The sequence below is a fragment of the Elaeis guineensis genome, chromosome 3 (genome assembly GCF_000442705.2).
Source record: "Elaeis guineensis isolate ETL-2024a chromosome 3, EG11, whole genome shotgun sequence".
Taxonomy (NCBI): Eukaryota; Viridiplantae; Streptophyta; class Magnoliopsida; order Arecales; family Arecaceae; genus Elaeis; species Elaeis guineensis.
Genome location: NC_025995.2, coordinates 22,128,830 through 22,200,918, shown reverse-complemented (window position 1 = coordinate 22,200,918; position 72,089 = coordinate 22,128,830). Strand labels below are relative to the sequence as shown.

The following is a 72,089-nucleotide window of genomic DNA, read 5'->3' as shown; positions in this document are numbered from 1 at the left end:
CTTACAAACTCAAACTGCTGAAACTGATAGTACACCAAGTCCAGAATCTATAATTTCTAGAGCTCTTTTTCTAAATCGACTAAGGTTCAATAAAAAATTAGAATATTTGGATAAAATTTTAGAGGTGTTTAAACAAGTCCAGATGAATATTCCTCTTCTAGATATGATTAAACAAGTTTCGACCTATACTAAATTTTTAAAAGACTTTTGTACCAAGAAAAAGACCACCAATGTATCCAAGAGAGCATTTTTAGCAGCAAGTGTAAGCTCGTACTTATCTAGTCATGTGCTAATAAAATATAAGGATCTAGGATCTTCAATAATTTTATATGATATTAGAGAAATCCACATTGAGAAGGTCTTGCTAGATTTAGGGGCTAGTGTAAATATTCTTCTATTTTCAATTTATAAGCAACTAAGATTGAGAGAACTTCTACCAACAAAGATCACATTACAATTAGTAGATAGATCTCTTGGGATCCCTAAAAGAATGGTAGAGGATGTTTTAATCAAGATTGATAATTTTATCTTTTCTATAGACTTCATCATTTTAGAGATCGAACCAGTTGTGAGTCCTAAGAGTCATGTCCCTGTTATTTTAAAAAGACCATTCTTAGCTACTGTGAATGCTGAAACTAACTGCCAGAATGGACTTATAAAGCCATCTTTTGGAAACATGATCATTGAATTGAATATATTTAATCTAGAATAGGAATTCATCCAGCATGCTAATGTAAATATAATTCAACAGAAAATTTATGAACCCATTGATATTAGTGATGAGGAAGTCGACCTCGAATCTAATTTCTGGTCAATTAATGAACCTGAGGACATCAATGAAATTTCTATAGACAATAAAACTAGCCAGAGATAAGAGCCTCCCACTGAATCAATCATAGAAATAATTAAACCATCACCCAAGCCATCAATAGAGGAGGTACCCAAATTAGAATTGAAATCCCTTTCGAGCACCTTAAGTATGCATATTTAGGTCTAGCAAAAATCTTGACTGTAATTATCGTATCCGACCTAAATCTTAAATAAGATGAGGAGTTGTTAGTAATCCTAAGAGAGAATCGTGAAGCAATAGGCTGGACTATGGCTGATATTAAGAGAATAAACCATTCCATAGTTCAACACAGTATACACCTAGAGGAAGAGACCAAACCTATTAGAGATGCTCAGAGAAGACTTAACCTAACCATCAAGGATGTAGTCAAAAAAAAAATCCTAAAGTTACTTCATAATGAAATTATCTATCCCATCTCTGATAGCTCGTGGATAAGTCCTGTGCAAGTGGTACCCAAAAAGTCTAGGATAACGTGGTCCAAAATGAAGCGAACGAACTTATCCCAACTAAGATCCAAACGGGGTGGAGGGTCTATATAGACTATAGAAAATTGAATGCTGTGATAAAAAAAGATCACTTTCTATTACCGTTTGTTGATCAAATGTTAAAAAAATTAGTCGGACAAGAATTTTACTATTTTTTCGATAGATACTCCAGCTATAATCAGATCTCCAAATCTCCCGAGGATTAGAAAAGGCTATATTCACTTGTCTATTTGGATCCTTCGCTTATAGGCATATGCCCTTTAGATTATGTAATACACCGACAACCTTCCAGAGATGCATGATTAATATTTTTTCTGATATGGTTGAATAATTTTTGAAAATTTTTATAGATAATTTTTCTGTCTTTGGCCCTACCTTCTTCGAATGCTTAGATCATCTGAGAGTAGTCCTAGAAAGATGTAAGGAGAAGTATTTAATTTTCAACTGGCAAAAAAGCCAATTCATGGTTAAAGAAAGGATTATTCTTGGCCATGTAGTTTTGAAAAAAATTTGAAGTAGATAAAGCCAAAGTAGACCTGATTGCAAGTCTTCTACTACTCAAGTTTGTCAAAGAAATCCGTTCATTTTTAGGACATGCTGGATTCTATAGAAGATTCATTGTCAATTTTAGCAAAATAGCTCGTTCGTTAATAAATTTATTAGTAAAAGAAATTAAGTTTGAGTTCACTCTTGAGTACCTAGAGTCTTTTGAATTTCTTAAAAAGGCATTCATTTTAGCTCCCATCATTCATCCTCCTGTCTAGTCTGAACCTTTTGAGCTTATGTGTGATGCATCCAATCATACTGTGGGTACAGTTTTAGATCAAATAATTAACAAGCTGCCTAGAGTTATTTACTATACGAGCAAAACCTCAAATGATGCACAGCTTAATTACACTACCACTGAAAAGGAGCTCCTAGCCATTGTCTTTATCCTAAAAAAATTTAAATCCTATTTGGTTGGGTCCCACACCATTGTTTATACTAACCACTCAGCCATTAGACATCTCCTAGTAAAGAAAGATGCCAAGGCACGCTTGATACGATAGATCTTGCTCCTTCAAGAATTTGATCTAGAAATCAGAGATAAAAAAAGAACAGAGCATGCAATAGCTGATTATCTGTCTCAAATTATAGTCACACCATCTAATGAACCACCCATCAATGAATTTTTTCCTGATGAACAACTCATGTCCGTATCCATTGAACCATGGTATGCCAATATTATCAACTATTTAGCTATTGGTAAAGTATCTTCTTGCTGGATCACTTAGGACAGACACAAATTTTTTGTCCAAATGAAGTATTTTATTTGGGATGATCATACCTTTTTAAGTAGTGTTCTGATGAAATCATTAGAAGGTGTGTCTTGAAAAATGAGATTAGAAGCATTTTATCTTTCTATTATGATCAAGCATGTGGTGGTCACTTTGCGTCTGAGAAAACAGCTGCCAAAGTCCTCCAATGTGGATTCAATTGACCTAATTTATTTAAGGATGCACACAAGTACCGTAGAAATTATACTCGATACCAACAAATGGGGTGAATCACCAAGAAAAAATATGATGCCTCTTAACCCAATCTTGATGGTTGAAATTTTTGATGTGTGGGGGATCAATTTCATGGGTCCATTTCCTAACTCATTTGAAAATAAATATATTTTAGTAGCTATCGATTATATCTTAAAGTGGGTAGAAGCTATTCCCTATAGATCCACAGATAGTAAAGTGGTTATAAAATTTTTGAAAAAAAAATATTCTCTTTCACTTTGGCACTCCTAGAGCAGTCATTAGTGATCGGGGGACACACTTTTACAACCGATCCTTTACCATATTAATGAAAAAATATAATGTCACCCATAAGTTGGTCACATCTTATCACCCTCAAACTAGTGGATAAGTAGAAGTATCCAACAGACAGATCAAACAAATTCTGGAGAAAACTGTTAATGCCAATAGAAAGGATTAGTCTTTGAAACTAGTTGATGCACTATGGACATACCGAACTACCTTCAAGACCAACCTAGGAATATCTTCTTATAGGATTGTGTTTAAAAAATCTTGCCACTTGCCTATTGAGATAGAGCACAAAGCTATGTGGGTTATTAAAAATTTAAATATGACTTGGACGTAGTCGAAAATTATAGAAAGTTTCAAATTAATAAATTAGAAGAACTTAAAAATGAAGCTTATGAGAATGCTAGGGTGTATAAAGAATGAACCAAAGTATTTCATGATCAAGCAATTATGAGAAAATCTTTTACTCCTAGATAAAAAATTCTCTTGTACAATTCTAGATTATACATATTTTCTGAAAAGCTTAGGTCTAAATGGATAGGATCATTCTTAGTTAAAGAAGTCTTCCCACATGGAGCTGTAGAATTAAAAATCCAACCAATGGAGCTGTATTTAAAGTTAATGGTCAGAGACTAAAACTATTCTTGGAATTGCCCAAAGAATCTATTGATGAAGCCTTGATTCTCTATGAACCAACTTATCTCAATTAATTTGCTTGCAATATTTTGTCTGACTAAAGACATTAAACTTAGCACTTCTGAAAGGTAACCCAATTTTTTTAAACTAATATTCTTTTTATTAAATAAATAGAGATACCAATCTTCAGACTTTAAACTTTCAAGCCAACATCATACCAGATCACCTTCAAAATAAGAACACATATTTACTAGGTGACATATTTTTTTTTCTTGCATTACATTTTCTTTTCTCCTTCATTAGAGATAATGATATTTAAGTTGGAGGGTAGAAAAAATCTTCTAAAAATATTTTTAAAAAATATATCCCATAAAAAATTTTAAAATAAAAAATTTAAAAAAATATATAAAAAAAACTTTGAATAAACTGTGTCAAGAGCGAAATAGACTAAGAAAAGAATAATAAGAGTTAGAAAGTATTTGCTAATGACTGTAGCGAGTTAAGGAGTAGATTAGTTGGACAGATTTTTAGCAATTTACTTAGATCACCTAAAGGCTATTAGTACTTTTAATTACATATACACACTGATAAGACAAAATAGGTGCTGATTGTGAGGCCAACTGAGGATTCAATTATCATTTAAAATTGATGATTGACATATACTCTAATCAAAAATTTAAATTTGAGAAAAAAACTATCTGTCTAAAATAAAAATGCAAAACACAGAGTATATGTGAATTGTCCTAAGCTTAGTAACCAGATCTCTGCACCTAAGTCAAGTGTAGAGGTTTGTGTCAAATGATGAAGGGAAGGTCAGGATGCTCAGCACTAAAAAAGAGAGAGAGAGAGAGAAAAGAAGGCAGTGTAAAAGCTATCTTAGTTCATGAACTTTATTTAGGGATGTATAGAAAATTAATCAAAATAAGATGATAAGAGAAGATACATTTATCTTTTACAAGCCAGCACTTAAATACTAAGTTGGTCATCACAAACATAAGTGCTGTAGATCTTTCGATATATTCTAAGAAAGTTTCTAATTGTACTAACGATAAAATTTACTTTTAAAACTCAATATGTAGTTAATGATACTTGCTAGACTCTTTGACTTTTAATCCTAGGTCTACTTTTGTGAAAGAGGATCTTAATGAAATATTGTCAATATATATATATTGCATTGCTAAGAGACTAGCAATAAATAAGTTGGAGGGTGTGATAAGTATATAAATTTGTCCATAGAAGCATTAATTTATGGATCAAATTATCTTTATTCTTTTAAAATTGATGATTCTTTAAGTATTTTATAGAAAAGGGATGCACCAACATAAAGAGCATGATTTGCAGGCTTAAAGAATCAAACAAAATCAAAAATAGATTTAAAATAGATTTAAAATCAAAACCAAAAATCCATCGAACCAATTCATAAGCTGGTGGTCCACCATGGATCACTTGGTCTACAAAAAGGTTGGTAGATGATGTGGAAATAAGGTACTAGAGGTTGGATGCATGAAATTTGAATTCATGCGACATCGAGAAATGATGTGGACCACGTGGAAATAAGGTGCTGGAGGTTGGACGCATGAAATTTGAATTCACGCAGCACAAAGAAATGATGGGCTTTTGCGCGTGAGATGCTATACTTTGTCTAGTATATAAAAAAAAAAAAAAAATCAATGATGCAGAATGGATGCGGATACGCGATAGGGATGCACGACGGAGAGAGAGATATTTTTAGAATTTTAAAATAAAGCAACCACCCCTCTCTTTCCTATTGAATCAGCTATCCATCCATTCATCCATTCTTTACAAATAAAATCCTAACCATTCATCTACTCCTTCTTTTTAGTCCCATATTTAAAAACCATGAACACCTTTTCCCTTCTAACAATTATAAATAAAGGCCAATGCCTCTACTTTTAAATATCTCTCTCTCTATACCATAATTCTTGTAGGAGGCCCGTGTGACAGGCAGGCATCCCCACTTTTTAAATTTTTTAGCCACTTTATTCTCACTTTTTTCCATCTTTTCAATATATGAGAAGGAGAGTCAGCCAAGGGGAGGTTGGCCCCAAGCTAAGAGAGGAAGAGAAGTCAGATTCTATAAGAGAGTTTATTTTCTGTTCTAACTTCAAGTCTCATTAATGACTTAGGAGTTAAAATTTTTTGTATCAAAATTTTTATTCAACAATAAATTAAATTTTTTTATTTAATTTTTGTAATAAAATAGTTTAAATTTTTACATCTTTTAATTTTATAATTTTTAATTTCTACAAGTTAAATTTTAATAAATAGAATAAAATTTTATTTTATTTTATTTTTTTCAAACTTCAAATCAAACTATGTCTGGCTAAGCAATCCCTCTGAAGTTTGTAATGAAGTTAGACCATGAATAGAAGCTTTCTTTTTTGAATTTTTCTTTTCAAATTTTTAATTTCTAGAGTCTTTCTCCCTTCATCTCTCTTACTGAGAGACTTGATGGGCTATTATTGGATCAGAATCTCTTCATAGTCCATGCTTGATTCGGTGCAAGGGGGGATGATTGGAAGAAGGTTCACAAATCAATAAATCCTTTCTTCTCCTTTATTGTGAAAATTTTGATGAGTTATAGTTGGGTTTGGATTTTTCATAGCCCATGCTTGGATAATACAAGAGAAAAAGAAGAATTTTTTTTTTTTTTAATTAGGATAAAAGCAAATGCTTGATGGATCATAGTTGAGTTAAACCTCTTCATGAACCATGCTTGTTCATATTTTACACCTTAATTAAGGGATATTATAAGAGAAACTATAGGAAGGCTCTCTAATTCATTGGTCTAGTAGATTCAAAAGTCCTAGATCTTTTAGATTATTTATCTTTATAATTAATTAATTTACTGCTTTGATAGTTAGTAATCCAATAAACAATCTCTCTTCTTTTTTTTAAAGCTTATCTGAGCAAGTATTTGAATATACTTTAAAAATTCAATTCCTCATGGGATCGACTCGTACTCATCAGACGTCCTACATTGCACACTGTGCACTTGCGGTAAATTTAAGACACATCAGTTGCCATCGGATATGTTATTTGAGATTGTAATGGTATCTTGTTGAGAGCAAGGTGTAAGCGAATCTTGTTGTCATCTGTTCTGGTTGCTGAGCTTCAAGCAACATGGCTAGCTATAGTAAATGTGATCACCCAACTTCATGCACAGAGTATTTGGCTCAAAAGTGACTCATCCACTGTGGTATCTTGGTTGCAATATCCTTCTACTAATAAATCTAAGTATGCACCTCTAATGCATGATTTTCTTCTATGGCAAACAAATGTCTCTTATTTTAAAGTGTTGCATGTTTCAAGAGAATCTAACCAAGTGACCGATTATGTAGCCCATAAAGCTTTACTAGGAGCCTTTCAATGGGATAATCAAATTGATGTTGATGCTAATTATGCCTTCTTGTTGTAGACTGATGCTTATGGCATATTCTTTCCACGCAAATAGTATAAGAACTCTGTTACATATGCTTGGTATACATTTGATATTCACTGATACGGAATAAAATTATAGGGGATTGAAGGAGCATCATTGGATCAATAACTGTCCAGATTAGATCAAGAATAAAACTACAATTATGGCTCTTTTTTTTTAGATAATTAGCCAGCTATAGCATAATTTTTGATATTTGATTTTCTTATTTAGCCATACCATATTTTTTTGATTTTCAAATACCATATTTAGGAGATTCTATTTTAATATTTAGGAGATTTCAGATTCTAATGTTATTTAATGCTGCTTAGCTACAATATGACTATAAATAGCCCTTGTAAAAGCTCAATTGGGCAATTGACCATTCAATCATAAATTTTTTTCTGACTTTATCTATTGTTCTCTTATTTTCAAGAGTCATTCGTTGAATTTAGAGTTTGTCAGATTAGTTAGAACCTTATTTAGCCCATTTTCATTTTCGTTCTGCATCAATTGGCATCATAGCTTTTTAGCTCCTGATATGTCTAATGGTGGAGGTGAGAGCAACTATCCTGTTGATGGTAATCAAGAGGTATAAGCCCTTTGGGCGGTGATTCAGATCCAGCAAACAACCATTACAAAATTATGACAAATGATGAAGGGGCTAGTGATGGATGCCAATAGGAATTATAATGAATGTAGGAATAACAATGCTGAAGATGATACTCGCAGTCAGCCTACCGATCAATATGATCTTGATAATCAACATAGGCATCCTGTCAATGCTGATTCTTCAGATTATAAAATTAGAGGTTTTGCTATTAACCAAGATAACCCTAGACCTCACAGGGAGGCTGAAAGTTATTGCCTCAAGCTTGATATCCTTGCTTTTAGTGGGCGTGTCAGCATTGAGGAGTTTCTTGATTGGCTATATGAGGTCGAAATTTTTTTTGAGATGATGAATGTGTCGGATGAGAAAAGAGTTAAGCTGATTACTTATCAGCTCAAGAAAGAAGCTGCCACTAAATTTTTCGAGATGATGAATGTGCCGGATGAGAAAAGAGTTAAGCTGGTTACTTATCAGCTCAAGAAAGAAGCTGCCACTTGGTGGGACAACACGCAAATTAAATACCAAAGGCAAGGCAAAGCAAGACAAGGTGTGTGTGAAAACCTAAAAAAAAATTAAAAAAATTATTGAAAGATAGATTTTTGCCTCCTGATTATCAACAATATCTATTCCAGAAATACCAAGGTCATACATAGGGTACAAAGATGATATCTAAATACACGAAAGAATTTCTTTGATTTTCAGCTCGTTATAATTTGTTAGAGATAGAAGAGCAACAGGATGAAAGGTACCTTAGTAGCCTAAAATATTCAATTCAGGAGAAGATTGGCCTTCAAATAGTCTGGTCAGTTGATGAAGCTCACAACTTGGCACTCAAAGACTCTTGTGACGTTAGCTAGTAAGAGCATAATCCAACAAGTAGTTTTTTTTCTAACACTTATCATCCATTTGCAAACAAAAAAAAATAGGTTGATTCAGCACCTACTCATTCATTTACTAGTCAGGCCACTGATGGCAGTGGAGCCTTAAAGTCCACAAGTGGAGCCAATTCTAGAGGCCGATCCAATAAATCATCTGTAAAAAATATTAGTTTCAGGTGCTACCATTTCTTGAGCATGGTCATACCTTCAATGTTTACCCTATGCGCCAATTGATGAATTGGCCAACTATGAGATGAGGACGATGGTGGAGGTAGAGCTGAATCTGAATTGAAAGATACCAAAATTACTGAGAAAGAAAGTAAGAGAATTTCTTATGCTGTTCAAAAAAGCTGTTGTATACACTTAAGCAAAAATTTTTTTTACAGTGGTATCAGATTTTTCACTCAGAGTGCTTTGTCAACAATAAGCTATATAAATTAATCATTGATAGTGGAAGTTATAAAAATTTTCTCTTCTGATACTAGTGGATCACTTGCAATTATAAACAATGCCACATCCAAAGCCTTACGATCTTGGATGGATCAAGAAAGGGCTAAAACTAATGCAATTAAAGTTTGCCGAGTTCTAATTTCAATTGAAAAATTTTATAAGGATGATGTTGCTTATGAGGTAGTTGATATGAATGCTAGTCATATTTTATTGGGAAGGTCTTGGCAGTATGATATTGATGCTACTTACAGGAATAGAAAGAATTATTATTTATTTAGTTGGAAAGGTAAAATAATTGCCATCATTCCTAAAGTAAGAGAAGTTAGCAAGCCCAGCACTTCCCTAGAGGAGGAACAAGCTCTGCTTTTTATTGTCAACAGTGAGTAGGAACTAAAGGGTGAGGCCTATGCACTTGTTGTAAAGGAAGAGGAAGCACTTGTGGTGAATGTTCCAGCTATTGTGTGGCCTTTATTGAAGGAATTCAAGGAGATAGCCCTAGATGACTTACCAGATGGTTTGCTGCCTATGCATGACATTTAACACTACATTGATTTAGCTTTTGGAGCCAGTTTGCCGAACCTACCACATTATAGGATGAATCCAATTGCGAGTAAGATTTTGCAGGAGAAGATGAAAGAGTTAATCTACAAAGACTGTATTCAGAAGAGTATGGCTCCTATGCAGTCCTTGCATTACTAGCACCTAAGAAGGACGGGAGTTGGAGACTGTGTCAATAGTCGAGCTATCAACATAATTGCTATCAAGTACAGATTTTCTATTCCCCACTTTGAAGATATGCTAGACAACTTAGAGGGTTCCATAGTATTTGTTAAGATTGTCTTGCATAGTGGCTACCACCAAATCCGTATCAGGTTGGGAGATAAGTGGAAGATTGCTTTTAAGACAGAGGGCTGTACAAATGGCTTGTAATGCCATTTGGGCTGTCTAATATCCTTAGCACATTCCTGTGGCTCATGAATCAGGTGCTTAATCATTCATTGAAAAGTTTGTCATGGTATATTTTGATGATATTTTGATTTATAGTCATAATAAAAATGAACATCTAGGCCATTTGAGGGAAGTACTCATTATACTGTATGAAAATAAGATGTATATTTCTTTGAAGAAATGCAACTTCATGACTAGATGTCTAGTTTTTCTTGATTTTGTTGTTAGTGCTGACGGAATTCAGGTTGATGAAGAAAAGATTCCTACAATTTAAGAGTGGGCTACACCTAAGACTGTAATTAAGATGCACAGCTTTTATGGTTTGGCTACCTTCTACAAAGGTTTATCAGGAATTTCAGCAGCACTATAGCACTAATGATAGATTGCCTGAAGAAAAAAAATTTGAGTGGACTGCAGCTGCTGATAAAATTTTTATTGAAATTAAAGAGAGGCCGACTACTACTCCAGTTCTAGCCCTTCCCAATTTTGAGAAAGTATTCAAGATTGAATGTGATGCTTGTAGGGTTGGAGTTGGTGGAGTTCTTTCTCAAAAATGGAGGCCAGCTTGCTTCTACAGCGAAAAGCTCAATGAAGCATAGTAGAAGTGGTCAACCTATGAACAAGAATTGTATACTGCATTTTGTGCTTTAAAATAATGGGAGCTGTATTTACTTTCGAAGAAATTTATGATTTATTCTGATCATGAGGCTCTAAAGCACTTCAAGGACCAGCAGCATGTTAATAAGGTTCATGCCAGGTGGGTTTCTTACTTTAAGCAATTTGCATATATTATCAAATATAAGTTTGGCACTACTAATATAGTGGCAGATGCTTTGAGTAGGAGGATAGCCTTACTAACTACTTTGAGTAGTTAGGTGGTTTGATTTGATTACTTGAAGGAGCTAGATAAAGGAGATGATGATTTTAGGAAGATTTGGGAGAATTATTTTAAGAAATAATCAACTAGTGATTTTCATTTTATAGATGGTTACCTGTTTAAAGATAATCATCTGCACATTTTTAGGACATCCTTGCATGATAAGATTATTTGAGACATCCATGGTGGTAGACTTAATGGATATTTTAGAAGGGACAAGACTATGAAGAATGTCAAGCAAAGATACTATTGACCATAGCTAAAGAAAGATGTTGAGAATCTTGTTTGTAGGTGCCCAATTTGTCAGGTGGCTAAGGGTCAAGTGTAAAATACGGGATTGTAGATGCTACTGCCTATACCAAGAAATATTTGGGAGGACCTTTCTATGGACTTTGTTCTCGGACTACTGAGGACCCAATAGGGAGTTGACTCAGCCTTTGTGATAGTTGATCACTTCTAAAAAATGATGCATTTTATTCCATACAAAAAGATTAGTGATGCAATGCACGTGGCTAAGCTATTTTTTTGCTGAAATTATGCATTTGCATGGTGTTCCAAAGTCCATTACATTAGATTGTGACACTAAATTTCTTGCTCATTTTTTATTAACTTTGTGGAAGAGGTTCGGTACCAACTTGAAGTACAGCAATACTTCCACCCACAAATAGATGGACAGATTGAGATAATGCATAGGACTCTGGGTAGTTTGATTTGGAGTATATGTGGCGAAAAGCCAAAGCAGTGAGATAATGCTCTTGTGCAGGCCAAGTTTGCATATAACAGTGCTATCCATAACTCAACAAGTAAATCTCCATTCACTGTTGTGTATACAAAGACTCCTATAAATGCTCTGGATTTGGTGAATTTGCCAAAGAGGCATAAAGTGAGCGTACCTATAAATAAGGTGACAGAATAAGTCAATCCATTCAACTTGAGGTGAAGAAGAAACTTGAAGAGTCTAATGCCAAGTATAAAGCAGCAGCTGACAAACACCAATGGCCACAAGAATTTGAGGGAGAGATGGTCATGGTGTTCTTGCACAAAGAATGCTTTCCTACAGGAGCTTATCATAAGCTAAAACTAAAGAAGTATGACTCCTACAAATTTTGAAGAAGCTAAATGACAATACTTATATGATCGATCTACTAGTAGAGATGACAATCTCCAAGATATTTAATGTAGCTGATATCTACAAGTATTATCCATTTGATGGTTTGCTTTATCCTGAGAAATAACATAAGGACAAGTTCTTTCTAAGTGGGGGAGATTGATGTAGAGTACAATTACAAGGGATTGAAGGAGAATAATCAGATCAATAGCTATCAAGATTAGGTCAAGAATAAAACTACAATCATGACTCTTTTCTTTTAGGTAGTTAGTCAGCTATAGTATATTTTCTAGTATTTAGTTTTCTTATTTAGCTATAATATATTTTCTAATTTTCAAATGCCATATGTAGGGGAATCTATTTCGATATTTAGAGAATTTTAGATTTTAACGTTATTTAATGCTGCTTAGCTACAATTTGATTATAAATAGCTCTTATAGAAGTATAGTTGGGCAGTTGACCATTCAATCAAAAAATTTTTTCAGACTTTGTCTATTGTTCTTTTATTTTCAAGAGTCATTCATTGAATTCAGAGTTTGTCAGGTCAGTTAGAACCTTATCTAGCCCATCTCCATTCCCGTTCTGCATCATATTCACATTAAATGCTGCAATGGATTTGATATATTCATTATTGGGTGCTGATTGTGGTTGTCTATTACCTTACAAATTATTTATATCCCTATTTCTATCTAAATATATTGAATGCATTACACTTTATGTGCTTTGTAGGATTTTTCCTTGCATTGCCATTCCAACCTCAAAGTTAAAGCTACACAACTATTGCTTACTTGATTCTATACATTGTTTGCTGTTTGTTATCAATGCTACTGGCCTAAATGTCATCGCTCTTTGCTTCTCCATGTTCATCTATGATAGTTACAAGATATAGAAAGTATTAATGGCAAGAAAGGTAGTATTTATATGGATCAAAGATTATATTTTCTACTCTATATCATCAGTCTATGCTTTCTATTCCATACCAATCTCTGGTCAAGGAATTTAATGTTGCTGGAATATCTTAGATCTGCAAGATCCTACTAAATTTTGACAGCTGCTTACATCTGAGAAACTTAAGTACAGGATATTTTTGACATTATCGATTGGATTGGGGAATAGTCTGTAAAGCTTCAGTGCCACCAGTATTTCTCTGGGTTTTTTCCATGCTATATCTATGGCTTACTCACAATCCAGGAATATCTATCACCACAATGCCCATCAAGGTTCAGTACTATCTTCAAACTACATATGCTTATACCTGTACATCATTATGGGATTTCATGGGGTGAAAGAACAAGTATCAGGCATAGGTCAAAATCCAGCATCCCAATGATACTGCTGAAGCTAGTCAAACAAAATTCTCAAGAACAATGGCTATCAGTATTTGCCTCTCTCTTCGTTGATGCTAAATTAGAACAACTATCTATATTTTTATCATTCTACTTAGGGGACCTTAGATGGAACTACTCTAGAACTAGCAAAGTGGAAGGGGTGGTGGAATTCATCACTTGGATTTTAGACTCTCCTTGTTGTTTATGGGAAAGGTGCTGTTATATCAAGCAAACTTCTTCACCATACTTCATAGCTCTATGGCTTCATCTCTCTGTTACGCATCTCATATCCACGTATACTCACTCACATGTTGGCATAACCACTTATTATCTCACTTTCTGTATTCTATGGGTTTATTTTGTATAGCAGGTCATATTAGTATTTTTATACTGAGGTTGTGTTTGCATTCTCTTTTACTATTACAGTTACTGTTTATCATGTTGTCTAGCAGAACTGGATACAAGTATGTAAGATCAACCATATGTATTAATGAAGCTTGGGGCTATGTTTCTACCCAAACAAAAAAAAATACACATGATATAGGATTTAATGATATTCTCAATATTACAAAATAAATATGTATACCTGTAAGGTGTTATTAAATGAGAGAGGAAGATGCCACTTTTTTTTTAGATTCCAATTGTTAAATCTTGTTACTAAAATAGCTTAGGTGCATCACCATCTATTTTCTTTCTCATTTACACAATTTGTCCTAAGCATTCCAAACCAGTTATATGCTATTATAAATAAAAATCTCTATCCATCTCTCATCCACATCCCAATCAGTTAAATTTGTTTTAAATTAAAAATAAGAAAAAACTATGTATACTCTATATTTTTGAGTAGAAGAGATGAATCTTCATCCACTACACCCTTAAGCTTGTAACGATGCTACCTCCAAAGGAAAATGGAGTATGAGAACCCAGTTCATAATTAGACTCCCAGAATGGGTTGGATACTAGAATCTCAGCCCTAGAATACAACAATATATAGCTATGTAATTAGACTTGAGCCAAAAGTTTATAGTCTCACCATGCAAGCACATTGAAGAGAAGGAAAGATGAGAGCAGCCAAAATTGGATGTTTTAAAGGAAGAGCCAATAAGGGTAAAGGCCACCCCAGGACACCAACTTTCGAAAAGGAATGTACATTAAAGCAACCATACACAATGCCAACACTTCTAACCCACCAGCAGGAGAGGATCTACTGATCTGATGATCCCAAAGTTAGTTGAGGAATAATAGTCCTACATCAATTTAGTTAAGGACTCTTGCGATGCACATATACTCTTGAACCCATCTATCTAAATGTTTAGGATTTTATATAGAATTTTAATATGGTATAAAAGCCTACCAATCTTTCTTGCCTATTGAAACCTCCACACCGCCACTAATTACTAATCCACATATCACCCTCATTCTGAGTTTCATCCTTGGAGCTTTACACATGAGAGGGGCTACTGAGGAACAATAATCTTTCATCAATAGGCTAAAGACTCTTGTGGACTAGAATACGATTGGTAAACCAAGTAGCCTAGAGATAGCATGAGTAGAGGAAGGGGTTTCTTACTTCCAACAAGAGCCTTCAAGTGATTGACTGACACTATGGTCTCAATTAAAACAACAAAGAAAGAGTTGGAAACTAAAGACATTTTCTTGGAAACCTGCTAGTGCAAGGAAACAAGGGGGTCATCGACTTGGCTCTCTTCTAGTGAAGACATTGAGTTTGTTTGACTAACTTGCATTCTTCTCACCAGTTGCATGTTGTGGACCAAGTTTGGATTGCAACTATAGAGGCCTCTTCTCATAAACAACTTTCCTAAATGATTGGCTTTTTGAATTTGAATTTACCTCTACAAGTTTGGAAAGTAATTTTTATTAGAAATGGGATATGACTAGAAGACATTTGAATATTTAAAATTAAGAACAATTGAGAAATCATAGCTATATCTTATCCATAGAGTTATATATCATGTAAAGTATGTGTTACACATCAGCCATAGAGCCTGAAAAAGGTATGGGTACTACAAAGGTTTATCCATGTGGAGGGTTCTACAGGAATATTTGGATAGATCTAGATTCTCAAAATTTTCTTACAATTACTAATGAGGTTAGGTATCAGATTGATTAGGTTGCTAAGTTGGACAGTGGCGATGTAGAAGAATTCATGCCCCACTGAGATCAAAGCTTATATTGACACTCGAGTGTGACATGACATTGAGTGGTTAATACTAGTGATCTACCTCATAATGCACTGTTGAAGGTTGATGGGCAACCTAGATACACGATCTTACAAGTTTTTTCTTGACTTAAAGGAAAGAATTCTTTATCGTATTTAGAGACCTATAAATTAGTGGCCAGACTCATGAATTAACCATGACATCCTAGACTTTGTCTTTGATAGGGAGCACAATGATTTGCTTGTTTGAATATGAGTAAGATTTAGGTAGTCCAAAATTGAAAGCATCATAATAGTATAGTACTCATATTAGAATAGAGACATTGTCAAACATATTGAACTTGATCAAGTAGCAACTTGAAATACTTGAAAAAAAATTATTCTACTGATTTATTAACAATCAATTATTATCAAAAAAGATTCACATAAATATTTTTCTTAAAAGTATGTTCAAAGTTATGATGAGTTATGAACTATATAGCTAAGAGTTTGGCAACACCATAATAATCATATGGGAACACTAAAATGATAGGGGACCTAATTGGTAGCACATTGCTTGTGCAGAAATAAAGAAACTATTTACACCAAATTTTTATCCATGGTGGGAGCTTAAAGGCCGATTGGATGATGGCCACATAGCATTGTTAGAGACATAATAATAATGAGAAATTGGTCTCGGTAATGAAAGATAGACTAGGAGTTATCCAAAAAAAAAAAAAAGAAAAATAGGCTAGGAGGGTCAACTTTGATTGAATAAGGTAGATGTGGAAGCCACTAATTGAGTATCACTGCAACAAATTAAAAAGAGTCATTAGTGGCATCTATAAGTGTTGTTATAAGCAAAAAAATATTGTAGATATTCTTTTTGATATTTTTATGGTATTTTCTTATGTACCTCCTAAGATGGTGTCAGCAATTAATTATTGATATTTTTAAGAAATACTGATAGAAATATCTTTTTTAGCGGCATATTAAGTGCCCTTAAAGTTTTAATCTTAGTATTTATTCAAATATTTAGTTGTAGTTATATATATCAATAATAAAGCATGATACCTAATGAAAAATTCTAAAAAATAAACTATATAACCTAAGATTCAGGCTAGTATTCTCCAATTTGAGTAGCAAGCCTTAACCACTAAGCAGCCTGGCTTACTACATCCATTTCTATCATACATAGGAAGTTAGTTTTACTTATTCACAGATATCCAAGTCATTAAATAGTCATATGTATATTGTAATATTTCATATTTTAATTATTATTTCTTATAAAAATTATTTTTTAAATAAAAAATGATCATACTTTATTTTATTATTTATGATATTTTTCAAAACTTTATTATTAAAATATTTAAATATTAACTTTCATGCATTGTTGCATTCATATATATTTTTCTTACAAGCTCTCTAAGACTAGACAAGTCATGATTATTTTTTATTTTTACTATAATAAAAAACTATTAATGATATTTGATATAAAAATTAAGATTTTAATATTATATTTTATCTCAAATAAATTTTGATTATTAACATTTTAATATATGTTTGGCCAAACCAATGATCCAAGAGGCTATGCTAATTTGTTGTAAATAATTTTATTGCAAGCATTCCTATTATGAGAGAATACTTGATGGCTCTGAGACAACCAGATCCAACCTCCATAAAAAAAAAAAATAACAATTTTAGGTTGAGCAATAATCTCTCAAAATCCTATAAAGTATAAGATTATTTCCTTGCATATTAGCTAAATACTATAATAGTAATTCTAGTTTCAAGCACTTCAAGTTATATATCATAGAATAAAAATTTATAATAATATTTACAATATAATATCACTAATACAAAAAAATTTGCAGTGGCATCTATATTATGATATATAAAAAAATATTTTAACTACATTAAAAAAATTATAATTTACCATCAAAAACTATTTTTATTCTAATGGGATAGGTGGAGATCAGTTGAATGGTGATACATAACCAAATTTAAGGGGTTAAATGATAGCAGTAGATGGATTAAGTAACCATGAGATGCTACATAAGATAGATTGTTCCATATCTAAAAGAAACAAGTAAAACCAGATAAAGTAATTGCCTAAATTATAGGCCAAGTTTTGGACATGGGTGGAGAAGGATAAGTGTTGATTTAAGAAGTAGTTTGTGCTTTGCTAGGGACACAGTATGAAATTTCGAAAATAAGACATGAGAGGTGAAAGCAATTATTAAGCGATCGAAATATGAAAAATAGAGATATGGATAAAACCAACTACGACAACCATTAGAACATAGTGGATCGAGTGATGGTAGTTAATAAAATTGTGTCAACACTAAAAAGAGGTAGTTGCCTAGTAGTTAGGAAAAATATGTACAAGAACTAAATTGTAACTCCGAGAATGACCCTTTAGAGTCGAACCAATTTGTTAGTTTTTGAGTTGATTTATCTTCCAATTATCTTTAGTATTTTTAATCTATAGTTCATAGTTTATAGCTTCTAGTCCTTACTCCTTTTTCGAGTAGAAGACATCCTAATAGTAAAAGTCTTGGAAGGTTAAGATAGTAGGATCCGCTAATATCTATCTCTTTTTGATTTGGATATCGATGGTATACCTATGCATCTATCTAAGTACTAGCCATCAACTTGTTCTTCTTTCCATCCCTATCCTAAGAAGAAGAGAGAGCCAATAAGTTTTCTGAAATTAATGTTTAGTGGGACACAAATAGTTATTACAATCCTTTGAAGGAAGATAAACAATGTTTAACTATTAGGTTTTTGAGAAAATCTCACAGCGCTGCTAACGAATTTCAATTATCCAAGGCTGGATCATCCAACAACATTCACAATGTTGATTCGAAGTAAAAGTTCATGAAGAGCAGACGATAATCTTCTAGGAGATCTTGGCCTTGAAGGCCATATTTCTTAGTTTGAATTCTTTGAGCCTAATGCCAGTCAATGGGATGACATCCTCTCATGTGCTATAATTAAAGGAGTTATCAAAATGTCATTATAAGGCCCCCAAAAAAAGCTACAAATATCTTTTTTGGTATTTTTGTGATACTTTTTTAATATTGCCTAAAGATGTCAACAATTAATTGCCAGCATCTTCAAGAAGATGCTTTAAGTTTTAATCTAAATTATATTCATATATTTATATGCAATTGTATATATTAGTAATAAACTTTGACATCGATAAAAATTTATAAAATAGATTAATTTAAAATTTGGATTAAAGAGAAATTTAAACCAGTGGAATAGCAAACCCTGACAATCAAGCCACAATATATATTGTTACCATATAAAAAGAGTTTATTTAACTTATTCACGTTCATATATATATATATATATATATATATATATATATATATATATATATAATAATTATTTCATACATATATATTCTGATATTTTATATTTTAATTATAAAATAATTTTTTTCTTTAATTATTAGATAATTATTTCACCCATGTGCATTGTGATAGTGTAGTGTTAGATCAGCGCCAGGCCCGCCCAAGCTAGGGTTCTTTCTGGGCCGCTTCCCGCCCTTCCGCTCCTATCCACCCTTATCACGGTATCTGCCGACCCGATCTCTCTCCCCCACCACCACAACACCACCCCCCCCCCCCCCCCACCTCCCCACGAACAGCGGCCATGGCCTCTTTCTCCCCTCTCTACCAGCCCCGCTCGGCAATCCGCATCAACTTCTCCTCTCTCCGGCGATGCCGCTGCCTCCCTCTGTATCCCCTCCTCCTCCTCCCCTCCTTCTCCGACCCTTATCATCGCCCCTCCAACTCCCCGCCCCCGCCGCCCACTCCCAGATCTTCTCTCAACCCCGTCTTCCTTCGCTGCGTATCTCCCCTCTCCAGCATCACTGCTGTTCCCAGCCCCAACCCTTCTCCAAGTCCCTTCCACCGCTTTGCGCGATGTGCCGCCACTGCCGTGGCCTCCGAAGCCCCGCAAGAGTAAGCTTTTTCTTTAATATTTGTCCAAATGTCTGTATATGCTTTTGAATAGAGCCACTGGAATTGAAACGACTCTATTTATTGTGAATTCTTTATGGTTCAAGATTGTTCTTTTGTTCTATGCGTTATCTCGTACTTATTCTGCGACTTTAAGCAAATGTAAGCGATTTTTTTTTTTTTTTTTTTGGCTTCAATTTGTTTGGAATTGCTTTCATGGAGATCCTCACTTATTTAATTGACATGAAGTTTAAAATTTAATTGCTAGAATACACAAACTTGTACTGTTTAAATGCTGTAGTTTCCTTCATTTTGCATTGAAGACGATTTCTTGAGCTTGTTTGGGGTTGGAATTTTCTTTTTTTCTTTCTTTTCTTTTACTCCTCCCTGGAAGCGTGCCAATAAGTCAAAATTATAAATGGTTCATTGGACCTACAACAGCATAGTTTCTTGCCTTCTTCCTTGGAATGAAGGAGGTGGAGTAGAGAAGGTGGAGATGGAGATAGCTGTGCATGCTATGTGTTCTTGGACAGAATTATCATGGCCTCTTCCTTACGGAGTTGGAGTATATTGATTGAAAACAGGAAGATGCATCTTTAAAAAAGTTAAAAAATGATCTATAGTTGAGCTTATGGGCCATGGTGTTTAGACATTGAAGGGAAAAATTTAGTCTCCAGAAGCAAGTGCAGGTGCAGGGAAGTGACTCTCATAGAAAAAAAAAAAAATTAGAGGCAATGCTTTGTAATTGGGCGCAGGGACAAGTCTCCTCCGAAGTGTATATGCCATGCTAGGTGGAAGATTCTTACTATTGAGGTAAAATATGAAGTGTTCTCGATCAAAAGTCATAAGGCTAATGTTTTGGATTATTGTTTATGGACGTCTATGTTGAGTGCCATAAGAATACATATTTTACTATTTTCTATGGGATGGCTTAGGCCCTCCATTTCCGTTAAAAAAAAAAAAGCTAGTCTATTTTTTTGGGGCTACAAAGGTGTGATGAAGACTCTTTGTTCTTCTTAGAGTCCCAATTTGGTAATATTAGTGCTTTCTATATGTGATTTTCTGCTTATTTCCCACTTTCCATATTCTTTTTGGTTGATCTTTATGAACTCTGGGCTAATCTTTGGAGCAGGTTATATTTTTCAGTTCTGAGACATTGAAAATAATACTAGAAAGTACAGATCTGCACTTGTTTTTGATGGGCTGTGTGATGAGTCCTATTGTTATTGGCCTTGGATATTAAAATCAGGGAGTTTATATGGAGATTGAAGATTAACAAAACATTCTTCAAAATGATATAATATATCAATGTAATGTTGATGACATTGCCATGACCACTATTTTTTGTGTGCATCTACATCATCATGATCCTAATATAAGTAATATCTCAACACCTATTGAGAATGGGGACCATAATCCAATTGGTATCAATGTTAAAAATACACCAGATATAGGGAATTAGGCAGTTAGCGTCCCTACTTAGTATAACTGCTACTGTACCTCCTTCCTATACTATGCTAGAGTATCTAATATAACCATCAATCCAGTATCTACAAGAGCTACCGGTGTGCATTGCTTTGATCAAATGTAGGACTACCTTGATCATTTCCATTCAGCTTCCATCAACATTGGAACCACCATTTTGATGATGCCTATCATCATAGCCATAACCATCATTGTTGCTGTTCACTGTCTTAACATGATAGTTTCTCATCATCATTGTCATCCCATTAAATTTGACCCTCTTCATTAAAAAATATGATTTAGATTTGTATTGTATGGTGTGGATACTTCAATGCTTGGACTTCCTTTTGCATGTATGTCATTAACCTTTGATGAGAACAGAGGCATTGAAATTGTAGTTGAATTTTGAGAAATATCAATACAATCCCTTCTGCATGCTTCATCATGAAATTATTACTTTAGTTATTGTATTTATGTTAATCTGTCGATGAACTTGTGTAACTTTGCTCACGTTGTGGTTCAAGCACAAGAATCTCAGTTGAAAGCCACCACTTGCAAATAATGTTTTAGTATATCCCAGCAGTACTAGTAGCTGAAAAATAATTTTCTGGATAAAATGTTGTTGGAGATACTGTTGAATTACCTTTCCATGGTATCTTGAACCACTGGAACCAGAGGCCTGATGAAATTATGGTCTAATTTCTGAAATACTGTAACCTTTGCTTAATCTAACTTTTCTGGCATATTAGTCCTGCTGACCTGCTGTACCAGCACACTTCTAGTATGGTCAGCACCATTTCCAGTGGTGCTACACACCATTCTGAATAGGGTCTAGTCCAAGATAATTTCTGATCATTTTTTTGGTACTTTGGGGTCAAAGGCAGTATCCTAGAATTGACAACCTAGATTGATTTAATGATCAATCAGGAGCTTTTTTATCCCTCACTAAATAATGACGTACAAATTCACAATCTAGATTGACTTAAGAGATCAATTCGGTATTTGTTTGACTCCTCAGTAAATAGTGATATGTTGAGCCATTGGTACCCCTTTGAGAACTAATAGTATCTTTCTTGGAGTCATTCTTCTCATTTGGAAGTTGAAGTTTTTGCTTCTTTGAAAATTTTTCTCCTTTCTGCTTTTCTTCCTATTTTGAAATTTTAATTGTTGGGTAGATCTTTTACCTTCTTTGGTTGAGTAGACCTCAATTGTCCTTGATGGTAGAGCTTGAGGATTGGATCCTTTTGAATTATTTGATATTATATTAAGTTGCAATCTGTACTCTTTAGTTAATCCTTATACATTCTTGATTGTTTTCATTGGAATGCTATGAGCCAAGGTTTGCCATCTTGGTACCAGACTCCGTGTAGGTACCATCCTATTATAGTGTCAGTAATAGACCTGTCAACGGGTTAGGTTCGGGTTGGAACCTGGATATTCAGATTCGGATCCGATCTTAGTTACTAGTACCGGATCTGGATCCAAATACCCGACGGGTTTGGCCTTGAAGTACCGGACCCGGTTCTGAGATCCGAAACTCATATTCAAAGTCTCACAAAAAATACCTAAAAATTATAAAATAACCTAAAAAAATACCTAAAAATTATACAATCATATGATCATACAAATAAAATATAAAAGTTGTTCAAATTTAACAAGTAAAACTTCAATTAAAGTATCCAAAAACATAACAACACATAATTATAATAACAACATACAATTATAATAACAACATACAATTATAAAGTACTCAATATATTATTCAAATTTTAATAACAACATCACACTGTTCCATCCCAATTTGTTCCAACATTCCTCACAAGTCACAACTCCAAATCAACTTCCTCCATGCCATGGAATAATAATGAAGGCCTAATCAAAAGAAATATAAAACATTACTTATTGAACACAAAAAAAAAAACTAACAAATAAATTTCCTTGTTAATAAAACAACATAATCAAAAAGCTTACTTGTTAATCCTCCACCATGAAATTCAACCACATCAAAGCTCAATGGATGTTCCAACAACATCTAAAAAAAAATCATATTTAGTAAAGATTATGAAAATAAAAAATAAAAAACTAAATAAGATAATAATTAAAATTTACCATTCTTTGTGGATTCAAGCCAATCATTGATAGTCAACAAAGCTTCAACAATCTCTGGAGCTAAGCATGATCGTCTATCATCAATCACCCTACCACCAACACTGAATGCTGATTCAGAAGCAACAGTAGTAGCTGAAATAGCTAAAATATCTTGTGCCATCTTTACTAAAGTAGGGTACTGAGCACTATTCATCTTCCACCAATTCAAAATGTCAAAATTATCTTTTCTTGGAAACACAGCTTCCTCCAAATATTTTTCCAACTCAGATTTATTAGAATCTCGAATAGTGGAAGAACGAGATCGACGATACCACTCATCAAAGTCATGCTCATCATCCAAAGATACACCCCCATGGCTTGCACTTGTATTTTCATTTGTTGAACCACTTGACATAAAATAACTTGAATTCCCAATCAGCAATTCGTCACCCCCATATTCATTATACAAATCAAACATAACTGTACAAACTCTATCAATATAATCAAAAGAATCAGAATCATATAGTTGATCATAATAATACTCCATAATATCAATTTTGAATCTTGGATCAAGAGCAGCTGCAATTGCTAATGGCAAAGAACATTCTTCCCAATATTTTGCAAACTTTTCTCTCATAGGTCCTGTTATTAATATAAGACATTCATGCTCGCTATTCTCCCACACTCTCCTCTTAAGCTGAATTTTACAAATATCTCGAAAAAATATATTAGAAGTGGAAAACTTTGAGCCAGAAAAATGATTACAAGCATCATAGAATAATTTTAAACAATCTCTCACAATGCATGCCACTTTTCATTCATCTTTTGAAGGATTACATTTATAACCTCTTTCCAATCGAGACAAACAATAATATGCCTCTTTCAAAGGAATGGCAGCATCAAGCATCCAATAGGTTGAATTCCACCTATTAGGTACATCTTTTCCTACCATTTTTGCATCTGTCAATTTCAATTGAGATAATGCTTTTTCAAATTTTTGATGCAAAGCAGGTGACCTATTCAACAAACTCACAGTATCTCGAATTTTTTGCAAAAACTCTCCAATCTTTGCTAATCTATCTTAAACAATCAAATTAAGAATATGTGCACTACATCGCACATAAAACAATGCACCAGACAAACAAGGCAATGATTTTTCACAAAGCCACTTTTTTAATTGTCTGACCATTACATCATTTGCACTTGCATTATCAACAACCATTGAAGAAATTTTCTTATCCAAATTTCACTCCAATAACAAATCAGAAATAAAACGAAACAATGTCTCACCATCATGTGGATATGGAATCTTTTTGAATGCAATGATTTTTTTCTTCAATTCCCAAACATCAGATATATAATATGCAGTCAAGCATGCATAAGCAATATTTGAATGATCAGAAGTCCATATATCAGTAGTAAAGGCAATCCTATAAGAAAGTGCATCAAAGTAATCATATAACTTTGCCTTTTCCTCTTTGTAAATATTCAATATATCACTCCTGATTGTATTACGACTTACAAGCTTAAAATTTGGATTCAATCCAGCACAAAATTGTTCAAAAAACTCATGTTGAACCATGTTAACATAGTAGTTGTGCTTAATAATCATTTTTGCCAAATCTCTTCTACTCTTTTCTTGGTCAAACTTGTAAACTGCCTTATTACAAAAGCCTTTAACTGCAGTAATTGATTGTTGCACGGCTCTTCCATCATTTTTTTTCTAAAAATACATGAGTTAAGATGTTTTCTCAAGTGACTAGTTCCTTTACTACTATCACCACAAAGTTCCTTCTTACACCAATTATATCTAGCAATGTCATTACCATTTGGATGTTTAACCTTAGTGAAATCATTCCATACCGGTGATATCAACTTCCTTTTGTGACCACCAATGTTGTTGCGTGTAGATACAGTTGTCTCATCCTCAATTTGCTCCACAGGTGTGCTTACATTTTGTTCAACTTCAACATTAAAATTTTCAGCACTTGACATTTTCTAAAATTTAAAATAAATCACATAAGAAAAGATGGCTGCAAATTGATCCACAGAATATTACCAATACATTCATAGTAATCACATAAGAATATTTATGAACAAATTAATCCACATGATATTTATCAGTGCTTACCTAGAAAAATAGCAGATCAACGAGGGCGCGGCAGATCAGCTGCCTTGATGTCGGGGTCCGGCGAGCAGCGGAGAGGGAGAGAAAGCCGAGACAGCGAAAGACAGTGGCAGAGAGATCGGATCCCAGCAGTGGGCAGCGATGTAGAGGGAGGGGCGGCCCAGATGATGGCGGAGACGATGTGAGGTAGAGGGAGGGGCGCGGAGCGGTGGAGCCGCGGAAGGCAGCGACAAAGGGGGAGAGGCGGAGAGGAGATGAGGGAGGGCTTGACATCATCGGAGAGTGGATCTCGGCGGAGGGATCTCGATGGAGAGGGAGAGCGGGAGACTGAGAGACAGAGAGAGAGAGGGAGACTGAGAGAGAGAGAGGGAGAGGATCTCCTTCGTCCATGGCCTTGATGTCGGGGTCTGGCCACCGGCGAGCAGATCTCGCGGCAGAGAGGGAGAGGCTGGGCACCCAGAGCCGCAGAGCGGGAGAGGAACCGGGAGCAGGAGAGGAGGGAGGGCTCGGCGCCATCGGATAGCAGATCTCGGCGGAGGGATCTCGACGGAGAGGGAGAGCGGGAGACTGAGAGACAGAGAGAGGGAGAGAGGAAGACTGAGAGACAGAGAGCGGGAAAGGATCTCCTTTATCCACGACGTTGGTGTCGGGGTCCGACCACCGGCGAGCGTATCACGTGGCGGAGAGGGAGAAGCAGGGTGCCCGAAGGAGCGGGAGAGGAGGGGAGGGAGAGGTCGGAGGTGCCGTGGGAGACCGAGAGACTCAGAGAGAGAGGGAGAGAGAGACTGAGAGAGGGATGAGAGTTTTAGGGCTTCTATACCTTTTGAAAATTTGAGGCCCGTTGGATCTCTGATCTAACGGCTCAAAATAATTTTAATATATATATAATATTATATATATATATTATTTGGATCCCTGGTCTATCAGGTCTGGATATTAAATATCCAGATCCTATCCATTTACATGATGGTTTATCAGATCCGGATCCAGGTCATGGTAAACGGGTCCAATACTAATACCAGACCCGGATCCGTCGGGTAAATACCCGCGGATCTCGAGCCTGGATCTGCCCCGTTGACAGCTCTAGTCAGTAAGCTTGGTAAGGATGCTGGTTCGGCGTATCGAGTGTCGGTATGCCCTCCAAATTGTGTGCCTGTTCGATATCGGTATGATACAATATGGTAAGTTTATATGGCAAACCTTGCGATGACTCATTGCTTAAGTTTCGCAATAGACTGATGAGACAATAGATGAAAAGTATAAATAAAAAGAGAATATTTATGCTTTCATGTCTAGAAGTTGAATAGAAAATGGATATATTGATCTCAAACAACATTTTTTTCAGTGATCATAGAGATCCTGGTTGTCTCCAAGCTTAATACCACGAGATTTGGCAATAGCCAAAAAATCATGAAGTATGTGCAAAGGAGGAGACTAGCTAAAGAATGTTCCTACAGGATTCTTGATCTTTGCTCACCAAAGATTTCAGGATATGATGTAATGGGTATAAGGGGATGACAATAAGCAAGTATTATACACAACTACATTTAGCATATATTGTTGTGAAGTGATTTGCATGCTATCTAATTGGTTATTTGGACTACTTAAAGATTGATTTGACAAACCATAATCATTGTGGGATCATATTGTCTTGCCCACCTACAGACTTACCACATTTGTGTGTCAGATTAATGGATTGTAGTATGCTCTACCAAATTCTGAGTGCATCTTGCAACCTGCTCTAAATCCTAATGTTTTCTGTTTACAATATTATTACATCACTATTTATTTTGTTAATTTATAATTATGGAATAATATAAATTTAGTGTTTTTGTAGGAGTCATATCTTATCATGACTTATTTCTTCCAATGGTGGAATTTAGGTTTTTCAAATAATCATTTTTCACTTTTCGGTGCATTACTTGTGCATAAGATATTTTTGCTTTAGACATGACATGTCAGAGGCTGGAATGCCATGCACAAATTGGTTAGTTTAAACTGGAATTCTTATTATTTGTATTTTTTTATGGTTTGTCTAGTCCAGTGTCAACTTCTGAGAACAATAATAAAGGACGTATTTACCATGAGACATATGGATGTCAAATGAATGTTAATGACATGGAGATAGTACTGTCTATCATGAAAAATGCTGGGTATCCAGAAGTTGTGAAGGAGCCTGAGAATGCAGAAGTCATATTTATTAACACCTGCGCCATCCGAGACAATGCTGAACAAAAGGTCTGGCAGAGACTAAACTACTTCTGGTTTCTGAAAAGGGAATGGAAGACTAACATTTCTGTTGGGAGATCACAGTCTCTGCATCCTCCAAAGATTGTTGTTCTGGGATGCATGGCTGAGAGGTTGAAGGATAAAATACTTGATGCAGATAAAATGGTAGATGTAGTCTGTGGACCGGATGCTTATAGGGACTTGCCCCGCTTACTAGAAGAGGTTGAGTATGGGCAAAAAGGAATCAATACGCTTCTCTCCCTTGAAGAAACTTATGCAGATATCAGTCCAGTAAGAATTTCAACCAATTCAGTTACTGCATTTGTCTCAATAATGAGGGGATGCAATAATATGTGTTCATTTTGCATTGTTCCATTCACTAGGGGCAGAGAGAGATCTCGTCCGGTGTCTTCAATTGTAAGAGAAGTTGGTGAACTGTGGAAAGAAGGTGTAAAAGAAGTAATTCTCCTTGGTCAAAATGTGAACAGTTACAACGATACTTCAGAAGTTAAAGAACCAGGATCAAATTGGAGACTTAGTGAAGGATTTTCCAGCAAGTGCAAAGTGAAGAATGTGGGATTGCGGTTTTCTGATCTCTTGAATCAACTATCCTTGGAATTTCCAGAGATGCGCTTCAGATTTACATCACCACATCCAAAGGATTTTCCAGATGATTTATTGTTCTTAATGCGGGATAGGTATAATATCTGCAAAAATATTCATTTGCCAGCTCAAACAGGGAGTACCTCAGTGCTTGAAAGAATGCGTCGAGGTTATACCCGGGAGGCTTATATGGACCTTGTGCGCAAAATAAGGGACATTGTTCCAGATGTAGGATTAAGCAGTGATTTTATATGCGGTAAGCCTTTTCCTTTTTTCTTTCTAATTTTGAAGTTTCTAAATAATCAATTGTTGAATTTTAGTGTGGTGCCTTTTATTTTGTCTTTTTTGGGTAGGTTGTTTTTATCTGATGGCTGTCCCATCAAGTTGATGGTCTGTTGGAATGCTTATATAAAGAAATATGTACACATAGATATATGAATGTATGTGTAGCTCTTTTGATCTTGCATGTCAGCACTTACGTGGCTTCTGTTTTGTGCTGCACTCAATTTAATTGTGGTGATAATTAAGTTTGTTAATCTTCGAATGCATTTTGTACTTCATGATATCAGAGCCTGAAGGGTCCATCAGCTTAACCCCTTGTGAAAATTGAAACTTTTTGGCATTCAGAGGATAATCTTGCTTTAAAATGTCTCTTTCTAGAACTAATCTTTTGGTCATTTGCTATTGTTATTACCATACTAAAATGATGCTCAAAATAGTTCTCATAGTTCTTTTTTGTTATTATTATTATGTTTTGTCTGTGCCTGCACCCAGGTTTTTCTTTTTTCTTTTTTTTTTTTTTTGGGGGGGGGGGGTGTAATATGCATATGTTAAAAGTGTATTTTGTTTCGTTATTTATAGAACTTTATCTATTCTACAATAAAAGGCTCTAGAACATTTGGAAGGAACAATGCAAACCCTCATCTGCAAGTTTCTAACAAACCTTTAGCAGTCTTTGATCATGAGAAGGCTTAAAGCTTTCAAATTTTTACGATTTCTCTTTCCCTTGCACCAGAACTCTTACTTATCAGAGGAATGGGGTATTTGCCCCAAGTTTGGGAGCATATGTAAATATGAACTATGGGTTTAGACAAGCTTCTTTGCTTACTAAGATTTTATAATATCTTAGACTACCAGGTATAATGGATTATGATATGCTGTTTCTTCAGATCTGATTTGTGGCTGGTTAAGGATGATAGTTAAACTAACTAAGAATAATCATGAAAATGCATGAGGAAATAGTTGTTGTTGAGTTTGTGTTACACTGATCTTTATCGGATGATCATACTTTTTTTACTGTAAATATGTTATTCTTCAGAAGAAATAATGTGCTAGCTGTCCAACAGAACTAATCAGTAGAATATCTTAGTAATGGAATAAAAATACTCTCAAAGTTAGCTGATTACGAGAACGAGGGTGTGGAATTTGTTGTGAATTCTTATCCTTGGTGTTTACTCAATCAAATAAGACATATCTTTTGTGTTATGTTATGTAGATGCACAGCATGTCAAATGTTTTAACTGAAAAAGTAGTGTAATCAATTTTTGCAATTGTACTTAGTGCTGATTTAAGTAATGGAGTCTAGAATTCAACAATGCCAAGGATCAATGAGACTACTGATTGATGTTACTGCTGGTGCTCCATAAATGCTATTTTGATCAAATCCTGATGTCCTGTAACTATGATATTCTTTGATTCTAAAGCTGGGGCTTTCTAGTTTATGATTTTCTTATGTCATCTTGAATTTTTGATGAAATCAATGACTAATGCTGCATGAGACACAACCTAAAATTTGTTAGAAGAAAAGCAAGGAGAAAAATTACACGTCAGACTGAAGTTGAGTTTTCTAGTTGTTTTAGCTTCAAATAATTCATCTTCATGTAAGACATGGTTTTTTTGACAATGCTAGTCTTTATTAAAGATCATATTCAATTTCTTTTAGCATGAAGAATGCCATGCTGATAGCTAAAGTGCATACTCTTCTGAGACCAAAAAAAATACCACATATCTTTCTGATCTTTTTTAAGTGCATCAACTAATGTGGCTTTGTGCACAAACTGAAATGAATTTTGGTGTAGAAAAAGAAAACTAAGATTTATCTGTGTAGTTTTTTTTTTTTTTTGATTTGTTTCGGGATGAATTTTGGAGAGTCTATAAATCCTTATATTGTCTGTTTATATCAAGGTTCACAATTATATTTATTAGGAAATTTATGTGAGGGCTATTCTGTGCAAGCAGACAACTTGCAAATACTTTGGCCAATCTCCTCTTTTGAACAGTCAAGATCCTGCCCATGATGTGGGCCACCAGCCAAGCATGTGGCTCTTCAGCATGGTGGAGTTTTAAGGAAATAAAACTGGTCTCCTCATTGGCTTTGTGAAATTAAATGTGGTCATATTATGACAATTACAATGTTCTGAAGTCTTGGGTTGATTGAGGGCCTGTTATGACTCATTTTTGAACAGTCCTAGGGTCAGATCTCAATGATATACCAGGTAGGACTTCGAAAATTTTGCAAACTTGTTATGATATCTTTCTATACAAGTCATGTAAAAAAAGAAAGTCATGAAAATATTAGCGAATTATTTTGAAAAAAAAATGTTCTTTTCAGGTGGATTCTTTAACTATCTTCCTTCTCTTCTCCATTCTTCTTTCTCTTGTAATCTTCCATTAATCAGTATTCTTTTAAAAAACTCATCCTGTCTTACATGCAATAACCACTCACATCAAGTTGGTGTAGAAGCAAAACTCTCTGATCTTATTGAATGTGATAGGTTTTATCGGCAGATGGACCAAAAAGTTTTCTTGGATTGGAATTGGATCACTACTGAAGTTTTTTTGGTTGTTATTAATAAGATGAGGGTAAAAAATGTAAAATATGCTGTGGCTAATCTCAAGAGATCTGTAAATATTGTGGCAGTAGTTTCAAACAATAGATACATTTCCTAGTAAGGGTCTTATTGCTACATCATCTGAGATGATAGGAAATCTTAGAACACGTTATGCGTGTCCAAGTCAAGTTTGTCAAACTGTCTAGGCGGTCCTAGGCATTAACACCCTTAAAGGCCTATGTGGAATGCCATAGGGGGCTAACTGGGTGTTTCGAGTAAAAAACCCTTGAAATTACTAAAATTGGTGCTATTTCATGTGTAGAATCATAGATTGCTTTCTATGATCTAATTATCAGGATACATGTAAGAAAAAACTCAAAAATAAACTTCATATTTATAAACATGAAGGTCATTATGTACTTACGTTGTACTATAATGTTTGGTTTACTTTAGTTTTATGTACATTATGAATTTTTTGTTAGGTGATCCAAAATATCTAAGGTTAACCAGCAATGTAGCATGATCTGGCATAAGGTAATATCTATATAATTTACATTATGTACTCAAGTTGTTGCTTGCATCCCTTAGGGTATGTTTGGAAACTTCCTCCTAGATCTGCCAGCATTGGCTGGAGAAGGGAGCGACGGAGTAGGAATGATACCGGAGAGGTTGATTGTAGGGTCCTGGGGCTTGATCCCCGTGGGATTAAAAAAACCACCTTGAGAGGTTTTCTTCAATCCCATTGAGATCAGTACAGGGTGTCACAGTAGGATATGCCCTAAAAGCCACCTGAATGTAATTGTAAAACATTATATGGATTAATATATGGACTTTTTCTCTTCATAATTACTTAAACAATATAAGATAATTTTTCTTGTTCATGATATGCATCATACATCAGTCTTAGAGCAGAAGAGTTCATAAGTACTCTAGAGGAATTGTCCAAGTGGTTAGAGTGTGTACCACTCGAGGTTGGATATTTCTAAGTGCTCAAACTATGTTCATAATTGTGGGTGATGTTGAGTATCACACTGCTGAGGTATATAATGACCACATGGAGTTCCTCCTCAACCGAGGTATTGACCTCACACTAACATCCTGGTGTACTATCATACTAAACAATCATTACTAAGAATCTATCTCATAATCACTCTCATGGGTTGAGTTGTGAACTTGATTGTGCAGCTTCCAATATCCTTTGACTTGAACGACAAGGCACCTTACTTTATTCTGGATGTTAATATATTTGTAGCCAAACCTATGTATTGACAATGACATCCTGGACTATATCTTGATAGGAAGCATGGTACTTTATTGGATTCAAGTGCAAGATAGGTCTAACCATCCATTATGGAACCCACCATATGGCATAATGTCCATATTAGAATGGAGACATGTTTAGACACGTAAGACCTAGGGTCCAAGCAGTTAAAGTTTTGAAAATAATTTTTGATGAAATTATTATTGAGTAACAACTAATTGTTTTTCAAAAGGTTTCGCACGAATAGATTTTTCAGAGATGTTTGATGTGATCCAAGGTTTTAATAGGTTGTGATATTGTATGATGAAGGGTTTGATAATGCATTATTTCTTTATGTCATAAAAGGATATGAAAATGAAGGGAAATGAATCATGGGGTTCAATAAGACAATATGAGGTACCATGTCCTCATATCGGACTATGTTGCTAATACGTGTATTGGAACTATAAGGGTAGGTCATTATTGAGTGGGGACATAAGTTGACCTATCGTTGTAACATGTCTAGCATGTGCCATCTATTTCCAGGTTAATTGGAATAAGATCCAGTTAGTTATTCTCTCAATAAGTAATCTTTATTTGGATCAAGAGAGATCCAAATTTAATTGGAGAATTAATCGAGCTCTTGGGCTAAAGAAATAGCCTAAGTATAGGTGTAGGCTAAGTTAGGTCAACAACGACTAGAGCAGGACTTGATTTGGGCCAACTTGGAATGGATCCAAGTAGGGAGCGGCCAGCCATGTAGGGCTGCCTCTCCCTTTCCTCTCTTATCCACCATATGACGGCGTACTCCTTATAGAAGTGCGACCTCATATGAGAGGAGGTACCCAAGTAAGGGACACCGCCTCTTTTTCCTCTGAGTCAAACTAGGACTCTAAACAGGTGCCTTAATAGAAACCGTGAAGCCCCAGCCTCTATATATTCCTGAAGGAGCAACCTAAGGTGGCACTCATGAGAAGTTGGATGGTACATAGGAGAGCCTTAGTCTCAGGAAAAATAAATAAAGATGGAGGGTAGCTAGAGAGTTCTAAAAGAGAGAGGAAGAGAGAAGAAGACTTATTCTAAAGCAGTAGAACATGATTTTCTTGCAGAGCATTCCCTTGGCCTGCAGTTGTTGGACATCCAGCGCTAAGCAAAGCCTTCAAAAATAGATCACATAAAATAAAGCAGCTGCATGTGATAATTCTCCGAGGATTGTATGCAATGATGGCCTTGGTCTCTTCTGAGGGGATCAAATCAACTCCAGATTTACCACTAAGGGATGGTATAAATATTTTAAACCTTATATAGTTATATGCATGCTTTTTCCAGGGAAGTATCATGGACAAAGGTCCTAATATTCTGCTGCAAGTCTCTGATGTTCATCTCTATAACCATGAGGACCCTTGCGATCTCTCTGTTTCTTCTCCCATGACCTCCCTCTCTCCCCATGCCACTTTCTCTGCCTCTGCCTGTGCCAATCCTGTTGGATCTGGTTACATATTGCCAAACAGACCCTGAGTGTTAAGTTCTTCAAGCTTGATAATAATGTGAGCCATTCTCTCCATGTACATGAAATTTTTATGTTCAGTTACCAATTTTAGAAATTTTGAGATCTACTAGCAAACTAATGTTGAACACATCTTGGGATCTGGTTGATATAAAACTAAATTCGAGTTTAGTTTAGATTTGAGGAATATGTGGGAAAAGGGAGAGAGAATAGGATTTTGATTTTAACCCATTATCAAGAGAGGAAGAAGATAGCTGTATGGAACCTATCAGGTATTCTAAAAGAAACTGAAATTTCAAATCAATCTCATATTTAAAACTGTAAGAAAGTAATAGCTGTTCAAAGTCAATGTAGCCAATTAATCCGATGAGGATAAGGATCTTGAGCTGTCTAAGTTGCAGAAGGGAAAAGATCTATATCAATGATAGTGGTGTGTGGAGGCTCATCTCTCTCTCTCTCTCTCTCTCACAGACATGCACACACACACACACAGAGAAGCAAAATATGTTTCTTAAGTAGATAGTCCTTTGAGCATATCTAATTTAAATCTTTCAGCAACCTGTCTGAATTTTAAGAATTCCTAAAATATAGCTGATATTAGTTCCCAAAAAAAAAAGGAACAAAAAAAAATTTCTTGTCCTATGTGGTATCATAATTGTGTCACATACATACTTAAGGATCTGTATATTTCACATGGAAAATAATTGGTGTAAACAAGAATGTCCAACAAAGTACAGAAAGTCAGGTATCCGGTGGCCCAAGCCCAAGAATGCGGTTATATATTTACTTCTTCTACAGGAACGTGTATGAAGCATGCCAGTACATTTCACTGCATAATTTACAGTATGTTCTTTATATCCTCACAGAACCTGAAAACACAAATGATCATGGAAAAAGTTATAAAGGGCAGTGCTATGGGGATTTGAGTGAAAAGATACATGATACCTCTAATATCATCAACTTTGACAGCTTAAAACGACACTGTGCTGACTGAATATGTTCATTCATTTTCTTGAAATACAAGGTAACAGACCCCGCTATTTACATGGTTCATGTCTTTTGTACTGCTTTTGGGTCCAAATAGCATTTTTGGAACACAGGTTCTTTTCTTAATAGGAAATGCATGGTGGCTAGTTTTATTTTAATGTAGATTTTTGGATGTCCTACTTTTCCATGGATTTCTATCAAGATCTTAAAACTATAGCAATACTCAAATTATCTAAAATATCTCATACAAAAGGTCTCTCTACATAGCTATTTTTCAATAATTTTTGGCATCAGATCAATTCTTATTCTTTACCCAGACTGTGTAGAACCATACACCACCATCTAGAATCTCATCTAGTCCATTTTGAACTACATGGAGTCAATTCGAAGCAATCTAGGTTTGAGTGAATTTGGACATAGAACACCATATGTTACTTGGGAGGCTTGTTTGTCTGCTTCAAAATTTGTGGCTTTTTCTAGTTGACTTTGTTGTCCAGCTGATTCCTATGAGATTTGATTCATTTATGTAAATCCTTCCCTTATATTACATGTTTTTTTCCTGTACGTACACACAAGACAGTTGAATAAATTGGCTAGACCTAGTGAAGGAAAAGGTTAAGATGACTTTGTCCAGTTTTTACAAAGTAATCTACTAGAGTTATATTTTTTGGCAGGGAAGTAGTAATTTTTCCAGAACACATTTATCCACTCTGTGATCATGTTCTCTAGTAAGAGTTTTCTGCTTGGTTTTGTCAGGCTTTTGTGGAGAAACAGAGGAGGAACATGCGGATACCCTAAGCCTTGTAAGGGCTGTTGGATATGATATGGCATACATGTTTGCATATAGCATGAGGGAAAGAACTCATGCCCACAGAAATTACATAGATGATGTTCCTGACGGTGTCAAACAGAGGAGGCTTACCGAACTGATCGAGGCCTTCCGTGAAAGCACAGGGCAGTTTTATGATTCTCAGGTGGGAACTGTTCAACTTGTTTTAGTTGAGGGACCCAATAAGAGGGCTCGTGAGACAGAACTGACTGGAAGGAGCGATAGAGGTCACAAAGTCTCCTTTCTTAATGTTCCTCTCCTGCACACAGCTGTGGCTGATGGAATGCGAAATCCAGAGGCTGGAGATTATGTGGAAGTCTGTATTTTGAAATCAACAAGGGCATCTTTGTTTGGAGAGGCACTCGCACGCACAAGCTTGAGCATGTTTTGCAAAAAAACTATGGTGTCCTCTGATGCAACCACAAAGTAACTGATGTGATGGTGATCCATATTTTTGAGATGGTTGATCCTGTCCAATGGTGCTCCTCTTGCTGGCTATATGTAGAAGGGGACCGCAAGTCTATCTGGGAGGATGTGAATCTAGTAGTTTGAGAGGTACATTTTCGAACTCTTCCAAAGATTTAAAGGCATGATCATCACCCAAGGAATGATAGTGGCGCTACTGTGTTGCCGTATGATACAGAGCTTGTGCCTTCTTCTGACACAACGTTTTGAGTTCAGTCAATGCTTAAAGAGCTTCACATGCAATATATGAGGAGCACTCCTTGTACTGCAATAAAATTGCACTTCTGCAAATAGTATTAATTATTATTTTTTATTATTTCTTTTAAAATCTTTGTACTGATATATTGGTATATTCTATGATTCTATCTATAATGCTGAGGTTTTGTTTATACATTTTCTCAAACCTCAACAGACAATAGTACTCTTAGCTTTTATATATTGTAAAATTAGGATTTTCTTTGATGCTGTTCATCAGCTATTGGTGCCACATCCAGTTTTTCTTTATGAATAGCTTGCACCCTCCAGGAACCAGCCCTGGAAGTTTCTTGCGGAAATATGTTATCTGGCTGATCCTAAGCTCTGGATCAGACAGTTCATTCTAGTATGGATTTTGACATGGTGTTCCAAGTTTAAGATTCAAGGTGGTAGGACTGGGCTAAGCAGCTGAGGCCAGTGAGTTTATTTACTAGATAAAATCAATGGAATGTAATTGTAATTTGTTCATGCACAGTGGATCATGGTCCAATCTGATATTCTTTGTAGCACATTGACATATATCAAACGTATATCATTTATGACCACATTCATTTCACAACCCCACTTAAGCTGCAGGATTAAATTGAATCGATGCAGTAAATTCAAAAGCAAAGTTAGAATAAAATGGCTGCAAGATTACCTGACAGTTTGTGTGATCTGACATTTTATTCCCTGCTTAGTTGAAGCCCTTGGAGATCCTTTCTTTCATTGGCCATGAAAGCCTTCTCCTACTGTAACCCATTTAATTTATTTTAGGTTATATGCGAAATATGCTGCACTGCAACTCTAAGTAGTTTTTCAATTCTACATATACCTAATCCTTTTAAATCTAAGTCTTACATATATAATCTCAATTACCTATTTATTGTGCATTATAAAAGTTAAAAAAGAGTTTTTTGCACGTTGCCCACCTCTTTATAGATTAACGAGGCATAAAGACCGCTCTTTTACATCTTTGTGGATCGAGTCATTTGTTCCATAGATTCCCCTAACTTCGCATCAGCCTTAAGAGAATATATATCTCATTTCTTCCCAAGTCTCTCTTCATTCTCTTTGGAGCTTCTAGCTAGTGAGCTACTTGTGCTTCTTAAACAGCCATCATGATATTCGAGCTCCTTGCCACCATTACATTATTGCTAGAGTTGAGATATAGATCCTACCTAGAATTCAGAGATGTTAGCATTGAATAATGTAGCTTGCTGGCTAGAACTCTGAAGGAAGCAGGAGGAAATAGGAAGAAATGCAATCAATATTAATTTAGTGGAAAGTTAACATGTTATCTTGTTAGGATTTTAATTTACAAATATCTATAAAGGAGTCATCATATATAATTTATTGATATATGTAAAAGACCAAAGCGAAAGCTTGTTTGCACTTGTTAAAATACAGAGGTAGCTATCTGATACAAAAGAAACTACATATTGGATGTAGGGTAAGTCATGCACATTTCGATGAACTGTCAAAAATCATTGGAAGGGCGTAGTGCATTCATTTTAGTAGGTAGCAATGGGCGACACAGTGATGGGCAGTCTGTTCTTCATCTTGACTGTTGGAAAGGTTATGATGGTGTCTGCCTCGGCTACCCAACTGCATTCATTAGATGAAGGAAACAAGTCAGCATCATGTTAAATAAACTGTGATGATAGTTCAATATGTGAAAAGTAGTAATTAAGGGGGAATAATTTGGTTCACAAAAAAATTGAGTCATTATTAGAAATGCTAACTACACTAGACTATTTACTGGAAATGTATGCAAATAAGTTCATATCTGGTGTGCAAAGAGTTTTATCTCTAATCTCATACTGAAGAAATGAGAGTCATGTCTTTTAGGAGTTAAATTTACTTTCTTCTGCTCTATCTTGAGTGTTTCATTTTCCCCTTTTTCTGGTTTTGTAAAAGATGAGAAAACCTATCAACTGCTTCATCCTAAGATCAGGAGTTAGATATAATCCTTTTGCAATCAAGTCAAATATTTGGCAGATAAGAATCCTACCAGGAAATAGATAAATATGATCTTTTGTAAGTATGAAAAGTGAAAACTATTATGGGTGGATTTATATTATCAGGTATTTAGGCAAATGAAAGAGTTATTATGAGGAAAAAAAATTATGTAGGTTGGAAATCATCAGGAAAGCATGAGAGAAAATGAAGCAGCCAAAGCACAACGATCAAATCTCAAATGTCATTCAACTTCATTAGCATGCCTGTAAAGGGATATTTTCTTTTTTGTTTCTAATAAAAAATAATGGTGGGAGTGCTTCCAATCATTTTTAAATAAATAATGCATGAACACCCATGTCTAACCTCCATTTGATGAACAGATGCAACCACTGGGCTAAAAGGTTTAGTTTGGGAGGCATTAATGGTTGGGCCTGGATATACCTTGGTAACTGAATGATATGTATTGAGGTTTGTCTTTGATGGTTAACTTTTTAAAGATAGCTAATGTAGTAGAGTGAAAATTGTAGAGCTTTTATAGGCAAATCGACAGGTTACTTGTCAAATAAATTATGAGGGAAGGAGCCAAGAAAAGATACCTGAAAGTGGTGACGAAGTGATGAAGAAAAATGCTGACTTCCAACCTAGAGAGCTCCATTCCTGGACAAAGCCTCTGCCCACCTCCAAAGGGAGTAAAGGTGCTTTGGCTTTTTCCTTCTCTCTGCTGCAGATTCATCAGATAAGTTCATTAAAACTCAACTCTCTCTCTCTCTCTCTCTCCTCTCCCTCCCTCCCTCCCTCCCTCATGCACACATGCACATGCAAATATACACAAAAACACATACCTGCCATCTCCAAGGATCAAATTCAAGTGGTTTCTCATAATTTTCTTCATCTAAGTGAATGGAGGTGAGGGATGCTAGCACACACCATCCTTTAGGAATTAAATACGCTGCAAAATCAGTTAGAAATATATAAAACACAAGAAATTTGAGAGTATGCATGTAACCTGACAGCTAAGTCCAATCTTATAGACCTCCAACCATCAAAAACAACCTACCACATATGTTAGACAATTAACAGTAGCAGATGCTCCCTAACCTTATTTTGAGGATCCTTGTAGCAATGCAATGTACTAGATATACTAAACATACCAGATGTCTGATGTCAACTCAATGCACATGAGATTTACTTGAGAGGTAAGACTGCTTCATGCATAACAGCATGTGGGATTACGTGCAATGGAACAGACAAATGATTTCTTCTCCTAGATTATAATCTCAACCATACTCCTTGTTTTTTTATGAAAAGATGATAACCAATTATTCGTGCATGAAGTTTTTGAAGGGGACTCCTTGTTTTTTTATGAAAAGATGATAACCAATTATTCATGCATGAAGTTTTTGGAGGGGTGCATCCTCAAAAGGAACAAGGGAATTTGATTCAAGCTCAAGCTGAAAACTTAGTAACATACACTTTATTTTGACATCGTCGAGTGCTTTCCTCCAAACCGCATTGATGATATTTCCCATCCTGAGAGCTTCGTTAATAACCTGATGTTCATCATGAGCTCTATCAGAATAAAGAATTTTACTCTGAAATAAATAGGTTTTTGCTTTAAAGAAATATAATTTAAGGCAAGCTGCTTACATGTTGAGTAAAGGGCAATGCCATATAATCAGTCCAAGCATAACATTCGCCTGAAGCCATTTTCTCTCTCTTTAGTTTTATGTTCTCTTCCTGAGCCAAGCGACATGAAGTTAGTACACAAACTAAACCAAACATTTCCAATCAATAAGACCTTGTCAAACTAAAACTGGTTCTCATGTATTCTGATGCAATAATCTAGGCATTGCTTTACCAGTAACAGCTTCAAAGCAGAAGGGGAGTCACTAAGGTATTTAATGGCAAGAGTCATTAGCGTGGGCACAGTATCCTCTCCCGGAATCATCATCTCTATAATGTTCTCACATATAGAGTCTATGGTCAGCCTTTGTAGGTCAGTTGTGCCATTCATTTCTTTTAAAAGTACATCAGCAACATCTGTGATTGTTCGTTCGCTGCTCCGCATCTTGCTTTCTATGATCTTCTTGATCAGCTTCAACATTCTCTCCTTGGCCTGAAAGATGTGCTCATATTAGTTACTGGCTTCAGTCCTGACATGATAACTGGTAATAACTCATAGCAGTCTCAAGTGGATAAAGATTATGGTTTTAATTTACTGCTATTATCATCGAACATTAAACTAAAGGATGAATAACATATTTTTGAGTTGACAATCAAGAATGTTTACCAGGAGACTAACCTTTAACGACTTGTACAGTGTGGTTCCTGGGAATTTAATAGGCAAACATATGAGGCCTTTAATAAATTCTCCAAACTCCCTCCTCAGTAACTGCATCTCTTCACCCGGTCCGATTCCTAATAAGATTCTAACCAGTACTTCAAATGTGATCTGTTAAATCATCAAATTAAATACATCATTTAAGCATCAAACTGTAAAACTTATGTGATCATAAAGTGCACTGACTTTTATAGGAGCAAGAAAATTTTATTTTAATTCACATGAAATAAACTGAAGATCCCAAACATTAGTTCCTAATTTTCCAAATACAAAAATAAGATATGGTAACTTCGAGTGTTATTTGAAATATAGTGCCCTAATTCAACAATAGAGCTACTAATAATAGGAAACAAAACCAATTAAGCTCAACAAGAGCCATGATATAAGAGAATTCATATAGGATCTATACAAGCTGCATGCATAAGTCTTGAAAATGAGGTTCTCAAGATATTGAAGTCCATTTTCAAGTCCTACTAAGACACTCTACATTTCACTGGCATAAATTATTTCTTCTTTAGGGCCACATGAGACCAAAATGCTAGATTTGATTCTAGGTTTCAAATTTTTATTATGTCAATTATATTTTTCTTTATTTGTTGAATTTATGAGAACTAATGTCTTTACTACTGAAGTTAGGGTCCATAGCAGAAGAAGTCCATGGCATAAAGAGATCACACTTGTCTTTAATTGTGATCAAATCTTTTTCTTTTTATTTTCATGTTGTGTATGGAACACTTTAAATTTGGATATCAAAAATAGAATTTTGATTTTGTGATAGTCAAATTATGCATAAATTTGCGAGAAAGAAGATGACTACATTGATGCATGGAATTAGTTTTCTTGATTTTTTATGAGCATTCAACCTTGAATATTAATTCTAAAAAGGGTTATTATTTGTTTATTTGAGGATGATCTACTTTGATACAATTTGACTCAAATTCTTCATTATGAAGTCGACATACTTCTATTAGAACACTCTAGCTACCTTTGATCGCTACATGGCTCAATAGATCATATTGGGTACTTTTGATTTAGCATGTGGAGGAGAAATTAAATGGTTAGAAAAGTAAACTACACCATCTAAGTTTACAATACCTCATCAACTTGATTTCATTAGTATTCCCTTTTATTGTCTTTTCATATGCTCATAGGTGAGCTATTTGCAAAGTATATTAAACTAGAACAACATTTTCATGGAATGGTGGTTTCAAATGTTGATAAAAATGAAATAACTTAACCAACCTATATAAAGATTGTAAATAAAAAAAGATAGAGGTTCAAATGCCATCAATATGAAGGACTCCATAAAACACACTTTAGTAAATATAACTAAGTAAATGTATTTCCTTTTTTTTTGGTTTTAGTTGCTAGAATAATCATTTTTTAATGTTGAAAATTGTGATTTTCAGCATAAAGTCTTTTTTGTTTTTAGAAAGGAGTTATTAAAATTTTTGTATGAACTAATTTATGAAACCATTGTCAAGATTCTTCACCAAAAAAAGAAAAAAAAAATCATTGTCAAGATCGGCACTATGTGGTTCATCAAGTTCTTGACAAATATATTTCCAGGGAATTACTTCTTAGCTTCTTACTTTCTACATTCCCCTTAATCTCCCTCCACTCAACCTAATTAAAGAAAATAGATTTTTATTGATAAAAATTCAAGATAAATGAGCTATTCATATTGACATAATAGTAAAATAAATATAGATATGTACCTTTTATATTAATTTATATCTTTTTTTTTACATATATAAGCTATACAATCCATGCGCTACACAACTCACTAACCATTCTCTCATGTCATGTTAATATCATATCATGCTAATACTGACCTTGCTAATTAACCAAATCTTTTATACTATATTCACAACATAGTATATAAATAAATTAAAACATAATTTTAATGAGGTATAAGTCAGTGGATATCCTTTATTTTTATCTTGAGCTGAGATTTGTTGAAAGTTCAAAATATTATCCTTATGCCCAATCATAAAACATATGAAGACCCCTTTAGTGCAAAAACATAAATTAGTGAATATAATTTAGAATTTTTATATTTTGATGAGTGGTAGATTAGCATATATTTTCAAAAAGCATATATATCTTGTTAGATTTTCTAATCAGATATTTCAAGTCATCATACGAGAAAATTATATGTATATTTGAAGCAAAAAAAATTATATTTATTAAATAAATAATAGACTAAATGAAAGTATTGTGTAAGAGAGATAATTTTACACTCAACCTGAAAGATTAGGAAAGAAAATCTAAATTACGAGATGTGGTATATATAGGCCTAGTGTGTAGCCTATTGCTTATGCATCCAATCACCTATAATCAATAACTATATCAGACTATCAATACTATCATATACAAATATATAATTTGGATAAAATCTAAAACTAAGTTATCTATTGATCTTACTTACTCAAACCAATCTATTTGAAGAAAAGATAAAATTTTTTTCTTAAAATATTTTTTGAAAAGAAAAATCTATAAGGGTCAGTACTTTTGAAAGCCCACTATTTAGATTAATTTTGCTGAAATATATATAGATTATTTTAGTTGTCCAATTATGACTTATGAATAGCTCCTTCTCTCTTAATGTAGATTATTGATGTTTTTTATCCTCAGATTAGATCAAAATAATTAAGAAGATTCAACTTGCTTGCATGATAATAATTGCTAAAGTGTTAGAGTGAAAATTTTGAATTACAGCAAATTATCATATTAAAAAATAAGTTGAGCATCACTTTAAGTGATTAACTAGTATTGAGTGAAACTTAAATTTTGAATTTAGTGATACGAGGATCCTTATAAGTCCTAGATTTTTAGATGCAAGAGTTTTGTAACTCAAGAAAAAGACCCATGCTAGGATCTTACAAGATACATAGATGAAACTATAAGCAATATTAGATGGTAAATGAATCCATGACTTGGCTGTTCAATATCCATAAATCTATCAAAAGATAGTACTAATTAGAGAATGTGATTTGTGGATAATATGTCAATTAAAATTATATACTATTACTATTAGAGTAGACAAAATTATAATATAACCTTTAGTTTATTAGTACTATATCTTTTAGTAATAATTATAAGTATATATTTCAATTTTGATTTTCATTTAGCTATTGACGAGTGATATCATCATATTTTTAATATTTGTATCCTATGCATGATCGAGTTATATGGGATGACTCATCTTTGTACTATATCTTTTAGTAACAATTCTCAAATGTATGTTTTAATTTTGATTTTCATTTAGCTATTGATGAGTCATATTACTATTTCTAATATCTATATAATATGCATGATTGAGTCATATGAGATGACTCATCTTTTCTTGTGAAGAGATGAAACTATCTCACCCACCTTTTTTGCTTCATCTTGGATATATATATATTGCTTGTACTTCCAGTTCACAAAAGATTGTATCATAGATTTTTCGATGTCTTTTGTAATGTATTCCTTCAATAAAGGTGATTTCAAGAAACCACCAACAACTCCATGCAATCTCTTGTGAAGGTCTCCATTTGTTTGTAATATAGAACACTTGCCTAGCAACTCCATGATGGACTTGGGATAAAACGGGATAAAAGTTCTACCATCATTTTGCAACACAACCTTATTCACCTCAGCATCTGTAGAAATAATGATTGGTCTCCCCAAGATATGAGACTTGAATACCTTCCCATACCTAAAATATATTAACAATATACAATAAGTGCTCTATATAATTTTTTTGCAAAAAGATTATCTACATTACATGACATGAAAATTAGCACTTATTTTCCTTCTAAAAAATAGTCATTTGTTTTTATTTACTGTACTTTATTTTATAAGTATTTAATGAATATATAAAGGAATTTGGCAATTTAGAGACAATAATTTTTGGATTTATAAGACTTCATTGAATTAACTTAATCTAATACTCCAATTTAAGGGGAAAGAAAGCATTTAACTAAAGTAAGCCACCTCAATATTTTTTATGTACCAAAGTTTTTGAAAGTGATCTACATGGACCATCTAATTTAAGAGATTATATTGGCTTTCAAAAGTTTGTAAAGAATGATATTTGATTGCATTTTTCATGAACAAAGCTTACCTTAAAATGCTAATAGAACACTAGACAAAAAACCTAGTATTAAAATGGATGAAAATTTTGGTGAGCATATAATATATATTGTGTTTTTGGTTGCCATACAAACTACTAAAAATACTCAATATAAGATTCTAAAGTCTGTTCTCAAATTTTTAAATGTTCATTATGATTATGAATATTTTTATTTTTAGTTATTAGAAGTTTATAGTAAACTAGAACCAATTTTGTTTAAAACTAAAAAGAACATTGTTAACATGCACCAACTTAATTGCATAAACTAAGAAAATGTACCAATACAAGTTGGTTAATAGCTAATTTTAACCAAATTAATGCAATTTTTGCATTAGAATCTCTTCAAACTAACACAATTCAACTACATCTTATGATAAATTTGAGTTCAATTGGGTTGATGTTAACTTAAGGTGGGTTAATCTCTAAGATCGTTAGTCAACTATCACCTAAATAAGTAAAATAAAATCACAAACTTAATCATCAATAGCTATTAGTCAATTATAATCCACCATAATATAAATATTAAACACCTAATTCCTTCCTCTCACTTAATTCTATGTTTAAGGTTGTGAGGATATAATATATGCTGTGTTTAAGATTGCTATACAAACTACTAAAAATGCTCAATATAAGATTTTAAAGTCTGTTCTCAAATTCTTGAATGTTTATTATGATTATGAATATTTTAATTTTTTTAATTATCAAAAGTTTATAGTAAATTAGAATCAATTTTGTTTAAAATTAAAAAGAACATTGTCAACATCCACCAACTTAATTACATAAACTAGGAAAATATACCAATATAAGTTGGTTAATAGCTAACTTTAACCAAATTAACATAGTTTTGGATTAGAATCTCTTCAAACTAACACAGTTCAACCACATCAGACGGTAAAATTGAGTTCAATTGGATTGATGTTAACTTAAGGTGGGTTGATGTTAGATCGTTAGTCAACTGTTACCTAAATAAGCAAAACAAAGTCACAAACTTAATCATCAGTAGCTATTAGTCAATTATGACCACCATAATATAAATATTAAACACCTACACTCCCTCACTCTAACTTAATTCCTTAAATGTTCACAAGTGGAGAGAGTTTCAAAGATTAAAAAGAGTACTTGAAATGAGCCCTTTCTTTGAATCTCATCTCATCAACCTTAAACATTAAGGCATTAGTGATAAAAACTATCTACCTAGTATATATGGTTATATGAAATAAACATACAAATTCATTGCTCAATAGTGCTAAAGATATAACAATAACACATATAAAATATATTAAAAAATGATATTAAATGTATCTATAAATTTTATATAATTTATATATTGATTTATTAAGATAGGTTGCATCATGTGGGTCTAGATCAATTGGGATTAGGTTCAAATCTGATTTGGTCGCATGAAGCTTAGCCCTCACGATACTTGACCCAGAGTTGCATTAAAAATTTTATGGACTCCAATTTAAGTGGTATCGATATCAAAGATACTAAAAGTGAATATAATTTTCCTATGAGAATATGATTTGTATTTGAATGGCTCCTATGGATATTTTTATTTAAATAGCTATCATTTGCCTTTTACTATTTTATCACAACTCATTAATGAAATATACTCTTATGCAAATATGATAAAGGAACAAAACCATTATTTCTCAATTACTTGGCATGGATAATAGAGTTATTCTTTAATTAAAATTTTTGTATACTTCAATCTAAAGCTAAGATTTGACCTATAGATTTGGGCAAGGGTTATTCTTGATAATAGTTAAGGTTGAAATCTTGTGATTCAAAGTTGGACAAAGGTCAAATTAAACATACATTTGGGGATCCAATACATTAGCTAAAACTCTTGTGTATCAAGTACTTCTTCCTTTCTCTCTCACCCTATGTATAAGTCACTTTTATAATTTTTATAGTTCTTGATGGATATAGATTACATATTTATAATTATTATATTATAAATAATATAAAAAGATAGTTTACATACTAGTTCTATTGTCACTATATTAAAAGGCCTATGGACTTGTATGAGATCATCCTATAGTTTATAACTCTATAAAACTTAATGTACATGTGCTATGAGACTAGTGCAAGTTAAACCAATTATAATCAAGTCAATACAAAAATAAAAAAAAATCAATATATGGTAGAAAATCATCATAAATAGAGAAATATATGACTAAAGTTAATTTATGAAGATTATCTTTTGAAAGACATAAGATGATGTAAATGCGTTGGCTTCTTTTTATATATTTTTCTCTCTACTTTTCTATAGTTGATATCTATGTTAACTAGTTTGACCGTTCTTTTGGTTTAAATTCGATTATAACTAGAAATTCGTTACCTACCATTAAATCAGTTTGCTGAAAGTAGGATCAAAAGATATATCTTTAATATATGTAATATCAAAAGATTACTTTAATAGGATCTAATATTTCTTTAAATTCATGTATGTTACTAAATCTAAATGAAAAAAAATATTTTTCTTAATATTAAAACTCTTGCCTATACATCAATCTGTAATGTAAATAATAAAAGTTTTAAATTGTACATTATTTAGTTTTATATACATGATTTACATAATTGATTTTCAAACTAGCAAGATGCTTTAACTTTTATGAATTATCTTCATACTTCTTCCACTGCCTATAATCATCATCCCTATTTTATATTTTACAAATTATCTCTAGGCAGTATTACATACACACACACATATATATTCTGATAAAAGATATCCTAATATATTTTTTAAAAAATAAAAATATCAATTTTTATTATTGTTACAATGAATATTTTATGTTGCATATGAACTAAATATGAAATTTAAGAACTAAAAAAAAATTGAAGGGGTACCTTCTAAACGTTTGATAGATCAAGACTAATATATTAGACAATGATCCAATTAAGTGGATCTTCACTCAGATCCAATCAGGTTAATATTGGATGATGTAAATCTATTATTGAGCTATTGAATATAATCTAGTACCTTTAAACTACTTATGCATCGAAAATATGTGATTTGGAGACACTGTACATGACACACACATACACACACCCACCCATAAAGTCCATTTTTTATGATAAATATTTATACATATATACAACGTCTTATATTTTAATATATCTTTACATGTATGGATAGCCTTTTAGTCCTTTTACGGAAGATCATATGAAATATGAACATATCCATATCTTAAATTTTTGTCTTTTCTTTTAGGATTGTAGTTTTTCTTTCATCATAAAATTTTTAACTTGAATTACACCTAAAGTAGTTATATTTAGATTTTCTATTGTATATTGTATAATCAATTGTAGCAAAGTGTATAAAACATTGCTATCTATTGGCATTTGGAGCTACAAGCTAGTTTTTAGATGAGGTTCTTTTAAGTTAATGGTTAACTTAGTTATTTACACTCTAGAAAAATAAGATTTTTCAGTTATATAAGAGAATAGGATTCTAGATACAAGTTGTATACTAGGATTCTAAATCAAGTTCTATCATAGAAAATAAATATTTACCTCTAAAAATAGTTTAAATATATAGCTACAAAAATAGTTGCATCTAACAGGTAATGTATACCTATGGTAGCAAAAAAATTTGTGCTTTAGAAGTTTCTACTTTTTTGCTACTATGATTTTTTAAGTATCTAAATATAAATATTATTGCTAGAGTTTTAGTGATGGTGGTTATAATTGCAATTTTCTCTTTGTTCTTTTTGTCACTAGTCCGTCGCTATACAAATTTAGAGATAGTTTTATGAATTTTTTGTGTACTACCTTTTGCCACAAAAGAAATATTTTATTATAGTGTTAAATCATTTGACCCATATTAGCTCTTGATTTTAAAGTGCATTATTTTTTGGCAAAGAAAAATCCCAAATTGTGTTAAGTGACTCATTATAACTAGACCTGAAGAAACAATTAAGGAGTTGTTAAAAATAGATGCATAATCAGCATAATAATAATGAATATGCTTAAATATTCTAGTGATGTATAGCTTCATCTTATTAGCATAATATTGTTTCAAATGTGTATTATGTATTGCACATTTTATAAATTGTATACAAAAATCAATTTTTGAACAAGAGAAAACATTGGCTTCTTAGTTCATATCTCTATTTTAATATAAAATATGAACTAGCTATTGCATCCTTTGATCAAGAAATTGGATGCATATTAAAAAGAAAAAAGAAAAGAGTATTTGATAAGCTACATCTTTTTGGTAGGGCATATGCTACATCTTTAGTAACTAGAAAATAAATTAATTAATTCCATTTAGATTCAAAAATTTTGGAACATGAAATATTTAATGTGGAATGTGTCTTCAGTGCCTAGCATTTGGTAACAAAATTAATTATACGTCTAAGATTATTAAATATATGAGCTAGTCAGTATCTCATGTGGTACCAAAAGTACTATAAACAAAGATTATAAAACTAATATAGGAAATGAAGGTTTATTTCTTCTTGCCATGCTTTCTCCATTCGTACCTTGCATGCATAGTTGATCTGCATAAAAGTGAATAGCATGAATATGAAATCTTAATTTATATGTTAGTAATTATATAAATCTAAAAAAAGTCCAATAGTAAATTAACAGTGTAATATGTTTTGCAATCTAACCACTCTTACATCCTTACAATATAATTACTGATTGGGATCGATGATCTTGTAGAAGCCAAGATGGAACAAATGCTTGGTTATGATGTAGGTTACCTAGGTGGGGCCATTTTTGAATGATAGTGAACATTGCAACTGAAGGCCAACAGTAGAGGAAAAGTGCAACAAGAGAGATGACAATGGACAAAAAGTATATATCTTCTATTAACCACTTCCATATCACAACTCAAATAAAATATTCAATGCTATTTGATATGGCAACACCATCTAAGATAGACTATTTAGTTAGGATGAGAATTCACTGGAAACTAAGTGTATCTTAAACTCCTTATTGTGGTGCTTTAATCGTTTAAAATTCTAATCGATTGAACTAGGAAACAAATTGATAATTTCTTTTGCCTCTTGAAAGGTCAAAAAAGAAAAATACAAAATTATTTAAAATAAACAATGCAATCAAAGTTTATGTGATTACATGATTATGATGTACTAACCTCTTTAAAAATTTTTAGATAATCATGAAGGCAAGATTTTCTACCAACTATCATAGACAATTAATTGATTCACAAAATATTGAATAAAAAATATAAAAATCCATAAATTATTTACAACTTATTATATATTGTAATTTAGTTAATTGAGATTATTTGTTAATTTATATTGTTCTAATTATTTTTTCTTTTGTTGCCTCTACATTTTTGTCCTTCTTGTATATATATGTATTATCTATATTCATACACACACATCGCACATTTTTTTTCTTTAGATAATTATATTAACACCATATAGTATTAAATTATTTATATATCATGTATCTTTGAATAGATTCTATGTTGATTATGTCAAAATTATACACATACTAAATTTATAACTTTGGCATTCAAATAACATATATAGACCAACTTTTATAGAAAATAATTCATAGTTGTCAAGTGCTTTTTTTGCAACTCCCTATTATGCATGTATGAGTAATCTTAAAAAATTGATACATTTAGTACATATATGCATATAAATATTTTTATAAAAATAAAAATTAATAAAGTAAAAAATTAATAAGATTATTATTTAGAAATATAGTACTTTGTCCTGCTTTGTCCAAGTGAATCTAGGTATGACAATGAAGTATTTTTATTAAAAGAAGAGTGATATTAAAAAAATGATGGATGGAAAAGAATCATCACTCTCATATTTAGGGATGGTAATCGGATCGGATCGGATCATAAATGGATTGGGTCAATACGGGTCGGATCAGAAAATCGTCAATCCAAATCCGATCTATTTATTAAATAGATCAAAAATTTAAATTTGAACCTGACCTATTTATTAAATAGATAATCTAATCGATCTATTTAATCTATTTATTAAATAATTAATTAAATTAAATAATTAGACAATTAAATAGATTAAACAGATTAAACAGATCAGATTAAATAAGTTAAAAATAGGTTAAACAGATTTTAAACAAATTAAACGGATCTTAAATGGATTAAACAGATTAAATAGATCAGGTTAAATAGATCAGAAATAGGTTAAACAAGTTAAATAGGTTATCTGACTCAACTCAATCTGATATTAATAAGTTAAATGGATTAAATGGGTCAGATATCTAAAATTCAAATCCAATTCAATTATTGAACGGATTCAATGGATCGATCTGTTTATAACCCAAATCTATTTAGCCTAAATCAAACTTGTTTATGGTGATCGAACACGGATCGGATTGGTGGATCGGATCATATTTTGGCAGCCCTACTCATATTGCTTCAATAATGATGAAAAAAGGTTTGAGAAGGAATGGTGAGATTAAAAATTTTCTAAAATAGATTAAATTTATAAAATATATAAAAATAAAACTTACATCAACCGACGTTTTTTCATGAAGCTTAAAGGCCTAGAAGCATAACCCATGCAATAAACTCAAGTGTTTCTCCAATAACAGGCCATCCCATGCTTCCTTTTGGAATAATATAGTTATTTGTCACCGTGGGAGCTATCTTCTCTATCCTCTTCTTTCTCCTCCATATATAAAAATAGCACCACCATCCGATAATAACCGTCAAAAATATAGAACCAATACTCCAATTCATTTCCTTGAGAATCTTTATCATTTGTTCGCACTTTTGCATAAGTTTTTTGTTTTATAGTGTATGCAAGAGGGAAAAAGGGAGATAAGAGGAGAGAGAGGAACAAAGGAAGAGAGGAGATAAAAAAATATAAGAGAAAAACTTGAAAGATTTGCAGAATATATTTGAAAGCCTTAAAGAATATTTCATCCACATTGCATTATTAATATTAGGGTAATATCTACATGCAATGTATCCATCCGTCACTATCCTTAAGAGTATATATATTTGGAAATTTGCCATACCCCTTTAGTTGTACCCCAAAAACCACTTTGAATTTACTTATTTTGGTATTCAAATATTAATCTTCTTTATTTTCTTAATTATCTATAATTACATTGATTTAACACCTTAACCTGTACACCTCATCTCAATTACCATCTCACCTTTAAATCTCTCTCTCTCTTCTCCTTATTTCCTTCTCTTGTGGTTTGCAACTCTTTTTCATTGATTTAATTTGATTCCATTGCATCTGCCAATTTCTCCCCCTATATTTTTAGTAATATATCTATCTCCTTTTAGTTTTCCTTTTTTTTGTCTTTCTCTTCTCCTCAAATTTTTGATTTATTATTTAAAATTTAAAAATTTTGAATCATACCTAATTTGAACCTATGAATCATGTATTTATTAATTATTCCTCGCTCTTACTCTTTTCTCTAACCCATAAATGCACTAATTACCCCTAAAAATCACTACAATTAAATCTGCCTAATTTGGATAATCCACTTTCCTCTTGTGTTCCTTAATTAAATATAATTAGATTAATTTAATAAAATAACTTATACACTCCCTCTTTAATTACATGTCTCCATCTGAAATTCTTTCCCCCTCTCTCTTTTTCACCCCTACCACCTCCCTCTCATGCTTTCCTGCTCTCTTTTATTGACCTATTTTGATCTCACCCCCTGTCATTTTGCTCTCCTAATATTTTTGGCAACATTTGTCTCTTCTAATTGATCTTTCTTTATGTCTCTCTTCCAAACTCTCTAGATTTGTAGCTCCTCATTTAACATTTTAAAAAGATTGAATCATGCCTATCAGAACCTATGAATCATATCTTGAGTTTATCTATATAGAAAATCCCATAAGCTCTTTCAGATTAATTTCTTTTGTGCATCTTCATGATAAATGTTGTTATTTCTTTATTAGTCATCTCTTTGATATGTTGATGCTCTAAAGTTAGGTTTTCTAAGAATCTTGATGCTTCCATATTGTAATAATTGATTAGCAAATATGTCCTTTTTAAAAGCTAGGTTGGCCAAGTTGATCGCATTATGCATCAAAGTGTACTCTAGAACATGGTATCGGCTTGCAATAGCTGAAACATACCTCTTGATTTATTCACCATTGTAGTCGATAATATGATATGTCACTCCACTAGTGGCCTAGTGTTAGACCCTCGCTAGTGGCTTACATGGGTTGGCATGGGCTGGTGCCTTTATCATGCCAACCTAGGATGGGCAGGAGCATGGCTGGGGCTCCACCTCAATAAGGCACCATTAGTTGGTCCAATGCATGGATGGCTGGATGAGATAAAGTATGCATGAATATTGGCAAAGGTGCATGAAAGATTGGGCACGAGCAGATGCATGTTTGACTTAATAGATGCATATGTTAGGCTCAGACAAGTGCGCTCAAGTCAGACCAAAAAAGATAGTGGGGTGCGCAAGCTACGGGGTGCGCAAGGACGAAGGCTACAGGCATTTAGGCCATGAGGCATGTGAGGTGCATAAGTCATAGGGAGTGTGGGGCGTGCAGGTGCACAGGGCATGCAAGGTACATAGACAAATAGCAGACATGCGGGCACTAGTAATTGGATGTGCGAGCATGCGTTGCAGGATGCACGGACAAGTGCATAGCAGGATGCCCGAGCACTAGTAGTGGGATGCACAACCAGGCACAATATATCACGTAGCCTCACATAGTGGGACTCATGGCTAGACATGCTATGGGACGCATAGCCATGCACAAGGTATTTATGTCCAGATGCTGGATGATTTTCAATAGTTTCAAACTGCTTGGAGTGGTTCCAAACTCCTTGGAGCAGTTGTTTAAACTTTCTGGAGTAGTTGATAGTGGTTGGTAGTGGTTTTGGAAAGTTTCCAACAGTTGAGAGAGTTGTCCACTGCCTCTACTATTATCCATGCTCGCTGGCCATTTATAGCAAGCTATAGGAGTGTCTCCTTAGTGAGATTCAAAGACTATCTAGATTATGTGAGAATTACAATAAAAGAGATTGTGAGAAGGCTGACTGGATGGAGTGTCCAGTGCCGCACAATGATGAGATTCTTGCAAAAGATTTTGGTTCAAGAATCAGTTTGTGATAGTTGGTATCAGAGCCACATTTGGGTACGCTCTATTGATGGTTTTTCATCAAAGTTCTTGCCTCATTTTGATTGAGTGAAGGGGCGACGCTCATGCTTGCTATTGGAAATAACATGGAGGCCTTTAGAGAAAGGATGGCATAAGATTGGAGGCAATGTTTAGAGTGCCTCAAGTTGATCTCGATGAAATCTTGTGGACACAGGTTGAGAACTTGATACCATGGTGGCTTTGCTCCAAAACTCTTGTGAATCAACACAATGATGGATGGAGGAAATGATGTTTGACATTAAGCTGATCAAATTTGTGATGCAGAATTTTTTGCATGGGGAAGTTGTTGTCAAAATGAATGTTCGAGATCCAAAACCATTCAATGGTACTCGAAGTGTCAAAGATCTGAAAAATTTTCTTTGGACATGGAGCAATACTTCAAGGCCACTTACGTCCTCGAAGAGGAGGTCCAAATTACTAGTCTATATCTTGCTGGGGATGCAAAATTTTGATGAAAAATCAGAACTAAATATGCTACTAGGCGATCCATTGAGACATGGGTAAAACACGAGTTGAAGAACCAATTTCTTTCTTGCAACATGGTCTGGGTTGCAAGGAACTCCTTAAAAAGATTGAGACAGATTGAATCAATAAGAGAATATATTAAAGAATTCAATTCCCTCATGCTGGACATCAAGGATATATCGAAGGCAGCTAGGTTGTTCATTTTTCTATCTGGTGTCCAACTATAGGCACAAAGAAGAACCAAAAGAAGAGAAATAAATACAAAGATGTTGGGGACAAAAGGATTAAAGATGTCGACAAGGGAAGGTCAAAGTGGAAGGTTCTCATTCAAAAAAAGATAGAGGTAACCCTTATCCTGATTGTTATATTTGCAATGGCTCTCATTTGGCTAGGAATTATCTCAATAGAAGTAAGCTCAATGCCATTATGGTGGAGGATGGTAAAGATGGTAGATCTGATTCAAAGGGTCCACAAAGAGTTGCACCACTGTAATTACTTAGTGCAATTCATGTAGTGAAGGCCCAAAGTCATCCCAAACTGATGTTCATGCCTATGAAAATCAACAGATATCAAATTTCAGCAATGGTGGATATAGGTGCCGCTCATAGTTTTGTGCTGAGAAGATGGTGAACAAACACATTGGGCTTGAGTCTGGTAGAACACCCAAGCCAAAATAAGGCCATCAATTCTCAAGCATAAGTTGTGAGGGCATGACCTTTGGCATCCAAGTAGTCGTCAATAGATGGGATGACAAGATGGACCTGATGGTGGTTCATTGGATGATTTCGATATGATTTTTGGCAATGATTTCTTTGTTATTGCCAAAGTAGCTATATTGCCACATTTGTTTGGCTTGCCGATCGGTAATGAGGAGAAAGCTTGCTTTGTCGCAAGCATAGCATCCCTACTAATGTTGAAGTTCATGAACCTAAAGTGAAAATGGTCTCTGCTATGCAGTTGGTCCATGGCTAGAAGAAGGTCAAATGACTTACCTTGCTGCTCTCATTGAGTTGGGTTCGGAGGAGATAGCAGAGGTACCAGTGGAGGTAGCATCAATTCTGTATGAATTCAAAGATGTCATATTGGCCAATGATGCGTGCTGTGGATTACAAGATTGAACTTGTGTCTGGCACAAGGCCTCCTGCCAAAGCTCCCTATAAAATGTTGCCAAAAGAGTTGATGGAATTGAAAAAGTAGTTGGAAGAATTTCTAGAGTCGAGCAAAATTCAACCATCCAAGGCTCCATTCGGTGCTCTGATGTTATTTTAGGAGAAGAAGGATGGTTCTCTTGGACTATGTATGAACTACAAAGCTTTAATAAAGTCACTATTAAGAACAAATACCCTATGTCCCTGATTTTAGACTTGTTCGATCAACTATGCAAAGCTGAATACTTCATCAAGTTGGACCTTCGACTGGGATATTGGCAAGTCAGAATTATGGAGGGAGACGAACCAAAGACTACTACGGTCATGAGGTATGGTTCGTTTGAGGTTCTAGTTATGTCATTTGGCTTAATAAATGCACCTACTACTTTTTATAACTTGATGAAAGATGTGTTTTATGACTATATCGATCAATTTGAAGTTGTTTACTTAGATGATATAGTCATATATAGTAATTCATTTGGGAAATATTTAAAGTACCTAAAACTTATGCTTACTCGATTGAGAGAACACTCTTTATATGTCAAAAAAAAGTGTGAGTTTTGCCTTAAAAAAATTAAGTTCTTAGGGCATGTGGTGGGTAATGGCATGGTGAAAATAGACCAAAGAAAGGTACAGGCTATCTTGGAGTGGACCGTATCAACGAAAATGCTGAATTGAGGAGCTTTTTGGGGTTAGCCAACTACTATCATAGGTTGTGGCTAGCTACTCCAAGAAAATCGCTATTTTGATAGCCTTTTAAAAAAGAATTAGCCTTGGGCATGGATGAAAATGTGCCAAGAAGCCCTCGAGGATTGAAGATTGCTGTTTATTCAGAATCAGCACTAAAGTTGCCTATTTTGAGAAGCCATTAGAGATGTATACTGATACTTCCGACAAGGTCATCAGAGGCATATTGGTGTAAGAAAGACATCCGATTGTTGGATATATGCTTTAGAAGTCAATCTTGGCTGACGCATATCATATCTCTAGGATATGATTTTGTACTTATTGGACAGTTATATTATCATTCATATTTATGTATCCATGAATCATCCAAGGGATTAATAAAATGATGATACATATTTTCAAAGAGTTGAGAATTTGAGACATGTATCATTGATGGTTAATTTTTAAATTGCCCTGGTCATAGGATCATCATGGGGATGGTGATTGATCCGGATAGACTAGTGCACGGATCGCTTTCTTTGGACAGATGGATCTTGAGTCTGTAGTGTAGAGATATTGGAGCGAGAGTATAGGTGGTTGTTAGAGAATAACTAGCACTGAGCGTGACCAACACGAAAAGTCACATAGATGTCTGCTCACTTGTTAGTGACTTTCTCGATGCTGCAGTTGTATGACTGATTTTTTATCTGAGATAGATTACTGCTCGCAGTGAGGCTGCTGGAGTTTGACTAATATATCAACATGGGTTTCAAAGAGTCCTTGTAGTGGATATTGATGACAGTTGGTCCACTGTAGGAGTGGGGTTGCATCAAGATGGGATCTATCGATACTAACAGAAAGAAGTAGTCCTATGGATTCAAGAGGCTAAGTTTTTAAGTCTATGACCATAGCAGTGTGATTGATAAAAATTTTTATAGAGTCATATATGGACTCGAGTTGATTGAATCTATCATATTATCGATGATGAGATTTGATAATTCATCCATAACTTGCTATCTGATCGGGACTCACGATAGAGGACTGTATCATGCATTAACTGTACCTAAATTTTATTTTTATTCTGCTGGATTGCCACTACATACTACTAGGTGTCACTGATAGATTATGAGATTCATGAGGATCATCTTGATGACCAATGATCCTTGATGGACTGAGTTGGAATTATTTCAATCCATTGAAAGAGTTTCAATGATATTGTGATAGAGATCACAATATATCTCACTACCAAACAGAATAAACCTATGGATCGCACACAAAAATAATTTTTGACGGATCAGATGGTTGAATTACGATTATGAATCATAACAGGATTTGATTATCAATTTGATTGATAATTGATCCAATGCAAATGTTGCATTATGTAACTTACTAAAGAGTTAGTGAGTTATAGGAGGATTAATTAGCAATAGAATTTTAATTGACTTAATTTGATTGAGCAATGAGGCTTGCATCAAGTCTAATTTGATTGGATTTAATTGAACTCATTATGGGCTTGATTTGATCAACCCCAATTGGGTTATAGGATAATTCCAAAAAGATCGGATGATTAGTCCCAGTTAAATTAAAATTTGGATTTGATCCAATTCTTAATTAGATTAGGATGTATGCATTCCTAAAATCTCATTTTCATAGGTGCATCAAATCCTAATTGGTTTAGGATTAAAATTGAGTTTGACTAAGTACCAAAAAAAAATCTAATTGGACTAAGACTCCTCCAATTAGGAGACATCTAATCTAAATAAATTGGGCTCCAAATCAGATTTGATTTTCCATCTTTTTGAGTTTAATCTGATTCTAATTTGATTAGGATTCATTGGTGTTTTATTGGGTTTAAAACAGCCACATTAAACTAGAGTCCCATGAGATTGAAACTCCTCCAATCCATGCGCCAAAAGGAATCCCATATTGAACCAGATTTGTGAGCCACAAAAACCCATGCCACAACTAATTTTTGACGTCACTTTCTCCCTCTTTTTAGCATGTAGAAGGAGTAAGAAACTCCTCTTCATGGTGTAAAATATTGGGCGTGAAACCATGTGATGGGTGGCATCCAAATTAAGTAGAGTTCTAGGCATCTTGGACTCTATCTCCTACCCAAACTAAATCTCCTCTCTTCATCTATTTAAAGGGCAGCATATGGGATGGTTACTATGGGATTTACATCAGGTTTCAACATCAAAAATCTGAGGAGGTGTGCATTAAATAGAGGAGAAAAAGGAGGGCGCAATGTGCATGGGTAAGGCATGAGATATGTATCCATATATCCCTTCTTTCTTACAACAACCAATTGTTGGTTGTTAGAACATCTTATCTCCTCCCTCTTGCCCATGTTTAGATATGGATGTCTCCTCTCTTCTTTATCCAAAAGTTGGATAAAATTTTTATATCTCTATTGTAGAGATTTGGTACATGGATTTTAGAAGAAAAGAGAAGAAATGATTCTTCTCATGATCTCTATTGTAAAAATCAAAATCCTCCTACATCTTCTTATTCTCTAAGAGTGTCTTAGAAAAAAGAAGATTTTCAACTGTCAAGATGTGATCTCTGTAAGAGAGCTAGCACCCTAGTGCGATGAAAAGGCTTCTGATCAGATCAGAGTCTCGTGTGGATACCTGTAGAGATGGGATGCTTGTACGACTAAAAGAAACCTTCAGAAGATATCCATGATCATTAGATCGCGTTGAAGATTGATCCATATCCAGGTATATTTTATATTTATTTTTTATATTTAATTTTTATATCTGAATCTTATCTCATATATGATGATCATGTTTATGGTTTGAAGATTTGATCTTATGTATGCTTAGATTAAATTAGATTTAATCTAAAAATTTTAAAATTTTACTGCATACTTATTTTGAAAAATCATACATGCATGAAACCATAAAAATCCAACAATATTGGTGTAAAAAGACATCCGATTGCTTTTGAAAGTTGGAAGCTGAAGAAGGCAAAACAAAAATATTTACACATGAAAAGAGACGTTGGCGGTGGTGCATTATCTATGGACTTGATGAGTTTACTGACTAGGTCCAGATTTGTAGTGAAGATTGATAATGTTGCTAGAACTTTCTTCCTGACATAGAAAAAGCTTTCATCTAGATAAGCATATTGGTAGGAATTTTTGGCTGAGTATGATTTTGAGTGGGAGCATAAACCTAGTAGGCACAACCAGGTTACTGATGCCTTAAGTCAAAAAGGCATCATGGAGACTGTTGCTACCATTTTTAGTGTTGAAGCAGACTTCACCAATAGAATTTTGGATGCTGTCCAGATGGACCATGGATACCAAAAGTTGCTTCAATAGATCTGAGATGGTATGGCCTGACAATATTGGATTGAAGATGGTCTGTTAATGGCAAAAGGTAGTTGATTATATATCTTTGATGGTGGACTCAGGAGGTAGCTGATGAGGGAGTTTTATGACTCCCAATAGGCTGGTCACCCAGGAAAAGAGCACATGATGGCTCTTTTGTATCGATATTTATATGGCTGCAGATAGAGGAGGACATCGAGGCCTATGTCAGGTCTTGTCTGATGTGCCAACAAGATAAGATGGAGAGGCAAAAAGAAGTGGGATTGCTACAGCCCTTGCCCATTGCAGAGAAGCCATGGATTTTAGTTTCCATGGACTTCATCAATGGCTTGCCAAGGTTGATAGATTGTCATCCATCATGGTGGTGGTTGATTGCTTCTCAAGTATGCTGTTTTTATCCCAAACCTGAAAGCATGTCCGGTGGAGATGGCTACTGATTTATTCTATCGATATATGGTGAAATATTTGCATTTCCTTTAGATATTAGTAATGATCGAGATGCTCGATTTATTGAAAGGTTTTGGACACATCACTTGCAACTTATGGGATTTGAATTCAAGTTCACTATTGCCAATCACCCTCAGATGGATGGTCAGGTCGAAAGGATGAATGAATTACTAGAGGAGTATCTCAGAAATTATGTTATAGCCAACCAATGAAATTGGTTGAAGTTGCTAGACATGACCCATGCAATTTTGCTACAATCTTCATCGATCTTCTATGGCCAAATTCAATCCATTTGAATTGGCTACTAGGTGATAAGCTCTCACTCTCCAAGAAGTTTTCTTATAGAAAAGGAGAGGAATTTATCCAGTAGCATATTAGTTCGCTAGAAATCAACAAGAGATGCTTGAGAAGGCACAAGACAACCTCCCCAAGGCAGCAAAGAGGATGAAAAGCATGCAGACAAAGGTCGCAGGCCCTTGAAATTCAATGTGGGACAAAGATATCCTGAAACTAACTCCTAAAATATGGAAGAAAATCAATAGTAAAAGAGTCCATCGGGGCCTGATCCAAGGTATGATGGCCCTTTTGAAGTAGTGAAGGTGGGAATGTGACATCGAGTGTAATTGCCAGAAAGATTGAAGGTACATTCAACTTTTTATGTTAGTTTCTTAAAATCTTATCATTTAGATGCAGATCCTTCAAGAAAGCAAGTGCAGCGTGCCCCACTACCATGAGGTAGCAATTTGATAAGGAGGTGGACAAGAGACGAGACCATTGCACATTGAGACAAAGCAAAAAGACTAGAAGAACTAAATATTTTGTTCAATTGAAAAGAGAACTAGAAAGCGGGGCCAGTTAGGAGGAGACAACATTATGGCACTTTAGAGAGAAGATCCAAAGTATCTGTCACACCTCTCTCCAAGAATATCGGGCTCTTTGGGTGGGGATGGTTTGTTAGACCCTCGCAAGTGGCATACATCAGTTGGTATGGGCTGGTGCCTTTGCCGTGCCAACCTAGGATGCATAGGAGTATGGCTGGGGCTCCGCCACAATCACACACCATTAGTTAGTCCAGTGCGTGGATGGCTAGATGAGATAAAACATGCATGGACATTGACAAAGGTGCATGCAAGATTAGGGATGAGAAAATGCATGCTCGGCCTAATGGGTGCACATAATAGGCTCAGACAAGTGTGCTTAAGTTAGGCTAAAGGAGGCAATGGGGCACAGAGGCCATAGGGTGCATTAGGCACGAAGGCCACAGGCATGCAGCCATGGGGTGGTGGGGTGTAGGCCATGGAGAACATAGGCCATAGGGCATGCATGCACACAAGGCATGTGGGGTGTGCAAGCATGCAGGCATGCTGCCAGACGCACTAGTGCCAGTAGTAGGACATGTGCTATAGGATGCATGGACAAGTGTATAGCGAAATGCATGGGCACCTGCAATGGGATGCGAGACCAAGTGCAACATATCGTGCAGCCTCGCGCAGTGAGACTCATGACTAGACATGCTATCGGACGCACAGCAATGTGTAAGAGATTCATATCCAGATGCTGGATGGTTTCCAATAGTTTCAAACTTCGTAGAACAGTTGTCTAAACTTCTTGGAGTGGTTGATAGTGGTTCGCAGTGGTTTTGAAAAGTTTTTAGTAGTTGGGGGATTTATCCACCTCCTCTATTAATATCTTGCTAACCATTGCAGCAAGTCATGGGAGTGTCTCCTTAATGAGATTCAGAGATTTTGGATATTTTTTATATCCAGATTATGTAAAATTATAATAAAAAAGATATGTATGATTTTTTCTATTTGTCTTGAGTGTTTGCCTTTATTTGGCTTGGTGTTGCAATTCTTGGGGTGAGGATTATGAGAAGGTTGACTGAACGGGACGTCAATGCCGCATAAGGCTAAGATTCTTGTGAAAAATTTTGATCCAAAAATCAGCTCTATGACAGTAGCATTGTGGCCACTTGCTTACTATATTTTATTGATCTCCCTTTATAGTGACATGATGGCAACTATGTAGCTACCCCACCAGATGTGCCAAAAAACTTGCCTATGTCAACTCTTGCTTTGACCTTTTGAAGGAAGATAGGCATGCCAAAAGAAACTAATTGGCAAGCAAAGAATAGTAATAAATCTTGCGACTAGGCAAGATAGATATGCAAGTTCACTAGATGAAAAGAGGATAATCAAAAGGAGGGTGATTCAAAGAGTGTAGGTCCATATGCCTTGACCTTCAAGAACTTTTACTATTGTCACACCACCCATTTAAAGACGATGGATAGGGTTGGATATGGTGTGGCTAGGGCTAGATTGAAGAAATCAATATGACCACTACTCCTAAGGTATAGTCCTATTGGTAATCTAACAGCAAGATAAAGTAAAGCTAAAGCAAAGATAATTAAAGGTAACTTGGATTGATTGATGTGTAGAAAGGTCCCCTCTCAGAGTACAATTCACCTATTTGTACTAAAAGAAAACAACATATTAACTATCTACTATGATGATGGTTTATATTCATCCTCCACTTTTGATGATTTTGACAACTGACATCAACTATCCTCCCAATACTCCATGATCATCAAAGTGACCTAACCCTATACTGCCTGTTAGACCAACAATAGCACTCAATCAATCCAAATCTTGTTGTTATATCTCCATTCAGCCTATTTGTATTAGTTCACTCTTGGTCATTTTTATATATTTGGCCTTTAGTATGAACCCTCCAATCAACTTAGGTTAGTTTCTATATGGTATCTCTTATATTGGCCTTAACTCTTGGGATATTCATCTAAAATCCTATTACAACTCTTGGGATATTCATCTAAAATCCTATTACACCTATCATGTTCTTATCTCGCCATGTGGCCGAATGAGTGTACCTCTCTCATATGTCATCTTGAGTAAGGATATGATGTAAACAATGATATTAATTGGTTTTGCCACTTATCCTTGCTAGTATACCGTATAACCTACTATTCCCATTATTCTATGTATGGTAGGTAGTGCCATCCCTCTTCTTACTTCTAGGATAGTTTGACTCCTTCCACATCATGGGTATGTTAATGCAAAGGTTTGAGAAAGGTGAGATTAAGAATTTTTTGAAATATAATAATTTATATAAATATTTATTATCATGCATTGGTTATGTTAATAAATATTACATAATCTTGATATTCTAATATCCTTTATGTCTTAGATTGATAATTATGATATGTGTTTTTATTTTCTACTTAATTTTTTTAGGATAAATTTGAATTTTTGGAAACTCAATGTGTAAAAGATTGAATTATGTAGAAAATGGAGAGAAAGTTTTCAAACTATATGCATAAATTGAAGAAGGACTATTATGATAAATATATTACTAATGAGAAGAGGATTGAGCATTGTCTATCAGATATATTACGAGATCAATGGATAGAATTTGTTCATTGAGTAGGCACACCAAAATTTTTGATAAATTAATATTTTATTGGAAGAAGAATATTTATATTGATAATGGTGCTAAATTGTTAGTTTTCTCATATAGATAAAATGTGATCGAAATAAGGACAATCGATCAAAACAAAATTTGGATCACACTACAGGCACTAAGAGTTATGCTCATAAAAAAGTAGAGGATGTATAAATTTATAATAATATTAGTGGATGTGTTTAGTTTCATTCTATTTTTTTTTACGTCTCTGTCTTTTCTTTCCTTGTTGGCATATGTAAAATTGGTTTGCATATTGAATGAAAAATTATTGATCATGTATGTAGACCGTGAAGAAGGAGTGTGAGCCTACTCAATGGAAGATATTTTGCTTGAACATAAGCGAAAGGATGGGACTATGATCAACACACATCACAAGATATAATGATGAACAGTCAAACTTTTTAAGTTTAATTATATTTAAATTGAACTTTCTCTATATGTGCCATGCCATTTAAATATAATTATGTAATTATTATTTATTTCTTTTATTGATTATATAAACATATGTATGCATGTAATGGGAGCATTTTGAGAATTTGTCAAACCAAATCAAGGAAGAATCTTCTTGCTGAATTAGAAAGATGAGATTTTTTTCACAAGTTATGGGACCCAAGAGGCATGGACATATACGTGGATATGGATTAGGTCTAACACCTACTTCTATATTTGAAAAAGTTCCAACCCGTGTAAAACTTATTAGTGAATTAAAAGAATTAAACAAGCATAATGAGAAAATGAAAGAGAAATAGGATAGTTGAAGAAGACGATTGAAGAGGAAAAGAAAAAAAATGAAGAGGATAGGTTGAAGTTCACAACTTTTATGGAGGAGAAGAGAAGTAGTAGGATATCTGAAGAAACTTCTAATATGGTAAGTTTTACCTTTCTACTATCTTTTTTATATATAATTAAAAAACTTATATATATATATATAAATAATAAGATCAAAATATTACTTATATCATCAAAAGATTGTAAGGAACATATTTTAGTTTGTTCTAATCTTTTTTGTGCAATACACCATGCATATTATTTTTGATCTTTTATTTTCAATTATATGATTTTTTTTATCATCCAATTTATTTTTGAATCAGGAAAGCTATTAGATGAAGGACAAGATGTTGAGTGGTATGGATTCAAAAGATAGAAGTCATGAAGTTTTAGCAAGTATATTTGCTATTATCCACTGTTTAAGCTATTTTAAACTTGAAGTTTTAGTAAGTGTTGTATAAGTTTTAATAATCATTATTGGATATATGGATATTTTGCTATGTTGTTTTATGGATATTTTTGAGTTTTTTATTTTTTTGATATTGAAATATTGTTGGAGTGAGAATAAAATTCTTATTATATTTGTTTGAGATAAATTTGAAGGCTTTGAATATAAAAATAAATTATTATTATCCTACTTGCATTATTTTATAATTTTGTAGCTCCTGCACTTAAAAATATTATTAGTAATAGTCACTTTATTATAGAATATATATAACTTTTAGTAGTCATATTGGACCATTCCTAAGGATATATTAGTGACAACCATCATTGATTGTTACAACATATAGTTTTTTTAGTGACAGCAGGAGGCCATGGTTAAAAAAATCTTTTAGTAGCGACCACTAGCGATCACTACAAAAAATATAATTTTTGATGACCAATATATGGCTGTCATAAAATATTATTCTTTAGTGATCATTACTTGGCCACCACTAATCATGCAACTTTTAGTTGCGATCACTTATAGAAGCCATAAAAATATTTTTTTAGTGCCACCACTAGCGACCATTACAAAAGATCTAATCTTTTAGTGATCAAAAAATGGCCATTATTTAAACATCACTCTTTAGTAATCATTACTTGGCTGCCACTAATAATGTAACCTTTAGTGGCGATCACTTATGGAAGTCACAAAAAATTTTTTTATGACCATATTATGGCCTCCACTAGAAGGTTCTTTTATGGCAGCTACTTCAGTTTTTCACTAAAATTTGATCTTTTAGTGACTAGGATCCAGCCGTCATGAAAAAGATCTTTTAGTGGCAGCTGCACTGCAGGTAACTATTTATTTTAGTGACGGACTTTTAGTGACTGGTGTGGTGGCCACTACTAATCGCCATTAGATAGATTTAGCTGTGGCATTTGAAACTTTTAGTGGCGGTCTCGGTCGCTATTAAAAATCAATTTTCTTGTAGTGAATTACATCGACTGATGTTTTTTTATGAAGCTTAAAGGCTTAGAAGTATAACAACATGTAATAAACTTAAGTATCTCTCTAATAATAAGCCATCCCTTGCTTCCTAATTTTGGATTGCATAGTTATATTTATTTTTCATTGTGGAAGCTATCATCTCTCTCCTTTTCTTTCTCCACCACATGTAGAAACATCACCACCATCGATAATAACCATAATAAATATAGAACCAATACTCCAATTCCTATGAAAAAAATTACTATTTTGTTAGAGCACACTTCGACATAATTTTGTTATTTTTATAGTCTATGAAAGAGGGAAGTAGGGAGACAAGGAGAGACAGGAACAACGAAGAGGGGGAGATTAAAAAGAGAGAATCTTGAAAGATTCAGAGAATATCTTTAAAAGATTTAAAGGATCTTTCATTCTTGTCATATTATTAATGTTAGGCTAATATTTACACGCAATGTATCCATCCATAGCTCCTAAAAGCAGATATTAGTAGGTTTGGTCATGCCCCTTTTGTTTGTATACCTTACTTTTCTAGTTAATCCAATATTAATTCTCTTTCTTTCTTAATTACCTATACTTAAATTGATTCAATTCCCTACTCATACACCTCTCCTCTAATTACCCATCACCCCCTTCCACTCATGTTTCTTGGCTCTCTTCGTTTCTCCATCTTAATCCCATCGTGCCAGTTTGCCTCCATTAATCTAATCCAAATGCAATGCAAGCAATGCAATGTACCAATATTGATCAACATGGGCATCACTAACTACAATAGTCACAATTTTAGAGTTTCCATTGAAACACCTGGTATAATTGGTCATGGCATAAATTGCACACGATCGCACTGCATTGGGCCGATCCACCCCTACCTTCCACATGAATAGTCCAGATTCACTTGCAAATCCTCTATTGCCCACTTCTTCGGCATGCACCATCCCCCTCCCCCTCCCCTATGCTCCCCGATGCCACTAGCATCACTACCAATAATGAATTTCCTTGATACATAGCTGCTAGATCAAGATCAGATTGTCGACAAGATTCCAAAAATTCTTGATCTACTATTAACTTGAAAGTGGAGTTAGATTTGGAGAGGTTGACATTGTAGATCATGTTGAGAATTGGATGGAAAAAGATGAAGGATTGCTTCAACATTGGTCCAGGCTTGAGATGATGTCTAAGAGTGCAAAGCGATACATGTCCATGGATTTCCCGAGCATCAACAACATCCCCACCATAGATCTTATGTGGGCGACTAGGTTCCTAATGAAGGCCCTCACATTCTCCACTATTGCATCAACTCATTGGCATCACCATATTTTGGCCACCTGGTCTTGACCAAGACAATCTCTACCTCCTAGAACTCCAATCCCTTGAGCACTGACTTCACTGCATCGAGTTGGGCATCAAACATGTTAGAGTACATGATATTGGATCCATCATTGACTTGGCCATAATTAGGTTTAAATAGGCAAAAAGCTAGGGTTTTGGGGCAGGGATTGTCTTGGTAGGTGAAGCATGGGTAGGGGTTGATCATAAAGGGGAATTTGCTCTTGGTATGGACTTGGAAGATTCCTTTGAGCTCGAAGGTAAGATCAAAGTGGAAAGTGTTAGAGGAGTGGGGATGAGGGCAGCCATGGTATTAATAGTGGAGATCTTGATGTTGGAGTTTCAGGAGGTGGTGGCAATGGTAGCAAGGATGGGGACTATGAAGATGGTGGCAATGATAGTGGTGGCGAGGTTCTATATGTTGGAAAATATATTTCGAAGTCAATCGTCAGCCTGTTGATGATTGTGTTATTTGATGTAATTGTATATGAATTAATTAATAAAATATTTATTTGATAATTTTTTATCATAAGCTTGTACATATTCTATATCAAACTTTTTGTTATGATGAAAGTCCTTAGGACTATTTTAAATTGATAAAGGAGGATTTATCATTTAGTCCATAAATGAGTTCGCGACCAAATGATATTCTATTACTAGGACGATAGATATATCAAGTATAGATCGTTATGTGCCATATAGGTTGTTGTCCTCTTAACCAAAGAGCATGAAGATGCTGGTATGGCATGCAGGTGAAATGTAGGAGTACATTTCACTGAATGTGACCAACTCCGAAGTACTTTACTATCAAGAGTCACTCCAAAAGGATATGGGTATAATATCCCTCCAATTGAGATCACCACGGTAACTTGCAAGCAACTCACTGTATTTTGATGCCGACCTACTTAAATTTCTAATTCAGGATCAAAAATTTTTAGCACAGTCAAGTATTTGTGAAGTCGGTGCATGAGTCAAGATAGAATTGACCACTCTAAGAGATTGGAGAGAATGCTTTGAGTTTCAATTTAGTAAGACCTTAGCTAGGGCAATCCTTGTGAGGAATCACAGGATTTATCAGATTGAGACGCATAATGGATGTACTGTTAAGAGTTGATAATTTAAACTCTAAGTCATCCTAGAATCAAGGGTCAAAGGGATGAATTATATGATTACTATATCAAAATAGATTTTTGAGTGTTGCTTTGCATACATTCGATCTATCCAGATATCGGGTACCATTGCTAGATGGTTACTTTGATTGGTACAGAAATCATTTTTGTGATACTGACTTAGGTTCGAACCTATGGAGTTATATACATTAGAAGTTTCTCTCCGATCACATGACTAATTGAAGAATCTTACTGGACGGAGACTCTACTGAAGAGTCCCACTGGACGGGGACTCTAGAGAATCCACTGGACGGGGACTCTAGAGAAGAGTCCATTAGACTTGAACTCTATTATTAATGGAGAATTAATTATGATTAGATCATTAATTAGCTTAATTTGATTGAACATTGAAGTTTGGATCAAGTTTGATTGAATTGGATTCAATTAGGTCAGATCTGATTAGATTATAAGATGACCTAATCGGTAAGGGAGAAATGATCCTGATTTGATCGGGTCATGGCTCAATTAATTTATTGATTTGATCAGATTTAATTAAATTATAAGAGCTAATTAGATTAGATTCATTATATTTATTTGAGTCTAATTGGATTAGGTTTGAAAGAAATCCAATTGGTTAAACCCTAGAGTCCCAAATGAATGGGACTCCCTCCCTTGCGACACTCAAATTGTCTCATACCTTTTCTCACCATATAAAATTAATTTATGTATGAGACAATCAAAAGATAATCTTTCTTTTATCATCTATTAAGGATAGAAATTGATTGGTTTTAATTTGAATTTAAAATAGTTTGAATTTCAACCTAAAACCTTATCCATATCCTTCCACACGTTGGCTGTTTTTGAAGGACCTATTGTGTGCAAGAAAAGGAAGTCTTTCTAATGGTTTTCCATTCTTAATTTTTTCTGGTAAGTCTCTCTTTAAGTCAGATAAGGGTGAGAAAAAGTTAGAGTCAAATTAAAATTCAAAATAGTTTGAATTGCAACAAACTCTAGCTCTTATCCTGTCTTATCTGGTTTGTGCGACAACCATAAAAAGGCCATAATTTTGTGTGCCAACAACAGAGAGCTTTTCACTGTGAGATATCAGAGAGATAGAGGGGTCAAAATTCTTCTTTGGGGTGTGAGATTTGGTGGTTTTCTTTCTTCCTTGGCATAAACAAAAGAGAAGACCGTTCTCCTCTCAGATGAGAGACCTAGAACTGTTCTAGATTTTTAGGTGAGAAAAAAATCAAAGAAAGAAGTCTTCATCAGCTTTTTCTCCACCATCCAAATCCTCCTCTAATTCATCTTCAAAATTAAAAATATCTGAGATGATCAAAAAGGAGATCAAGTCAGATCTGCCATCAGAAGCCAACTGCGCAAGCCAGCACTCCCGCAGAGGGCTGATCAGTCCAAGGGGCTTCTGTGGATCATCTGTAAAGATCGGATGCTTGTGCGACTGTGAGTGACCAAAGAAGTCTTTCAGATCTACATTCTCAATCATAAAATTTGACTATCCATGCTCAGGTATTGGGTTCAGAATCCTAAAAGTGGTAGATTAGATTTATTACTAAAAGCTATTTTTTTTGGTTCACATACTTGTCATTTTAAATTCAGATTTTTTTGCATATAAATTCATATCATAGATCTATTTGTAAAAGTTTTAAGATCAGATCTTATGCATACATTTATAGATTAAATAGTTTAATCTAATATTCTTTCGTTGAAAAATTTTTGAAATACATGCATGAAACTCTTGTGCAATCCCAACAGTGGTATCAGAGCCATGATTTGATATGATATGATATATATACATATAGATCTATAATTTAATTAGATTAGATCTATATATAATATTTAGATCTAAAATTAGTTATAAATCTGATTGCATAAACTGATATAAGATTGTCTTGCTGTAAGGTTTACCCCTTACAGTACAAAGGTTGTCCTAGTTTGTACTGATCTTTATAAAATTTAATTTTAATTTGAAGCATGTAATTTTTATGATGATTATTATCTAATTTTAATTTAATCAAAATATAATAATTAGATCTAAAATAATTTAGATTAGATCTAAATTATTTAGATTAGATGATCTGAGTAGCGAAGTAATCGATCAGGTTATCATCCGATCGTCCGATCATAGGAGGCAATAGAGATTAAATCTCTCTTTTTTGCATTTAATTGGGTCCTCTTATGATGTGTAGGGGTGCCATTATGACTATATCTCATAAAGATGAATGTGAAAAGAAAACTTTACTTTTCTCAAAATACTAAGATTATGTATATGATACATTGTATGAAAAATAGTTGCATCTAATCTTTACAAATAAAATCTAGAATCATGAACATGTTTAGAATAGTTTTAAAATAATTTATGATTAATTTTATTACTATTTATATATAATTATTTTGATATGAAATTAATGTAATTATTATAGTTCGCATGTTGAGTCGACTCAGTATTATTTGGGTCGACTCAGGATCTTGATTTCTCAGCTCAATTTCTATTTAGCTGACTCAATATAAAGGCTAAAATTTATCATCAATGAGTCAACTAAGTCTTGAAATTTAGTCGACTCATTGTGATGAGTCGACTCAATCCAGGGGTGAGCCGATTCAAGTTTCAGATCTAAATGATTGTGTATAAAATTAATTATAAAAATATTTTATAAAATTTAAAATTATTTTAAAATACTGAACCCTATCCACAACCTCAAACTTAATTAAGAATTAAGTTAACCTATTAGATCTAGAATTGTGAATTAAAGATCTAATATCATTCGCATAAAATATGGGTGATGAGTTTATGGGTTAGCTTGATCAGATTCTCCTAATTGGTTAGACCTAGGGTTAGAATCAAAGATCAAATAGACTAAGAAAAAAAATTAGATTAAATCAGAATTTTTCTAGAGCTAATACAATAGTTATAGTTGGTCGAGTCCATATTTTTGATTAGACCCAAATAGACTTTGATTTTAAGCTCAGCGATCAAACCCAAATCCATAAATAGATCCAATTAAAACTGATTAATCAGTTGGTGTCTAAAATAAATTTGACAGTCTTGATCGGTGGTCATTAACTGGAGCTACTCGCATAGATTGAGTCTATGACGAGTTAATGGATATCTTTCCATCGATCTTACTTACCTGACCAACAAGGTAAATCAAGTTCTGATCAGATCGCTTAATGATTAGGGTTGACCCATGTTGCCCAGCTATGCAACCAAGAGGGGGGGGGTGAATTGAGTTTCTAAAAAATTTAAAGTTAATTTACAACTATGAGATTTTATAACAATAAGCAGGATAAATGTGGAGAGTGAAATTTATGCAAGGTGTAGATGCTGGATGCAAGAATGCAAGAAGATAAGAAATTTAAAAGGAGAGCAAGTAAGCACAATACAAACAAGAAGATTTATAGTGGTTCGGTACCAATCTTGCACCTACGTCCACTCCCCAAGCTCCTACTTGGAATTCAAATCCACTAAACTATATTCAATCCGAATACAATGTCAGAACCTCTGACTCTAGCTATTCCAAGCTAGAACACTTATTTTTGGGTACAAACCAACCCAATATAATCCGATTCAAGGTTCGGATCAACATTTCATATTTTGAAACCCTTCCAAAATAAAATATCAACTCAAAATAGAGTATAGCAGTTAATCATACAGAAATACAGATGTAGCTCCTTTAATGAGCAAATAAAGCTTTAAATACACTTTACACAATAAGAACGAAGCTCTTCTGATTTTTCTCAAGGTAGTTGAAGACTTGAATGAGCTCTTGAGGAGTTGGTGAACTTGAAATAAAAGCTTCTTGAACTTTTAAGAGGGCTCTTGCTTAGGGTTAAAATGAATGCTTGAAGAACCTTTTCAAAACTTGTTGATTCCCTCCTTTGAGTGCCTTTTATAACTTCAAATAATGATAAGAGTAATTTGGACTAAATAAAGCCGTTGGAGCACATTAAATGGGCATTAAATACAGTCAAAATGAGCTAAAAACTAGTCGTTGTGAATTTTTCCGTCACAGGGGTCGACTCATAGGGTCGATCATGCTCATGAGTCGACTCATAGGGTCAACTTCTGTGGCACAGAACAGAAAATGACTGTTCTGTAATTTTGACCTACACAGCAGCAGAGGTCGACTCATAGGGTCGACTTATGCTCAGGAGTCGACTCATGGGGTCGACTGACAGAGTGTGCCAGTCAAAGAATTCAGCGTGCCGTTCAGTCCTTTTG

The 72,089-nt window shown here is 34.1% G+C and overlaps 2 protein-coding genes across 2 annotated transcripts; one reads left to right on the top strand and one right to left on the bottom strand.

The window, feature by feature from the left end:
• The first annotated feature begins 19,180 nt into the window (after positions 1-19,180).
• On the top strand, positions 19,181-36,294 carry LOC105042249 (CDK5RAP1-like protein). The gene is made up of 3 exons (XM_010919383.4): positions 19,181-19,537; positions 27,254-28,302; positions 35,368-36,294. Exons 1-3 carry the CDS (start codon positions 19,227-19,229, stop codon positions 35,868-35,870), a joined length of 1,863 nt encoding a protein of 620 aa, XP_010917685.1. The 5' UTR covers positions 19,181-19,226; the 3' UTR covers positions 35,871-36,294.
• A 1,302-nt stretch (positions 36,295-37,596) lies between these two features.
• On the bottom strand, positions 37,597-55,220 carry LOC105042258 (3-epi-6-deoxocathasterone 23-monooxygenase CYP90C1). Its single transcript, XM_073253356.1, is given in 13 exon segments — positions 37,597-37,747; positions 38,698-38,822; positions 38,944-39,050; positions 39,573-39,651; positions 39,749-39,838; positions 39,960-40,217; positions 40,404-40,553; positions 43,821-44,145; positions 51,037-51,085; positions 51,088-51,147; positions 51,828-51,851; positions 54,901-55,043; positions 55,132-55,220. Coding segments are annotated over 13 exon segments (1,593 nt in total). The 3' UTR covers positions 37,597-37,653.
• Between the last annotated feature and the right edge of the window lie 16,869 nt (positions 55,221-72,089).

Bases quoted from the DNA above. Each gene is read 5' to 3' on its own strand.
- LOC105042249 (XM_010919383.4), top strand. From the start codon at position 19,227: ATGGCCTCTTTCTCCCCTCTCTACCAGCCCCGCTCGGCAATCCGCATC. The intron at 19,538-27,253 runs GTAAGCTTTTTC...TGGTTTGTCTAG, and splicing joins GCCTCCGAAGCCCCGCAAGA to TCCAGTGTCAACTTCTGAGA. The intron at 28,303-35,367 runs GTAAGCCTTTTC...TGGTTTTGTCAG, and splicing joins AAGCAGTGATTTTATATGCG to GCTTTTGTGGAGAAACAGAG.